The sequence below is a fragment of the Pinus tabuliformis genome, chromosome 5_1 (genome assembly GCF_031772625.1).
Source record: "Pinus tabuliformis cultivar Carrire ecotype Pingquan chromosome 5_1, CPIR1, whole genome shotgun sequence".
Taxonomy (NCBI): domain Eukaryota; kingdom Viridiplantae; phylum Streptophyta; class Pinopsida; order Pinales; family Pinaceae; genus Pinus; species Pinus tabuliformis.
This window is the reverse complement of record NC_142305.1, coordinates 846,965,036-847,029,667: the sequence shown is the minus strand read 5'-3', so window position 1 is coordinate 847,029,667 and position 64,632 is coordinate 846,965,036. Positions and strand designations below refer to the sequence as shown.

At 37.0% G+C, this 64,632-nt stretch overlaps 1 protein-coding gene across 1 annotated transcript; it reads right to left on the bottom strand.

The window, feature by feature from the left end:
- Positions 1-13,879: 13,879 nt before the first annotated feature.
- LOC149167506 (ubiquitin-activating enzyme E1 2-like) lies at positions 13,880-18,028 on the bottom strand. Its single transcript, XM_089431542.1, has 6 exons — positions 17,734-18,028; positions 17,341-17,561; positions 16,440-17,252; positions 15,424-16,295; positions 14,837-15,284; positions 13,880-14,666 (listed from the first exon to the last, which is right to left on the bottom strand). Exons 1-6 carry the CDS (start codon positions 17,888-17,890, stop codon positions 14,073-14,075), a joined length of 3,105 nt encoding a protein of 1,034 aa, XP_089287668.1. The 5' UTR covers positions 17,891-18,028; the 3' UTR covers positions 13,880-14,072.
- Positions 18,029-64,632: the final 46,604 nt, after the last annotated feature.

The window sequence follows — 64,632 nt, the reverse complement described above, 5'->3', positions numbered from 1 at the left end:
AAACCAGGTTAGATTCCCATGTTTATATATAAATATATACACAGCGGTTATGGCATGGATTATGACTTGTGGTTCCAATAATATGAGATCAAACTTATGTTAAAAGGGGCATCTACATGTGAACACAATTGTCCACATCTTTCTCACAATGATGAAGGTGCATTAGCTTCCAATCTTTTGTAGCATACGGGATTTGGGCACATTAGCTATGATAGTTTTCAAATTCTAAAGAAAAATGGTGTTTCTAGTTTTCCTATGATTCCAAGGAATTTGAAGTAATGTGAGGCTTGTATCCTTAGTAAACACAATGTGCAAAATTTTCATGATTTCACTTCAAGAGCATGTAGAAAACTAGAATTAATTCACTATGATTTGTGTGGTCCCATGCATATTGCATCTGAATTTCAAAATAAATATATCTTAAATTTTATCAATGACCACATTAGTATGTGTGGGTTTATTTTTTGGAAAATAAATATTAAATATTTTAAAACATTTAAAAATTTCAACTAACATGGAATAAAAATCAAGCCATTATTCCATATAATCCTTAATAAAATGGTGTAGCATAAAGAATGAACATGATACTCTTGAATATGGTATGTTCAAAGTTATTTTTCAATAACATGAAGTTAGCATTTTGGGTTGATGTAGTTCTTCATGTAATATATGTCAAAAATAAGAGTCTAACACATGCTCTTGGAAGCAATACTCACTATGAAATGTGGTATGGATGTATTCCTTCAATAAGGCATGTCAAGGTATTTGGTTCCAATAGCTATGCCTTAATATCTAAGAAGAAAATAAACAAACTAGGTGCAAGGAGTTGAAATTTCATCTTCTTGGGGTTATCATACACCTCCCAGACATATCATCTTTATAAAAGGATATGCAAAAAGTTTATTTTTTCCATATATGTGGTTTTTCTTGAATCCACTAAGAATGATAATGTTTTTGAGTGGAAACTTTGTAACTCTCCCTCCCATCCCCTTGGATTTTCTAGGCTAATAGGAGGTGTTGCTTTTAACTAAACCAACCTTGATCCAGGGGATCAAAAATATGCCCAAAAATGAAAATACTCAAAATCTCTCAAAACTAGTGCCAAATCATAGATCTCTTCATTTTAATTCGAACGATGCTTGAATCGCATCAATCTGACACCGTATGAGGAAGTTATCTTGTTCTAAAGTTTTTGGAAAACAGCTAAAAAGTCAACTTGCAAGCTTGGTTGTGTAATGTACGGATGTAATGTGGTATTCCATACAATGATGTCATGTTGAGGTCATCTACTGACTGAGCAGTACGTGAGCCAATCAAAATATGTCCTTTGTGTCAGTCTTGTGACGACACTTGGCACATTATTATTAGTTGTTATTTTTGAGAAATGGTCCAATCACAGTGACACATGGCCCAATCCTAGGGTGCCACATGGCATTTTAGATGAGGCCAAAAATTGGTTGATCAACTGACAAGCCTCTGCAGGAATCAAACACATGACCTCCCAAACGCGCAATGGGCACACGACTAATGGGCCACACAACGTTCTTATTAAACATAGGCTGGCGGGTTATATTTAACATGTAATCATGGAACAGTTGGGGGGTGGGAAGGATGGCAGGCACACCTGATCAGCCTAACCCACAATTTTGGCGGTATCACATGACCACCAGTAGAAAGATAGGGCATGTGACCACTGCCAGCACCCAAGGTCCAAAATCCTGGTCACATATACATTGAACGAACCAAAGGTGAGAAGCGTGGAGGGTGTGTGGCCTAAGGCCTGTGAACCATGGTCTTATGATTCCATGTGACCAGCAAAGTGGAGGTAACAAAGAGGGTTATAGCCTATCTGTTAAAAACATTATTTAACATTTCAACTATAACGTGCCAATTCCTCCTATTTCGACGAATTGAACCCGGAACTTTCAGGATACCAATGGGGTGCCCTATCAATTGGGCTACAACTACTTTGTTGCCAAGTTTTTTGCAGAGGACGATTTTTTGCATAGGATTTAACATGAATTTTTTGAAAAAGAAGCCTAAATTGGTCATTTTTTAACCTTTTTGAGCCCAAGAAGAGCCTACACAAGGGTTTTTTGGGATTCTGGACACAATGGCAGTGTTATTTTTACAATATAAGACTTGTATGTTGATGTATTTAAACATTTGAGAATATAATAAAAAATTCCACCATTGGAAGTTGGACCCGGAGACATAGCCTAGGAGGGGTGAACTTCCTCATCAATTTTTTATGTTTTGATGTTGCTTATTGTCCATTTTAACTATTAAAAATCTACAAAATTTAATTAGTTTGTGTGCTTTTGAAATCAAAATCCATTGCTTAAAAGACAAACTAGCTTGCAAATTATTTCATGAAACCTTCATTTTTATTTTTTGATCAATGTGGTATCAGAGAAAGGTTTTTGTGAAGGCTTGACAGAATTTGCAAGGTTTTTGAATGCTTACTGGGCCTAAATTGAGAAGAGGAGAAGGAGAACTTGAAGAATCTAACTCTCAAAATGGTTCAAGGAGGCCACAAACTCCACAAGGCATGGCACGTGAAGAAGGACAAGGAAAAGAATTGATGTCTGATGATGAGAGAGATTTTAGAAAGGATTTTTTTGATATAAGTGAGATGCTGAAAGTGTTATACAATGAGAGAACAACGACATTGCAAGGATAAAGTTCTCATTAACCAGAAGGTAATGGTGGTAATGGGAGAAAGCCTCCACCTCCACCTCCTCGTTCACCTCTATCTTCACCTCCTTCATCACATAGACCTACTCCTCCTACATCTCCAAGAGGATATGTTAAGTTTGATTTGATTACGCTTGATGTCAAGTTTGAATTACCAATGTACAATGGGGAAGTAAATGTTGAAAATTTGGATAATTGGGTTTGTCAAATTGGAGTCTATTTCAAGATTCAAAAGATTGATGATGATGTTACAAATATCCAACTTTATTCCCTTCGCTTAGAAGGTGCAGTCCTCATCTGGTGGGAGGCCATAACTCAAGAAAGTTTGAAGAAAAGTGGTAAAATTATCTCTTCTTAGAATGATTTGATAGCTACATTAAGAAGGAAATTTTATCCATCAACTTATATGCAAAAAGAAATTATGGATTAGAAAAGTTTTAGACAAGTTAAAGGTCAGAGTGTCGAAAGTTACACACAAGAATTTAGGACAAGAGCTTTAATCTTGGGTGTTGATTTAACCTAACAGTATACTCTCCTTAAGTGTGTAGGTGGATTACATAGTTATTTTAGACATACAATACTTATGTTTAATACCACCAATCTAGATGAAGTATGTTTAGGCGACTCATTCAGAATAAAGAGGCAAGAATGTTCCTCAAGAGTCCAACAAGAAACCCTTTAAATCTGGAGACAAAGGAAAGGGGAAATTTAAAGGCAAAGGAAAGAAGAATTATTCTATCAATAAAGAGGGGGATAAACTTACTTGTAAGCATTGTTCAAAACATGGCCATGATGAAGACCAATGTTGGAAATTACATCCAAAATTGAGACAAAAACAATTCAATAATAAGGGGAAACAAAAGAATGCTGCTACAACTCAACAAGATCTAGGATCTGATTTAGATGATGAAACCAAAATCACAACCATGGGAATGAAAGGTATAGCTTCTAATTCAAGTACTGATTCTTCCAGTAAGCCTATTGGATCTCAAAATGATAAAGAAAGAAGTGATATTTTCCATATCAGGGTCATTACAAAAAATACAAAGGTTGATACATTATTTGATAGTGGATCTCAAGTTAATCTTATCTCTGAAGAAATTGTCAAGAAACTTAATTTAGAGACTACACATTTGATACTTTGAAAGAGAAAATTAGTACAACGTTGGTTCTAGCATTTCCAGATCTTAAGAAGCCATTTGAAATTCAAACCGAAGCAAGAGAATATGTTATGGGGGCAGTTTTGATGCAGCATGGTAAGCTAATATGTTATCATTCTAAAATGTTTTCCAATGTTGTAATTAATTATCCAGCTTATGATAAAGAGTTATATACTTTGGTACAAAGTGTGAAGAAATGGAAGCACTATTTGATGGGTAAAGAAATAATTATTCATTCTAACCATCAAACTTTGCAATATTTACAATCGCAAACCAAGCTACAACAAGCTAGGCATTTCAGATGAACGAGATTCCTACAACAATTTCATTTGGTAATCAGGTATAAGAAATGTATATACAACAAAGTTACAGATATGTTATCAAGGCCTATTGTTAATGCATTTGTTATTCTTAAGCATAACTCAATACTGCATGAAAGTTATATTGAACAATATGCTCAAGATGAAGATTTTAAAGATGTTTATGCAACTTTGATTCAAGGAAACCATGTTGAAGAGTTGGCTTATCAAGTTCATGACAAGTTGTTGTATCATTTTGGCAAGTTATGTGTTCCACGGGGTGAAAGAATCAATGTCATAAGGGAATCCCATACTTCTCTTATTGTTGGTCACTTCGGTGTAAGAAAAATAGTTGTATAATTACAAAGGTATTGTTATTGGCCTCGCATGAATGAAACTATATCAATATATGTAAAAGGATTTTCTATGTGCACTACTATCAAGTCAAGCAATAGGAAATTAGGTTTGTACACCCCACTTCCTATCCCTTCTCGTCCTTAGGAAATTATTTCTATGGATCTTGTTGGGGGACTACCAATGTCTAGGAAAGGACATGATTATTTATATGTTGTAGTGGATTGTTTCAACAAAATGTGTGTTTATGCCATGTAAGAAATAGGTCACAGCTAAAAAAATCACAAAGATGTTCTTCTAAAATGTATGGGTTCATTTGGGTTACCTACTTTGATTATTTCCAATCAAGATTCTCGATTTATCAAGAAGTTTTGGTCAAGTTTATGGGAACTAATGGACAGAAAGTTGAAGAAGAGAAAAACATTTCATCGACAAACCAACAACCAAATAGAAGTAGTGAAGAGAACAATAGTGCATCTCCTTCGAGGATATTATGGTAAGCATCCTAAACTTTGGGATGAACATTTGCATTACATCCAACATGCCTACAATCATGCCAAGAATTCATCTACACAAATATCTTCATTTGAAGCTTGTTTGATTTGTTTTCCAAAGTATCTTTTGGATTTCATCTTTGGTAAATATATTGCAGTAGATGGACATAGTAATAGCCAAGCATTTCATTGAACAAATTCAGCTAGTGCATCAAAATGTACAGGAACAGTTGGAGAAAATCCAAGCCAAGTACAAAGTAAGACATGATAAGCATTAGATTGATCATGATTTCCAAGTGGGAGATCAAGTTTGGTTTTACATGAGCAACAAAAGACTACAAGGTGAAGGTAAAATGCTCAAGCCAATCAGATATGGTTCTTTCAAAATATTGGAGAAGATTGGTAAGAAATATTTTTGATTAGATTTGCCACCTTACATGCAAATTAATTCTATTGTGAATGTGGAAAACTTGAGATTGTATGAGCCTCATATGATTTTTATGAAGAAGAGAATGTTCAGATTCCATCTATCAAAGATTTTTCTCCTGAATATTTAAATGAGTTACAGGAAGACTCAATTCTTGATAAGAGGATAAGACCTTCACATAGGGGTAATATGGAGTATCTGTGTGTGGGGCTCAAAGGTACCAATCCAATAAAGTCAAGGTTTATAGATATCGGTAAAGTGAGGGAGTTGTACCCTCACTTACTTGCTAACTAAAAACATACTTTTGGTGGTCCAAAAGCTTCCAGTGGGGAGGAAAAATCCAAGGGATCAAAAATATGCTAAAAATAAAAGTACTCAAAACCTCCTAAAACTAGTGCAAAATCATAGATCTCATCATTTTGATTCCAATGACGCTTGAATTACCTCAATCTGACACTGTATCAGGAAGTTATCGCATTCTAAACCTTTTTGTGAACAACTAAAAAGTCAACTTGTAGGGTTGACTGTGCAGTGTATGGATGCCACATGGTAGTCTATATGATGACGTCATATTGATGTCATATGTTGACCAGGCAGTATGGAAACCAATCAAAATCTTCCATTTGGGCCAGTCTCATGACGACTCTTGACATGCTATTATTGGTTGATGGTTTTGAAGAATGGGCCAATCACAAAGTGACACGTGGCCCAACCCTAGAGTACCATGTGGCACTTTGGATGAGGCCAAAAGTTGGTTGATCGATCGAAAAGCCTCTGTAGGAATCAAATGCATGACCTCCCAAATGTGCAATGGACACCCAACCAATGGACCACTCAATGTTATTATTAAACATAGGCTAGTGGGTTATATTTAACATGAAACCATGGAGCAGTTGGGGGAATGGGTGGGCTGATGGGCGCATCGAACGGCCTGGCCCATGATTTCAGTGGTATTACATGACCATCAGCAGAAATATAGGGCATGTGGCCACTGCAAGCATACAAGGTACAAAACCCTAGTCACATATACGTTGAATGAACCAAAGGAAAGAAGCACAGAGGGTGCGTGGCCTAAGGCACATGACCCATAGTATTATGATGCCATGTGACTGAAGAATTAGGGTAACAAAGAGGGATATGACCCATGCATTAAAAAATTTATGTAGCATTTCAACTATAACGTGCTAATTCCTCCTATTCCCAATGGATCGAACCTAGAACCTCCCAAATACAAACATAGCGCCATACCAATTGGGCTAGAACCACTTTGTTGCCAATATTTTTGTAGAGGATGAGTTTTTGCAGAGCAGTGATACAAATGGAAAATGGTATTCATCCACCCATGGAATTTACCCATGGTATTGTAAGTGGCATCCACCCATAGTATTCATCTGCGCATGGTATTCATCCACCCATGGTATTTATCCACCCATGGTATTTTCCCATGGTATTGTATGTGACATCCACCCATGGTATTTACCTGTGGTATTCTAACCAAAACAGGCTATAAGTAACAAGTTGGATTTTGTAAAAGGACATATTGTCCACCACAATGTAGCTTTTACAATTATTCTCTGTTTTAATAAAAAGTTTCTTTGTGGCTTTGTTAACAATGTGTTCTCCTCTTTTCTTTTGGAATTTCATTTTTTTATATATTTGGGGCAAAAGAAATGAGGTGAACACACAATAAACAAAACCACAAAGAAACTTTTTATTAAAACAAAGAATAACTATAAAAGTTTAAATTGTGGTGGGAAATCTATCCTTTTACAAAATGTGACTTGTTACTTATAGCCTTTTTTGGTTACAATACCACAAGTAAATTCCATGGGTGGGTAAATACCATGGGTGAATGAATACCATGGGCGGATGTCGCATGCAATACCATGGGAAAATACCACGAGTGAATGAATACCATGGGTGGATGCCATTTACAATACTAAGGGTAAATTCCATGGGTGGGTAAATTCCATGGGTGGATGAATACCATATGGATTCCACTTACAATACCATTGGTAAATTCCATGGGTGGATGAATACTATGGGTGGATGAATTCCATGGGTGGATGTCATTTTCCATTCGAATAATTCCTCCCTCCTTAAGAAGAAATGGTCCACATTGCGTGAAGTTCCCTCCTAAGAATCCTTTGTTAAATATGAAGAAGAGCCGCCAAAGAGAATGGTTTTGTATGGTTAAACCATAACCATGATGAACAAAGATCTGAGTATAGAGATACCCTATAATGCTTGTGACCAACTATGATATCAACATTGTGCGGCCTACAAAATGGACTTCGATGAAGCGTGGGTTTGTGAATGACACATAACCATGAAAAATGAAGATTCGAGGATAGAGATACCCTGCAATGCGTGTGACTAACTGTGATACTAACGGTGTGCAGCCTAGCAAATGGACTTCGATGATAAGGGTTTTGTGCGGTTAACCCATAACCTTGATGTTGATTGTTGATGAAGTAGCAGGTGCCTACATAGCCTGGGGTGGGAGGGAACGTCTCCAAATAACCAAAGAAAGATGTTGCTATGCTGAAACTGATGAATGTGAAGCAAGTGCCTACTACAGTGGGATGGGAGGGCACATCTCCAAAGGGAACCCGCTCTGAATGCTACTCTAGATATAAAAATTCATGGATTTTGGGTGGGGTACAGAACCAGGCCACACCAGAGATCTACCTAAAGTATAAATGTGTTGTAGACTTGTAACAAAAGTTACCATGGATGTTGTAGATTCTCCTATCCAATGAGATGTTGTAAAGGTTTCTTTCACATTATAGAACTCTTGCTACAAAATTCCTGATAACTTCCGCTAAAAGTGATGAAATAAAATTCTGTCAAAGACCCATTTGAGATATTGAAGATATATTTCCATTGATATAAGAAACTTGAAATTTCATGACCTTTGGAGTGAGAAAATGATTGCATAAACTCATGGGATGTGCAGTTGCGCAACATTCCAAACATGTGTAACTTCAATTGCTCATGTCTCTCAAACCGGGGATCGAAATCAAATTCCACAAAAAACCCATTTGAGCTAATGAAAAATAATTTAAAATGAGCTATTTTGTACCTTATAGAATGATTTTTGGAGGTCTTAGCACTTGCATGAATTTTTCTGCAAAATTTTGAAACTAAAATATGCTTCAACCCCTCATTCCCATGGAGCCATAACTTGAATCTGATACAAAGAATTTTTTATTATATAGAGAATAATTGTAAAAGCCACATTATGGTGGACAATATGTCCTTTTACAAAATGCGACTTGTTACTTATAGCCTTTTTTGGTTATAATACCACAGGTAAATACCATGGTTGGGTGAATGAATACCATGGGTGGATGTCACATACAATACCACGAAAAAATACCATGGGTGGATGCCACTTACAATACCATGGGTGGATGAATAATATGGGTGGATGCCACTTACAATACCATGGGTGGATGAATAATATGGGTGGATGCCACTTACAATACGATGGGTAAATTCCATGGATGGATGCCATTTTCCATTCAAATCAAGCAGTTTTTAACCTTTTTTAGCCCAATAAGAGCTTACACGTGGTTTTTCAGGCATTCTAGATGTAATGGAAATGTTATTTTTGCAAGTTGGTACTTTTATGTCGATGTATTTGAACATTTGAGCATATAATAAAAAACCGCCATTGGAAGCTAGACTTGGAGACATAGCCTAGGAGGGGTGAAATCCATCATCAATTTGTTGTGTTTTGATGTTGCTTATTGTCCATTTTAATTATTAAAATCCTGCAAAATTTACTTTTCTTGTGTGGTTTTGCAATCATGATCCATTGCTTAAAAGACAAACTAGATTGCAAATCATTTCATTAAACGTTCATTCTGAATTTTGGATCAAACCTCCATGGTCTCATTATGAAGAAAAGGTTACAAAATTTTTACTTCCCCAAAGTGTGTGGAATTCACATTGGATAATACGATTGCATCCATCTTGTCAAGATATTTCCAACATTATAAATTTTACCTCTATTTGACTCATGGATTGAAAGTTAAGCCTATTTGAAGTTCGGGCCCTTAACCACTGCCACATAAAGAAGGACTTCAACTTGGAAACCTGAGTGCCTACTTGGATCTATCACCTCACTCATGTTCCAACATGGCACCCATTATGGCACCACACAATAGTGTCACCATGCCACAAATCCAAATCACTAAGAGAATTTTGCTCCAAAACATCGCAACACAATAGACTTATTCACGTAAACCAATTGATGAATCTCCATCTAACACTACCATTAGTACATGCCCATATCCTAGCTATGACACACACATAAACTCAACAGTAAATAGAAAGCGCTGACAATAATTTGTCTTTGAATGCTAATTTTAGCATTGCGCTTTCTGTCTTAAGACAAAATGACATGACTCATGGCGCCACCTGACATCCATGTCATCTAACTCCACATCATCTGTCTCTTCTATGACTTGCTGAAAACATATTGATTTCAAAGTGATATCACCCTCCACATGGCATCCTTCTGTGGTGCCAAGTGTCACTCAATTTCCTGCCACTTAGCCATCCAAAGGGATATTTCTACCTACCACATGTCACATTATCAACATGCAACATTAGCATCCTTGCCACATCACCAATCCACATCCTTTGGATTCTCACATGGCGTTCCATATAGCCTTATGCTACTTGTGTGGCATTGACCACCTCCAACTAAGCCATGGGGTTCCACAAGGCTACGCCGCATCATGTAATTCAATGGTTCCACGTTATAATCAATTTTTGGGTCTAACTGTATATTTGTTATCATGCAACATTCTATGTCTCCATTCCCTAGTATAGACATTTTTTCATCTCCCGGGACAAACATATTGTTGTTTCCTAGCATCACAGTTTCACATCCCATGGAGACATACCTTTGTCTCCCATAATGTACATATGTTTGTCTCCAAATGTTGCAGTTTCCCATCCCGTAGAGATATATCGTTGTCTTAAGGACATATATTTCCCCCTCTGGGACAGGCATTTCTTCATCTATGTAGACTTTGAAACTATCACAAGTCTAATAGGGCTCATTTTGACCAATGCTCAACACCATTATCACGACAAGAATGAAACCTCCATTCCAAATCCAACCTTTCAGACATAATATAGCCATAAAACAATAGATGATTCCATAAATATGGACACTAACAAGCACAAAAACAAGCCAAGCCATGGCTAACACTACTCCGCGAACTTATATGTAACTACATCATATTAAACCACATCATAGATCTCACATAGTACTATCATATCCATTTATGAAACGTGCACTATAGCATAAGAACTATTAACAATATTAATTAGTCAGATATCCATGGTTGTGTCAAACAATGGAAAACACACATAGTAATGGTTTAATTAAGCACATCAAGCATTCATACAAGACCATGTATTTAGCTCTGTAACTCGGGAACATATTAGAAACCACGGGGATCTACAATTTCAAACCATGTGAACATGCACATTACCATCTAATGAACAACTAACAACAACACATTCTTCCATAACAATGTTGATACAATCATTAGATCACATAACAACTTCATTCATTATTCATAGTGGTAGACATATATAGGTAGATATAGTTATTTGAATAACTTCAGAGGCTAGTAACATAAGGAGGGACTTAAACTCTCCACCAAACCATAGGCCAAATGCACTAGAATATTTATTGCAACTAACCACCCCTGAGCCAAATTCAAAGTCAAAGGAGTTAAATGCTCAAGGGAATTCACACCAATGCCTATAAACCATATCACCTAAGGATCTAGAGCTCACAATCTCTCCACCTACTTACAAGATTCCATAGCATACCATGACTCCACCTGCTAAATACTTCATGCAATCATAGTCCATGGTGTCGTAGCACATAAAAGAAATAAAGAAATAGCTTGAGTTCAATCACTTTTACAAGAAACTCCTCAAACTTTGATTTGTGTCTACTCCTCTAACCCAATCAATGTTTACATTTCCATATAATTTACATGAATTACAATTCATAGTGACAATTACAAGATGGGAAACAAAATAACCTGAGTTCAATCACTTTTACAAGCAACTCCTCAAACTTTAATTTGTGTCCACTCTTCTAACGCAATCAATGTTTACATTTCCACATTATTTACATGAATTACAATTCATAGTGACAGCTACAAGATGGGATTTCATCTGGATATATTCAACCATGATATAAATGCATATCATGAGTTTGATGATGAGATTCCACACATTGAAGTTGGAATCGCTATATTGGATCAATCTCTAAAATATCCTTTTGAAGTACCATCTCCCCCTCATGAAGAATATCGAACCACTTCATCAAAATAGGGAGTTCAATTCGTCAATGTGATTGGGAGTATTGAAAAATTAAACCTAAATGGGAATGCAAAACCATCTCAATCAATGGAGAAACATATACCATCATAGGAAGGTCCAAAAAATAGCCTGAGTTTAATCACTTTTACAAGCAACTCCTGAAACTTTGATTTGTTTCCACAAGTTCAATTTGTCAATGTGATTGGGAGTATTGAAAAAATAAACCTAAATGGGAATGCAAAACCATCTCAATCAACGGAGAAACATAAACCATCATAGGAAGATCCAAAAAATAGCCTGAGTTTAATCACTTTTACAAGCAACTCCTCAAACTTTGATTTATTTCCACTCCTCTAACCCAATCAATGTTTCAACATTATTTACATGAATTACAATTCATAGTGACAATTACAAGATGGGAAACAATCATCTGGATATATTCAACCATGATATAAATGCATATCATGAGTTTGATGATGATATTCCATGTATTGAAGTTGGAATCCCTATATTGGATTAATCTCTAAAATATCCTTTTGAAGTACCATCTTCCCCTCATGAAGAATATCCAACCAGTTCACCAAAATAAGGAGTTCAATTCATCAATGTGATTGGGAGTACTGAAAAATTAAACCTAAATGGGAATGCAAAACCATCTCAATCAATGGAGAAACATAAACCATCATAGGAAGGTCCAAAATGACTTAAAAACACTTGAAAGTGTTTGTCCTCATTAGGTTGGATGATTAGTCTAATGAAGATAATTCAAATTCAAGTAATGTAAATGATATGGATGTTCCATATAATTGTGAACTGAATTTATCTACTAACATTCAATTAAGTTCCATAATAATATATATATAAATATATTTTTATAACTTAATGTTTTTATATTAATTTTTTTTATTATCAATTAATATTAATAAAAATATCATTTGGAAATAGCCAACTTTCTATCAAGTTGGGTGGAAAACATAAGTCAAAATTTGACAAAGTGTTTCCAGAATGTCTCACTAATGCTTGCTCATAAACAAAATCTCCTGAGTCAAAATTTGATTTTCACTTAGGGTAGGCATAACATGTACTTCCATCATATGAGCGTTTGCCAAACAAATAAATGATGAAAATGTATCATCTGAGAATGAATTTCTCACTAATGCTTGCTCATAAACAAAATCTCCGTGAAGTTGCAAGAAAACATGAGTCAAAATTTGATTTTTACACTTAGGATAGGCATAACATGTAGTTTCATCATATGAGTGTTTGCAAAACTTAGAATGCAGGTGTATAAATGGCCAACTAACAACTGCCATCAAGTAGAAGTTAAATTATTTTTTTACAAAAAAAATGATGAAAATGTATCATGTGACGATAGATTGTTAAATTAAAATATTCATTTTGAAAGAGAAAGTCACAACTAAAGAATAGTCACTGAAAAATATATAGATAATGAGGGACTAGTAAATTTATTTAATGTTGATCTTTCTATTTTTTTATTATTATTTTTTTTAATTTTCAAATCAGTTTTACAATAAAGTTTAGATTAAAAAAATAATAAAAATATATTTAAAAAAAATAAATATAAAATATATTTATTTAATAATTTATACTATAACTAATACAAAAATACTGATAAATTATAACTAATACAAAAATAATAATAAATCAATTGGTAACTGATGTGCAATCAATAACAAATCCATTGCTGTAATCCCTTAACCTCCGCAAGAACTGATAAATAACCAAAATGTATTACACAACCAAAGAATATCACTAATTGTGCCATTGTAGGTTAACTAAAAACTTCCGTAAAATATCTTCATCTTCATAACAGGCATCAATTTTGAAATGATGAGTATAGGTAACAGATAAATAACCAAAATGTATTACACAACCAGAGAATATCAGACTTGAGTAAAATATCTTCATCTTGATTACACACATCAATGTTGAAATGATGAATATCTGTAACAGGTAAATAACCAAAATGTATTACACAACCAAAGAATATCACTAATTATGCCATTGTGAGTGAACTAGGTATAAATAACCAAAATGTATTACACAACCAAAGAATATCACTAATTATGCCATTATGGGTTAACTAAAGGCCTAGGTAAAATATATCTTCATCTTCATGAGAGACCTCAATGTTGAAATAATGAGTATCGGTAGATAATGATGAATCAATTGCTCCAATCCTTTGCAGGAACCAATAAGTAATCCAAATTTATAATTCAAAATGCTTAGTCGTAATTTAAAATTCTACCAATAATGCTCATGCAAAATATATGGATATTATAGGGACAGTAATGTCATCTCCATCATCATCTTCACAACACACATCAACGTCGAAATGATGAGTATCCGTAGATATCTCTATGTTTGGGATGGCTTTTACCAGGTCTATCACTTTCTTATCCAATCTTTGTGTGTGGTTGGGAAATAAGCTGTTGTAAATCAATGTTTTGCCAAATGACACACTGTAGGCATCCAAGCCTTTATCCTGGAACCAATCCAAGAGGCCTTGCACTGTTGGATTTCCACGTATGACCCATCGGGTCCATAGAGACCAGCTCAGATACCCATGTTTAATTACCTGTGGGGAAACAGGCTCAGCCATAGAAAATATAGGGAGTGCCAAGTTTGCAAAACTGTTGCGATACTTTTCAACGTCGTGGCCTAATATAACCTTGTAAAGTTCCAGACACACTAAACCAGTGGCCATGGCAGTGGTAGTTGCAATAGCAGGAATTATTCGTCCAGCTATGAACTTGGCCTTGAGCTTATCCACTTCAGGTATGCTATAGTTCCTTGCTCGCATATTAGCAAGTCCAGAGATAAGATCCATGTGATAATTTGTATCGTCATCCTGCATGGCAAGGAAGCAACCAAAATTTTAGACACAGTTTTCTTGCCATGGATAGTGTTGAATTGGAACATCAAAACCCTCCCAACATGATATTTTTGTGACAGAGGAGAACCTGTGTAATTAGTAGAGCATAATAGGAATCTTTAATGAGCAAAGTTAGAGAATATAACCTTTTCAAACTTAATAGGATTCATGCGAAAGCCTGAGGGCAGATTTTGAACCCCACGTTGCAGTGTGGTGATCAATTTGTCAATCTGTTCAGCATCATCATCATATAATGTAGAAGAATGGTTCACATCTGTAGCTTTCTCATCTGTGACAATCTTCACCCCTTCTTTTGGCTCGAAAACAGGAATATGCATTTTGTCAACCACCTGCGCCAATATGCTTGAATTTGGATTTGAAGCCCAGTCAGGAATGGGAATGCCATATGTTTTAGCTTTTAAAATTGAGGCTGCAAGAATTAGGGAGATGTGACTGGGATCATGGGAAGAAAAGTCGATGGCTTTTGGGAAACGCTTGGGAGCAGACCAGAATGGTGCACCTTCTCTTGTAGTTGCATCTTCGGGGAAGTTGAAAGTAAGCTGCTTCACACGATTTGAAAAATAATCTTCAAACCTGAATCCTCAAATGAGTCAGTGATTTGTAGATGTAGTTTAGTGAAATTTGATCATTTTGTAAACTGTGCTGAGATTTACTGGAATGCAAGATGCAAATGAAAAATATATAATTATAGAAAGGGGATTTAATTACTTACTTGATTCTAGCCCAAGAAACGCAATCTTCAAATGTTAGACACCTGTGGGAAACCAAACAATCGACAACCGACTCCAGCAGTTGCCGGGCCTGAGCATCCCCTGCAGACTTGATTGCTGCTATGTATTCTTGTGATTTGGAAAGAAAAGCATTTGCTTCAGCTGGAGTTTTGTCTAAGAGACCTTCAAATTCGGACCTTGCCCATGTAAGACAGTGGTGAATATTGTGTGGAAATGAGTGAAGCGTGCACATGGGTGCCTCCTTTTCAGGGGGATCTCGTGATGCTCCATAGTTCTCTGTCAAGTGAGGGATAACCGTTTGAGTGTTGCACTTGGTTCCCAGTGTTCCAGACTCTAGCAATGGTTTCTGAAAGTAAACACACCTTGAATCTACATACAGCCTGGCATTGACATTGTCCAGAGCATTTATGACAACGTCAACCTCACCGTTCCAGAAGGAATCGCCAAAGACATTTTCGGTGTCTGGGCTCACGCGATTCTCCATTGCTTCAACCTGCAAATGTGGGTTGATTGCAGTGGCTGCTGATGCTGCCACTCTTGACTTTGCCTGCCCAATGTTCCAATCGCGAAAGAGGAATTGCCTGCTAAGATTGCTCTTCTCAATAACGTCATCGTCCGTTATAGTCAGCTTTCCCTGGCTCCCACATGAGGCTCCAATTAGAGCTAAGTTCTTTAGAAGCTCGCATCCCAGAGCACCAGCACCCACAACAAATAATTTTGCATCTTCCAACTTTTTCTGCACCTCTTTTCCAAATACAGAAATCTGGGCATCGTAACGGCTATTCAAAGGCCTAACATCCTCTGGCCCAAGGGGTTCTACAGGAAGAGATTCCAATGAATCGAAATAGAAGAACTGCACAGGCAAGAATATAGAAATCTGTATTAGACCATAAATAATTGAATGCTACGCTGCCTTGCCCTGCCTAAAGGGTACAATTCCATTTATATTTAAGAGAAATACATAAAAAAGGTATGTAGGGTGTCAAAGAAATAAAACCTGGAAAAGTGGATGAAACTTGCCGGAACAGGCTTTCACAACCTCCTGCCCGACAATTCCACCAAACATAGCTGCCATGGGATTCAACACTGCACGGGAACCACTTGCAAAATGTTTGAATACATTTACATTTTCATCAATGGCACTGGCATCCAACTTAATCAGGCAGCTGTCAGTATCATTTAAAGCCTTTGCCACATCAATGAATCTACTGGCATCTTGCTCCGATGCAGCACAGGGGAAGCGCCCAAATTGATTAACAAATTTATCTAGAGCCCGGAAGGCCAAGTGTAAAAGTGGAGGGCGGTCAAACTTGGCAAAATCACTGAGAAGAAAGTCGCCGGGATTTTCAAGCGCTTCCCTTAGTGGCTTAAAGTTTAGGAGCTTGGGCTGCTTTACCTGAGTGACTATCCCACCCATCTCATAGCGTCCAAAGTTACTGGTGTCTTCCTGCAGGTGGAAAGAATATGGTCTGACATTCACCGCTTTTCTTGGCTTGCCATCATTGAGCTCACTCATACCTTTAACTTCAGAGAATATAACGAAATCCCCATCCTCGAATTGGAGCCTCTCCTCATCATCCACACAGGAAACCAGAGCAGGATTGTCGTTACTAATAGAAGCAATGATACCCGTTTGTGCTTCCTCACCATTCACATCAAACACAGTAAACTCCTGCCCGAAGTCACAAAACACACTGCCAAACACTCCCCGAACATCAGCTTTGATAAATGCGATTGGCGGTTTATGATTATGGCAGAAATCATTGTATTCAATGGCTTTCTCAATACTTATGTCTGTGAACACAACCACCTGCAAATGCAAATGCAATTCATTACTATTGAAGTTCCATCATTTAATTTGATTTCAGGCTAATTTAATTTACAGGGTAGCAACTTACCTGGAATGAAGAGAGGTGTTCTTGTGATATCTCAGATTCAGTGGAAACTGAAACTGCAACGGCAGTGTTTAATTCCTGCAACTTATTACTACAAGCAACTGCCCGGTTTTTGCCGATATCAGCTTCGGTAAAATAGAAATTGGCAGACAAGTCCCACAATTCAACATTTGACTGGTCATGCAAGGTCACTGATTTCACTCCCGCCAGGATTACATTTTTGGCTTCAAAACATGAAACAGGAGGGAATGTCATGAAATGGACTGAACCCAAAATTTAATTATAAAAACTTCCCCTCAATCTCAATCTAAATTTCATTGATGTCAGATATGAAAATACGATTCCCAATTTCAATTTCATTGATATGAAGACGAGGATTTTAACGAAAAAACATACCGACTTCAACCCCAAGCCCTCGAAGGCCAGAGATGAGAACATTTGCACCGGCTAGGCGTCCCATAGCCTCCCTTCCATAAACTGCCAGCTGTCTGCTGTGCAGATCTTCGTCTATGTGTATCTGTGTTTGCCCATCGTCACCATTAGCAGCCGCCATGATAATTATGTTTGTGTTCTTCGCACACTCAACTCGTTGTTATTACCACTTCACAATTCTATTGCTCTGGTCTTGCTGATCTTGATCTTCTTGAAGTACGAACGCTGCACTCCCTTGCCTGATCTTGATCTACGAAGAATCCACTCTCTTGTCCAATCTTGATCTTGAAGGACGAAGAATGCACATATATAGCTAGCTGTTCAACATATAGTTAGGCGCCACGTTCAAAACTGCTCAATTGTATATTTTTAATTAATACTCACACCCATACCCACGTCGGCAAGCCTTCTCATATTTTTTTTTTATATTATTATTTAGGTATTCCATTAATTTTCAAACTTTCTTAGTTCCCGGTTTTCGCGTTGTTTAATCGGTGATGGTGGTATTATGAAGTATTATATAAATAGGGAGATTAAAAGTCCAAATCTCTTATAGGTTAAGTTAATTAAAAGGAAAGATGAAGTGTAAACTAATTTGTTTGTGTGGAGTTTAGTTCCTACCAAGTTATAAGTTCAAATCTCATGGAAAGTGTTTGAGGATGGGAACCACTTTTAGGGGAATTAAACTATCCTAAGGGGCATATAATCATGTATTATGAAGTATTATGTAAATAGTGAGATTCAACGTTCAAATTCGCTCTAGGTCAAGCTAATCAAAAGGGAAAAAAATTATATTACCTATGAAGTGTAAACCAATTTGTTTGTGTGGGGTTGGTGGGTAGATTGTTCTTCCATCCAACATTGGGGCTCACCCCAACCTAGGCTTAACCTAGTTCCAAAAAATATTTAATTCTTAATTTTTAATATTTTTGAATATTTCTAGATTCAAATCATATTTGGTAAGTGATTATTAGTTTTACACTTAAAAATAACATCTCTAAAATTCAACCATATATTTTATGAATAAAATTATGCCTGGTTATCAATTTATGACATATTTAGAAATATCTTCACACCATAAGCAACCATCTAATCTAATTAATGTTTCCTAAAAGGGTGGAACAAGAAAGTTTTCTTATGCTATATTGGTATTTCATTGTGTTATCTTATGTTATATGTTTATTCATTCCAGGAGTTGCTTGAATATTTAAGTATTGTTTTCAATCATTTTGGATGAGAATTGGGTTATATCTATCATCTCGCGATTTTGAAATCCACAAGTGGCTTGAATTTATAATTCCCTCTTTTAATCATTTTCGATGAGAATTGGGTTGTGCCCATTATCATCTTTCCTTTTTAAAGAGTGACTTGAGAGTGTTAGAGATTGTTTAGCAACTTGCCATTTTGAAGAATGCGTGCAAATCATTATTTTTAAAGACAAACCCCAATTTAAGAGGTTTCTTGTGCATATCTATAATGTTATGTTTAATGGTTTGTCGTTATTATATTATCTGTTTTTCATTAGAATAGTTTTTAGATATTGATTGGAGTAAGGTGATTAGAAATGTGTGTTGACTTAGATAAATATAAGGATTGTATTTTAGAGGGTCTCAATTTTTTGAAGGGTTTTTTTCAACTTCATGACTTTTTACCATTCGAATGGCCCATTTGGCATTGAAACGGATCGAGCTTGAGTTCTAGCGATAATAATACGCGTTCTATGTTTTCATTATGTACACAATAAAACTCTAAACGACTTTATGAAAACCCTTCTCTCCCCATATTTAACCCATATAACACATATAATAATATTTTATATCTAGTGGTAAGTTTTGGCCCCAAGGAACCCATACGAGGAGTAGTTGACATGCATTTCCCCAATACCTTGTGTGGAAAAAAAGGAGGTATGACATATGTTTAACTACTCATATATCAATCTTCTTGGAAACCCTTTGTAGGACAACTTCCCATAACTCTTTTAGAGAGGCATTGGAGTCAAAGAGGATCTCTAGGAATTTGAAAACTTTGCCAAGTTGGGTTTATATCGATTTTTAACTAGGAAACCTCTTAAGAGTGTCTATTTGAAAGTTAAATGCATTTGATGTTATATTCTTATAGCTTAGAGAATGATGTTTCATATAATCTTTGAAAAAAATATTTAGCATTTCCCTTATTTACATTCTATGTCCATTATTTATTATTAGTTTGGAGTGAGCCCCGAGGGGATTATCCTTCTACATCATATAATTCATTACATGTATTTTCATTCTTCTCTATGTTAAAGGGAATTCCTCAATCATTTCATATGAGATTTAACACTTAAGCACCTAAAAACAAATGGTTTTCTTGTTAACAATAATAAATCAATGCATCATGACATCATAGCCCTTACCATATTGTCACAACCATGTATTTTACTAATGAATTCCATATTTGTTATTATTAATTAAATAAACATTCACATGATCAAAGTCATTATTATTATTATTATTATTATTATTATGATTATTATTATTATTATTATGATATTGTGTTATATCATGTGTATGGCATTGCATCTATTCCTCTCCTCTTTAAACACTTAATTTTCTAAAGCCAAACTTAAAATAATAACTTAATTTTCCTCTAGCTTCTTATTTGAAATGTTCTTGATACCCATTCTTGGAATAAATTTAACTAATAAGGAAACACTTAACTAATATTTAGTACAAAAACATAGTGAATTATCTCTTTTATGATATAGTGGTTAGTAGTGACTCCCCAATAATTAAAAAAAGATTTGTTTTTATTGAAAATAATTATATAAATGAAAAATATACAACATTTATTAATTAATCATTTGCATATGTGTTTATCCTTCCAAATATTTGTAGTGCATGGATTTTGTACTTACTACATGCATGCATATAAAGCTCAAAGATGATATTAAGGTCACCATAGCTTTTACCTTATTTACATCATCTATCCATCCTTTATTATTAGTTTGGACTTAGTGGAGCACATGTATATTATATAATTAGAGCATTATCTAAAAAAAATGTTTTTCTCAGATGTGCTCTATTTTTTTTATATCCAACCTTATGGAACCTTCACTTCTTTTTGTGAAATGCAATTGAAGTTAGTCGAATCTGATTTTTTGTTGTTGTTGTTGTAATTTATACTAACTAAATCATTGAATGTTCTTAGCTTAGTCAAGACGATTACAACAGTTTTACTGTCAGAAATGACTTAACCTATTTGACTTAGACTCTCGACTGACTAGAGAATAAACAAACTTTACAATCTATATTCTCGACTCGATTGGGCTTGTTATCACAAAATCATACCCTGATGGGCTGCTGACCAGGAAGACCTTGTGTAACTCTTTCAGACCTACTTTTGGCTGAGGCTTAGCCTCCCCAACCTGAGAGGGCTCTCTCACAAGATTAAAGATATTGATAATGAATAAGATGGCTAACTCTAAGAAACAAATGAACTAGTGAAGAAGGTTGAAACACAATTAGAAAATATCCATTGGGCTTATGGAGTCAAATATGCTTCAGTATTGACAATAATGTTAGCTTTACATAGAAGTCAGGGCATAGGAATTCAACATATGGAGAATATATCAGAAAAGCATAGGACCACACAGTTTATAAATGTGTAAAGGAAGTTAGAGCACTATCAATGATTTCTAAGTAATCAAACATTCATACCATTGTAGATAAAGATAGAAGAACAACACAAGACATTCTGAACATTCAATCCCTTCTGATTCCTGAGAAGCAAAGCCAAGTACTGTATTACTAGAAACAAAGTATTACACCAAAGCACAATAAGGAGTTTCTCTGAAAAATCTTCAACCCTTTGTACATTAGATCTTCTTCTATATATAGAGCTCTTTAAATAACTGAGATTCCTCCTCCAGTATGAGGGGAACTCGAATTCATCCTACTATGACACCTATTGATACTTAAAACTAACTATTAAATGCAAATGACACCTAACTAGCAGTCCTAGAGACCTAATACAACTAGGAGTGTAACTCCTTATCATGATTACAAAAACCTTATCTAAGCATTTAAAGCATTCTTGACAACTTGCAACCTCAAGAAGTCGAATTTTATGAAGCCTCCCACGTGGTCATCTGACTGCTGAAGACAAACCCTAGAAATTAGGGAACATGTTTCCCTGTTTTTAGGTTTAGGATCCCTGAAAATGGCACGTGGGACAGAGCCTTTATCTCCTCATACATGACACATTTTTCGAAACTGAAGGAGGTTTTTGTATTCCATGCTGTATAGAACAAAAACCTCTCTTGGTTTTTTAAAACACTTCTCCAGATGTCCAGAATCTGTCCTTGAAACACACATGTCAAACAGGAAAAATCCATTCTCTGAATTTTGGGTTTCAAAGAAAGCTTATTATCTCCCAACTAAAAACACTTATGAAGAAATTGAGATAGGTTATTGTAGCGGGAGAGTTGATGAAGAGAAAAATCCTTCAATTTTCCAAAATACCTTTTCAAGTGACCATAAACGGATCTTTAAAAAGACTGCTAAAACCAGAAGACCAAGCTTGACTTTCAGCAGTTTCGTAGCGCAAGTTTAACCATAAATTCCTTCCACCTCAGAACGGATTTGAAGAAACTGAAAGAGGTTTTTGTATTTTGGTATGTTAGGAAGAAAAGCCTCTTTCAGTTTTCAAAATTGAGTTCTCAGATGCTCAGGACCCCTTCTGGAAGTTGACTAGTAAACACAGAAAGCAGAGTTTTTTATGCTGAAACAGGCTTTTTCAGGGATTTCGTAGCGCGCTACGAAAACTCCTAGTTCAGTGATTTCGTAGCTAGTTTCAAAATTTCTTCAAAATGATGTGAGATATGACTTCTAAACACCTGGTAAGGCTTCTATAACATGGAATGAAGCTGTCAAACATTATCTGGAAAAGAGATATGACCTTAAAAGACTTCTAACCTTATGACCTAACCCTTAAAGCATGAAATGACCTAGAGACCCTTTAACACCATGACTAGAAGAAGGGTTTGTAAATGAGAATGACACTAATTGTGATGAGATGACTCAAAAATTATAAGACTAGGACTAGAAACAAGGCAACTTTCCAAAGCTTAGAGACAAAGATTTTAGGGTGATAACAGGGCTAGTCAACTAAGTCGACCAACCCCTCCAACAGGTTCATTTCTCTTTAAATAATACATTAAAATTCAGTTTTCAATTATCAAGTAATTTCCAAACTCTTAACTACTATAATTGACTTTCACTAAATAAGTGTTTAAAATATTTACATACAATTTTTTTCTCATAAATGAGAAATTGGAAATAATAATCTAAATAAAGACAAAATTGAATATGATATATCATAAACTAGCTTTCGATTCCACTAGCTCTTGGCTCCACTACTTCCACAACTAGAGTTGAGATCATTTTCTCGCATCTTTGCTAAATTTCTCTGTATGGATGTGGATAATCAAGAATCTCTTGGCAAGATATCTTTAAGTTTGAGTGCTTAGTATAATAATAGGACTTGGAAATTCTAAGAATTCTGCAAGATCAAAATGTGTAATCGGGGAGACTTCCAAAAGAATAATTAGCAAGGATAATAGTTTGCTTGATTTTATAGGAATCAAATTAATTGTGTCATAATTTATAACTATTGTCACCCTCCTCAAGCATCTCTTCACATGCTAATTTAACTTTTCCATGTCATTTGATTCTTGTAAACCATGTGGTTCCTTGCTTCTAAAAATTTAGTGGTTCATTTCGTTATAATTTGAATTGATGGATGACATGGTTTTGACTGCAATGTGACCCTAGTATTGTATGGCATGCATTGATTGGACTTGTCCACTCGAGTGCTCCAGCTTCCATGTTGTCTATTATTGTTTCCCATGACATAATTAGATGTGTTTTCTCTCTCATTAATTATTCTACTCCAGTGAGGTATGTCTATTTCATTTATTATTTTATCAACAAAAGGAGTCGAGAATGTATTAGTTATTGTCAATTTTTTAAGCCCACGAAAATCGACACATATTCTCAATATGGTGGGATCATGTTTTTTTGGTTGCATGACCATTGGACTTTCCCATTCTAACTTGTCAATAGGGTATATGATGCTAGCTAGTAATATCCCCTCTAGCTATTTATGTACGATGGGCTTGTAGTACTCTAGAAGATAGTGCACACTGGTTGCCAGTAGAAAGGACACAAGAACTCGCATGAATATATGCAACATAAGAATAAAGGAAGACACACAAAACAATAGAGAACCAACAAAGCAGTATAATATATTATGATCTCTTGAGAAGCCAATAAAAAACAGTACATTGATACATCCATTATCATATATATATATATATATATATATATACATACACTCAGTCGAGACAGTTATAGAAATTGAACTGCCATAACTGACTTAACCTATCAGAATTATACTCTCAACTAACTAGAGAATAATCTGACTTTTCAATACAGATTCATTTCTCTTTAAATAATACATAAAAATTTAGTTTTCAGTTATCAAGTAACTGTCAAACTCTTAACTACTATAACTAACTTTCACTAAATGAGTGTTTAAACTATTTACATACAAATTTTTTCTCATAAATGAGAAATTGGAAATACTATCTAAATAAAGACAAAATTGAATATGGTATGCTTATTGGCATTATGACAAATGTGTTGTCCTTGATGGCAACCTACTTAATAAATATGTCAATTTGATGGTAGCGGGAGGAGTATTTAGGCCAATACATATTGAATATTAGTCCAGAGACAGAGGAATGATAAAGATAAAGTTTGAAGAAGTATACGTGGGTCCTGTGACGTATAGTCGCGTACATATGCAGGTTTAGTGAAGAAAAATCGTAAACAGTTTCCGCACCATGGTATTCTAAATACCAGGGGTCTTTACTGTGGTACCAACCCATAAAATGAGCATGACAATGGATATTTGATCCCGTCAAAGAATACCATCAGTATAAATATGAAATTAGCCTAAGGTATTGGCAAAGGCCTAAGCTATATAAGGAGATGGAGATCAAAGTGTTGCATGTGCATGTAATGGGTTATTGATGAATTGTTTGTTTTGAAATAAGTGTGCACCCAAGAGTGTGATGATGGATCAGATCTTATAGATCTGAAATGACTACATGTTGAATAATATGCTTATGAGGTGATAGATTTGTGATGATGACATGATGTATGTCTTTTACAGTATATGGTGAGATCTGGGGTTTGAATGATGTTTTATTTTGCAGTGAAGGTATGATTCAGTAGTTACAGATCTATATGCAGGTTTTCTTCAAAAAGATCGCATACATATGCAGATTTGTTTCTTGGTAGTCACATATCAATTCTACAGTATGTAAATATTTGTACGTGGGTATGCTTATTAAAAGGCACGTACATATGTGGAAGTGTCTTATAAATGTCACATGCATATGCTAGGGTTTTGTAGTCTGAGCTGATGATTATGATTGACTTGTTCTGTTATGTTTGTTGATGTATGTCAATGATGTCTCTTTCATGATAATCTGTGTGTGACAGTTCTGGTTGAGTTGAATAGTTTTTGGAATGATATGTTGACTAAAGATGATGCTGCTATGTGATGATCTGTATGTAGTTTAGAAATCTGTAGTGCGGTGATTTAGATTCAGGGTTCAATATTTTGAGATCTATTTGCAGGTTTTCTTAAGGGAAAGTTCGTATATACATAGATATTCTTCAGAACAATAGCGTATACATTCTAACATGTGATTGATCAGTGTTTGTAGTGACATGATATGGTTTTAGTGATGAACAATATGTGTTCTGGTATTCTGATGAATGTGTATACAATGATTTGATATGATATAGCTACTTTGGTTATTTGAGATTCGAAAATTGGTTTATTCAATGATTTAATGATTAAGTTGGTTCAGTGATTGGTTTCAGTTTGTTATTTGATATTGGGCTTAAATGATGGTAGTGGGTCCAGTCTGAAAATTTGATGAAACATGGCCTATAGGTTTGATGTTTTGGTTTAGGTGGATCCAGAATGAAATGTTATGAAACGTGGTCCACAGAGGCGTTGAGGGTTGGAGCCTTCAGTGAGGAAGTTGAAGCTTCCTTCCAGTGGTAGCTGGTAAATATGATCAGGGGGTTGGATCTCCCTCCCAGTGGGTGCCAGTAAATGAGATCAGGGGGTTGGAGCTCCCTTCTAGTGTGTGATGGAGAATGAGAGAAGGTTGTAGCCTTTTGTAGGTGGGTGCCTGCGTGTTGGAATGAGTCAGCGGTAGTACAAGATTGTAAGAAGTTATTCATTATAATAAATTATGAAGACAAAGAAGACAACAACAATGGTTTTTTCGCATATTGGGCTTCCACCTAAAAATATTGGTGTTCATGTGTGTTGATGTATTGTTTATGTGTGATGGTTTATTCTATTCTTACTGCTCATGGTTACTGTTTAATTAATGTCTAAAGAAGTACCGATGCACTAATTCAAGTTAAATAAATGATGAATTAGTTGAAACATTAGTTAACTGGATATACACTACTTATCCTCATCATAGTCACATACATACGTTGGTTCATTGAATTAAAGTCGTGTACAGAAATATGAATAAGAATTTGAAAGGTTTTAGTGAGTTTTAAAATACTAATTCACCCGCACCCTCTCAGTATTTTTCCCAACAATTGGTATCAGAGGAGTTCCTTAAGAAGAAGTTTGATCACTTGAAGGAGATCCATCAAGATGAGTAGTTGAGAAGGAGTATTTTCTATCAAGCCACATTTATTTAATGGAACTAACTTTGTCTTTTGGAAATTTAGGATGAGAGCATACTTGCAGACGTTGGGAGCTGATATATGGGAAATCGTTGAAAATGGATATCAATATCCAACCTCCATTCCCACAGATATTGTAGGAAAGAAACAATATGAATGCAATGCAAAGGTTGTGAATTCCATCTTGGGAAGTCTGGCCAAGTCCAAATGAGTGAAAGTAATGAAACTGAAAATAGCAAAGTCAAGGCGGGATAAGCTTATCCAAATTTATGAAGGTGACACCAAAGTAAAAAGTGCTAAACTCCAATCATTTAGAATACAGTATGAGACACTGAAAATGCATGATGATGCAAGCATTACAACATTTTTCTTTAGAGTAGATGAAATTTTTAATTCCATGAGAAACCTTGGTGACGAAATAAAAGATGCTACTATTGTTGAGAAGATTTTGAGATCACTAACTCCGAAGTTTGATTCCAAAGTCTCTGCTATTGAAGAAATACAAGATCTAAAAAGTCTAACCCTTGTTCAACTCCATGGAATATTGACATCATTTGAGATGAGGAAAGTTGGTCCTTCAAACATGAGAAACAACTTTTAAAGCCACATATAAAGGAAAACAGAAGGAAGCACCCAAAGACACAAGCTACATATCAGATGAGGAAGAAACAAACTTCGTGAGAAATTTGTAAGTAGGAACGGGAAAATTTAGAGGTAAGCTTCCCTTTGAATGTTTTTCTTATGGAAGAGTAGGCCATTATGCATCCAAATGTCCTTATAGATAAAATCATAAAGAAAATGGAAAGAATGGTTCTAAAAAGAAGTTCTTTGACAAGAAAACATTTTACTCTAATGAAGATAGTGGTAGCATATCTGATGACCAAGAAAATTCATATTCAGATTCTAACAGTCACTATCAAGTACTTCTGGCTCTAAAACATCATTCATTAAATGAATCAGATGGTTGTGTGGTAAATTATTCAAGGAAATCCCTAAAAGAGAATGATAAACTCAGGAATGCTAAGAAAGAATTGGAATCAAAAGGAAACAGTATGATTGAGGAAATAAACATGTTAAATATGGAATTAGAAGCAACCAATAGAAGAATAGAAATCCTAAGAAAACAACTTCAAGAAAAGGAAAAACATTGTGAAACATTAGAATATGAAATTATGACCCTAAAGGAAGATTATGAGAATATCAACAAATGGGAAAAAGTATATGAGTCTCTAGAGAATATTATTAATGAACAACACTCTCCTTTGATCAAGAGAGACATTGGGTATGATCATACACAATATGATCACAAAAACCATCATAGTGTTGTTCAATGAAATCTAAATCAAGTCACACATCTCCTAGACCAAGGTCAAGATCTATCCCTAGGCACAAAGGATGGTTTTATGCATATTGTTTCTCTTGTAACTCATTTGAGCATAAGGCCACTGATTGTAGGTAAAAAATATAACCAAGAGATGGGATAAGTTCTAGCACATAATTAGAAATTGCAAACAGATATGGAGGAAGAAGGAATCTCAGTCATAAACATAGGGAAGATTGACCCTACTGTAGTCCATTGGTTCTTAAATCTTACTTCTCATAGTGACTGTAGAAGTGATGTGAGGTACATAACCTCACAAGAGTAGAATATGACTATTAGGTCCTCAGGATCAATGATGTGTAATCTCAGGGGGAGTAATACATATGTTGTCTTAATGATGACTCCTGTGACTATTTTTTATATTCATGATAGCGCATCTATGCAGTAACAGTGAGAGGGTATAGACAAAACAAGCTCAAGGGGAGTTGTGGTTATGAAATTTCAAAATTTTAATTTATGCACGAGGATATTATGAAGGACAATAGTGTACCTACATGATTTCTGGTATAGACAGTCGCATATGTTTTCCTATAATGAAGAAACATTAAGACATGCTCAGGGAAAAGCTATGATATGCTTCATATAGTTATTATTTTTCTTTCATGTTCTGATGTTGATGGTTACAGTCTGAGGATGCTACTTAGAAGTGGTATTGACTAATGATGGTTTATGAATTTCTACAATATGACATTGATGCTTTGATCAATTTGCTGATAGATGAAGATGCTTTATGACCTAACTGATGGATGACCTGACGTGATTAGATCTGACAGTGAACAATCGGCATAGGTTCAGGGGGAGAATTTTCTATGCTTCTAATAAATGCATTGTTGGCATTATGATTTCTTTATTATTCCTTGTTGAATAATGGTGTTTATGTTGGTAATTTTGCTGAAGTTTTGAATGATAACTACATGTTGATGTCGTCATTTTGTATAAGTTGCTTATGGTGAAATATGGATGATTCTTATATGTTTCCTGAAGGGATGCATATAAAATGTCAATAATGTTGTTGATCAAATTTGTGATGCATGTATATGGTGATACACATGACATGAGAACACAATGTTGATATTGTTGATATGAGATCAAGGAGATGGGTTGATTTCACATTCTTATGATTTGTTGATGATGATGAGTTCATACATATTTCAGAAAGGGGTCTTATGGATGAATACTTGAGATGAATATTGGTGAAATGGTTTTTGATGTGACAATTCTTTTATAAAGATAATGGGCCAAGAGAATGATGTTGCTGCAGGTTTCATAAAGACTTGGTTATTGATATACTACTGCTACATCTGCTGGATGATACTTGGAAACAAGGCATACTTTAATGTTGTTGAAGAATGATGCTTCACTGCCATATGTTATGATGGCATGATTGGTTCTCACTTATGTTGTTGATGCTGCATACTTGGTCATAGGTTGATGATATTGAAGCTACATTGTCTTATCTTGCATATTGATGATGAGTTGTTGTTGTTTCTATCTATGGTACAGATCCTACATAGTATATGATGGTTGTTGAAGACTATCTTGGTCTTAAAGGTATTTGGTATTTGTTATAAATTACATATATGTCTCTTGATGTAAAGGTCATGTAAAGACCTATGATATAAATCACTGTAAAATTCAATCATGTCCGGACTATTGTGGTCAAGTCATGTAATCCCATCTTTTTGGGCATGTGATGTAATCTTGAATCAAATATGTAACCCCACTGTGTTGGGTGATCAACGTAAGCATGAGTCATTGGTGATAGGAAAGGTCATGTCTAGTTGAGTAATAGAGTCATGAAATTCTTTGTATATATTCAAAAAATTGAGCATGTGCTTAGGGGGAGAATGGTTAGTATTCTGAGTTCATAATCAACAAATCAGATCTACAGTGCTCATGTCAACAAAGGGAGAGAAGAATTCCTTTAGCATTGGTTAGCCCTTTTCCCTTGATGTCAAAGGGGGAGAGAAGATTGGTGTTTGGAGAATGCTTGGTGACTTGGGACAATTTTGTTCGAGTTGACTAGTTTATGGAATGATATGTTGACTACAGATGACACTGCTATGTGATGATACGTGTGTAGTTCAAAAATATGTAGTGTAGTGATACAAATTCGGGGTTCAATCTTTTGAGATCTGTACGCAGGTTTTCTTAAGGAAAAGTGTGTATATATGTGGATATTATTTAGAATAGTAGCATACACATTCTGACATATGATTGATCAGTGGTTGTAGTGACAGGATCTGGTTTTAGTGATTAACAATATGTGGTCTGTTATTTTGATGATTGGGTATACAATGATTTGAGCCTACAAATTTTATGTTTTGGTTCAAGTGGATCCAGTATAAAATATTATGAAACGTGGTCCACAAAGGTATTGAGGGTTAGAGCCTTCAGTGAGGAAGTCGAAGCTTCCTTCTAGTGGTAGCAGGTAAATATGATTAGGGGGTTGGAGCTCCCTTCCGATGGGTGCTAGTAAATGAGATCAGGGGGTTGGAGCTCCCTTCCAGTGGGTGTTGGAGAATGAGAGAAGGTTGTAGAATTCTGAAAGTGGGTTCTTGTGTGCTGGTATGAGTTTTGACCAGTACAATATTGTAAGAAGTTTTTCATTATAATAAAAGATGAAGACGAAGACCAAAATAACAGTGGTTTTTTCCCACATTGGGTTTCCACTAAAAAATCCTGGTGTTCATGCATGTTGATGTATTGCTTATGTGTGATGGTTTATTCTATTTTTACTGCACATTGTTATTGTGTAATTAATGTCTAAATAAGTACTAATGCACTAGTTCAAGTTAAACAAATGATGAATTAGTTGAAAAGTTAGTTAACTGGATATACGCTACTTATCCTCATCATAGTCTCCTACATATGCTAGTTCACTAAATTAAAGTCACGTATAGAAATATGAATAATAATTTGAAAGTTTTTAGTGAGTTTTAAAATATTGATTCACCCCCTCCCCCCCTCTCACTATTTTTCCCAACAATATCATAAACTAGCTTCTAGTTCCACAACTGGAGGTGAGATCATCTTCTCACATCTTTGCCAAATTTCTTTTTTGTATGTGGATAATCAAGCATCTCTTATCAATTTATCTTTAAGTTTGAGTGCTTAGTATAATTGGCTTGGACACGAATAGGGTCTTCACCAACCATAGAATATAAAAGTCACATTGCAAATAGTTAACAATTGTTCGACCCTTTAAAGATTAAATGATTCATGAGGCCCACTAACTTCATTTTTCAAATTCTTTAACTCCTGTTCATATGATTCCTAGGAAATAAATGTTCCATTTTGATCCCAACAGTTGGGCATTCCAACTCTTTTTCTTTGGTCAATTTTTTTGCTAAACATTTAGATCACATTCTGAACTTCTTTTTGTTAGTTAGAGGATTAGATGCAAAGAAGGCTTTTCTTCATAACCTTTTTTACTTCTATGATGAAAGATGTTATTTCAACCACATCTAGTGCCTTGAGCTCATTTGGAGTTTTATCATTTGTTTTTCTTTTGGGACTTTATCTTGCAGCTCATTTTTAATTCTTTTGATGACTGGATCTGGCTTTTCTACTAGAGTTTTCTATTTTATTTTATTTTCCGAAATACAAATATATTCCCAAATTGATTGCATCACCTGTATGATTTCTTCCCAAACTATCCACTTTGCTTCTAACAGGGTGGCATTCCCTTTCAATTTGGCCTTAAGTTTATTGATTTTTTCTTGAGCAACTTGTTTTTCATGTATCAATTTGTTGTTTCTTTCATTTGCTAAATTTAGATGCCTCTTTTTGATATTCAACTGTTCTTTTGCTTCTACTAGGGTTCCCTATGTTTTCTCCAATTTTACTTCAGATAATCTAAGATCTTATAATGTTTTGGACATTTGTTTCACAAGATCCTGAGTATCTATGACATTTGAAGTGGAAGTGACACACACATGAATCTTCTTAGATAGTTCTAAATGTTGAATCTTCTCTTATAGTTTAGTAATTTCACTATAACTACGTATAAGCTCTTCTAGCGGTTTCTCCTTTTCTTTTTCTACCTGTAAAATTCATGTTGTTTTTACATGTTCAATTCTCGACATTTTCGTCTTTTTCCTCAATGATTGCATTTATGTTTCTATGTTTTGTAGAAGAACCTTGATAGCTTCTTTGTTTGTTGGATCCACTCCCAACTTCATTATGAAATTCTTATATTCTTCTAATTGCATATGCTTTGCATTTAATTTGATCTTCCTTATTTTAATTGATTTTTCATTTTCTGAAGTAGTTTTTTTCTTAACTTATAGTCAAAGAAATTTTATTAAGATCATTATAAATCATTTCTCCAGCTTGTCTATGTAAATTAAAATTATTTGGTAGAGGAACCTCATTCATAATAATATACACATTCATAGCTTTAAACTATGGGCCTACTGGAATAGATTGTGTAGGATGACTAAATGATAATCTCAATTGATTCCTTTTAAGATCCATGCCTGAAAGTAACTTGGTTTGATAATCCTAGGTTGAATGAATCCATGTTTGTATCATCATATCCTTCTCCGTCTTGTTTCTCTTTTCTCTTATTTGATTGTACTCCTCTTGTAAGGCTTCTATTTCTTGTTGATCTCTCCCAATAGACTGTTCTACTATTTAAGTTGCACTTGAGAGAGGAAGTGACCATTTAAGAGCTTGAAAATGCATTTCAAAGCCAGGTTGTTGTGAAGGTAATTGTCTAACTAAATCTCTGGGATTTTTCTCCTACTTTAGCCCTCTTTTTATAATGTTGATCTTCCATCTCAATATTTGATTGTTCTGGAATTTCTCTCTTCAAGCCTTTCTCCTTCAAAGAAGGGGTCTCAATAGCAATAATTTGTTGTTCTTTAGTTTCATCTAAGGATGGATCCTAGAAAAAATAATCACTAATCCAATCATCTTGATTGACTAATTTTTCTAGCTCAGGTCTATTGTCATGCATGTAAGGTCTTAAACCAACCTTGAGTCTCCTATATAAGATGACATGGTGAGGATCATAGTTCCATGTCTCTCCCTTTAGAAAAATCATATTTTGCAACATGTACTCCACTTGTTATAGACTTTCTTATATTCACAATAAATGGCCCCACTATGTCTCTTTCAAGTTTGAAAATATGTTCTTTATGCCTAGAGAAAAAATATGTTTGGTCCACCATTAAACTTTGCCTTATAAACTCCAAAGAGAAGATCCTCATTGCCAGAAAAACTGGGAGTTGTTAGGGTTGAGTTTCTACACCATACCATCTACATTTTGTGTAATCTTTGAAAATAAAATAGTCTCCTACCCTTGTATCAACACTGAGTTGCAAACATTCTTTCATTTCTAGCCAAATTCTAGGAGGAGGTTGATCACTTAGGAGAGTGAAGGAAATAAACATAAAATAAGTTAGGAACTAAGAGAACCCTTCATTTTCCCCCTTCTTTTTGATTACATTTTTCAATCGATAACTGATTGGGGTTGATTTTGTAAATTCAACATATTCAAGCTGATATGAGAAAAATTAGATGCATGTAGATATAGAAACAAGTGAACTAGAAATACAAAGGATATCTTAAACATCTAATGTTCTGAAAAGTGTTGTAATTGAAAAATGATTTATTCATGAGATATGTAAGTAGGGAAATCCAAGTTAATTTCTAGCTATAATGTCAGACTGAGAATATTGAGTTCTTTTTTATTGACCATCTTACTATTACCTTCCCCAAGAACACATAAAATAACTCACAGGGTTTGTTGAGCAACCTCAAAAAATATATGAAGAGGGTAATAAGCAATTGGTTAGGGAATTGGGATTTTTGAGGGTAGAATAAATTTAAATAGGTTTTCATTATCACCCTGAGAAAAAGACTTATAGATCTGGACCAACTCTTCATAAGTGAATTGTTGGATTTTTTCATCAACAAGGAATTAGAAAGCATCTTGAACAAGGGTTGGGGTAACTTGAAAGACCTTATTTCCCATTCTAGAAATAATGACATCCTATTGAGGGATGTAGGTAGCTCCCAACCAACTAATAAACTCTCGAAAATCATAAATATTGGGGACAATTATTTGATATAACCTTGACTGGACAAAATGAAAGAGGTCTTTTGATTTATTAAAACAACCCACAACTTCTTGATGAATGGTTAGAAGATCAAGTGGAAATTTTCAATCATAAAGGTATGGTTCTCGATTTATAAGAGAGATTTTACCCGGGGCTTATGATTCATAGGACCAGGGTTCTTTAATTTTCATCATTTTTTAATGCACCAAGGATTGAAAATTTGAAAATATAGGAAGAATTAAACATACTCGATATGCGTTAAGAATTAGAACAACACTGCAACATAGATAATAATGCAATAATTTGAACTAGAGGCTCAATTGCCCTTTGAATGCTTGAAAATAACGTTGTTTCTCTAGGCTTGCTTGACTAGTGGTTTTCTCAAAACCGTAAACCACTACGTGGGGACTAGCTTTGGTAGTTTCAAATAGAAGAGGGGGGGTCTTGCATTCAATCTTAACCATCAATTTGATGATCAACAATGTCAACAAACCACTAGTGCAGGGGTTCGACTTGTTTTAAACTCCAATATGTATGAACCCTCACATGTTGTCAGATGGTGGGCCTCAAACACGCGGGGAAATGAGGGCTAAAACTTGTGCACTCCTTATGCTTTAGAATAATTTTGGCATAGAGCCCACTTTTATATAGTTTTAAAAACTTTTAAGCTACACTTGTGAAGCTATAAGTCAAAACATATTTGATGGCCAATGAACTTTTAGGACCTTTAAATACATAACATAAAATCATGCTTCTTTTTCTTTTCTTTTTAGCATTTAAAAAAAAAACTCTTCACCACAAAACAAACAAAAGGATATTTGTGCTACAACACCTAGCATGCCTAGTGTGCTCCATAACAAATTGTGCTCGACGGAACCTAGATCCTATGTCATAACCCCCAAATATATATTTCTTAACTCTATTTCTTAGTAATAAATTTATGTCTAGGTACTCAAATCATCTAACCAAGTTATGTTTTCTACTATGCCAAGTACATTATGTAGATGAGGAGATTGCATGTAGCAACCCCCTTTTCCTCTAGTTAAGGAAATGAAGAAATAACAAAACCTATCTCTTCAATACCCTCTTGGGGTACTATTTCATTGCATCGTCATCTTACAAAGATGTGTAGGTTTTTGTGACAATGGCTTTATGCTCGGTGTCACTAGATCGATGCAAACTTTGTCGAATTTATGACAAGTATGGGAAGGGATTTCAGCGAAGACCTTTGGTTTCGGTGACCAATGTTTCGACAACGGTTTGTGTCGAAATTTCGAGAAAAACTTGGGATGTCTAAATTTATACCATACCGCATGCAACGTTTATTGGAGAGTCCAGATTTGTCATGAGAGCGAAAACAAGGGGTTGAAAGAATGACCAAAGGTCATAAAACACAATGAGTGAATTTGTAGTGATGAGAATATAACAACATTGTGGGGTGAAAAATATGTAGTGTATGCTATATCTATTTTTAACCAAAGCACAAAGCATATTTCCAACAAAATTACATAAAAAAATAAATCGAACACATGTTAGATTTCCTTCTCGTCCAAGTACAAGCACGTTGCTAACAATAACATTACAAGGTGAAATAAATATAGCTAGATTTCCTTCTAATACAAATACAAGCACATAACAACAATATTATAGTGGATGAAATCTTACGTGTACTAGATTTATTTCTAATACAAACACAAACATGTTTCCAACAACAACACTGTAGGGTGAAATAAATCTAGTGCAGGCCATATTTCCTTCTAGCACAAACATAAGTACATTGCAAGGTGAAAGAAATATAACACGTGTAAGATTTTATTTTAGCACAAAAACAAGTACATAAAAACATTGTAAGGTTAAATAAGTCTATCATGCCATATATACTTCTAGTAGAAACACTAAAATATTGCAAACAACAACATTGCAAGGAAAATGAAATCTAGAGCACCCTAGGTTTCCTTCTTGTTAGTGTCAGTCTTTCCAGCCTTCCTTCAGTGATCAAATATGCTCTTACAAAGTGGTCTCAGAGTGTCAAGGTCAAATTTTGTCATTTCAGTGAGTCTTCAAGCAAAATTTGGTCACTAGGCATTAGGTCTAGGGTTTGCTTTCACTCCTTTCAAAATTTCCCAAATGTCGGTCCATGTCATTATTCAGCTGAACCTATCATCATTCATAAGGTTTTCATCATCATGTCATGTTCCATTGGGTCATTTTACACCTTGTTCATGCTTCAGTTGCGCCTAGGCAAGGTTCATTTGCCTCTCCTAGGGTTTTGAAGGCAATTTCTCTTGGATGATCAAATCATTAGCAAAACTGGTATCCAGATGTTCATACACCTTCCCCTATCATTAAAGTACCTTATCAAACACTTCCCATCACTGAGATCCCCCAAATTCCTCATTTTCACACCAACCCTAGTTTCTTGCTACAACTTGGCAATTTTCTAGGTTTGGCTTGTGTTTTTTCCTTTTGGACCCCTTCCCCTCACTCAATATCTGAGATTCCACTTTCCCCTGCTTCCTAACATCCCTCCCTACTCCCCAAAATTTCCCCAAGAATTTACAATCCCCTTATCCCCTTCATTTCGCTTCATTTCCACAAAATTCCTAGTTTCACACATCGGGATAAGTTTTACTCAAAAGATGTTTCAGAGCAATAAAAGATGAATTTTGGAAAACTGAGAGAGGTTTTTGTCCACAACATGCCAAAGAAGAAAAACCTCCTTCACTTTTTATACAGGTGTCATGGTTTTAGAGAAATGTCAAAAATACAATCGCCAGATCCAAGGAGGTTGAGCAAAGCACTAAAACGGAGAAAAAAGCCCGATCCACTCCAAATTTTGGCCGAAACCTCTTTGAAGGAGCATGGTACTTGATGACACACCCCCAGCTCAAATTTCAAAAAATTTGGAGAAGTTTTTGTCAATTTTGAAATTTTTGGTCAAAAAACAGGTTTTTGCCCTCAACGCGTAGCGCGCTACCCTGAAGATGGGCAACTCCATTCCTCAAAAACTCAGCATTTTTGAATTTTTCATGACAAATTACACTTTCTCAGCAATTACCAAGACATTTCATCAGGTTTTGAGCCCTCAGAAGGTCAAAAAACATGCAAAAAATGACTTTCTGCCACTTTTTGGACACACAAGGAGCAGTCTTGGGAGATTGCAATTTTGGAGGGGCAAATGACTACCAAATTGAGAAATTCCACTTGGGCTGGAAAGTAGACATCCAGAAATTTCCAACAAGCCTACTTTTGCCTCATTTGGATGCCGGGAAGTGCCTCAAAAGTGGGCTCAAAGGCGCGCTACGCGTTGAGATTTGGCGCGCTACGCATCAGGATATTTTCCACATTTTGCACCTTCCAGCTCAGGAATTCGCCCAGCTTTGACCAATTTTGATTTGTGATGGGATTTTTCACCCTCCTTGATGTAATTGATGTAATTTTATGATGTCATGGCACTTATTTATCTCTTCTAGAAGATTCATTCATAAAAAGTCAAAAATTTAATGAATGAATTGGTTTCCTAGCTTATAGAGGCAAGTTGTTTTGATTGCCTAGATTGTAGTGCTCAGTTTAGAATTGGTTGAAACAGCTCCTAGAAGGATGAGCTCGACCCCTAGCGGCTATGGAATGGGTTGGCATGGTCTATATTATGTATTTTCTCAATCATTTTCATGGTTGGAGAGGTTGGACTCTTGAGAGATAAGCTTACACTGTTTTATACTTTGTATCTCTGCAATTTTGGCAAAGGAAAGACCAGGGTTTTGCAGCACTATTTGGGATTCCTGTGGTTATTTGTGTTGATGGTGTGTTTCTCTCATGTACTTGTAAGTTTGTTATGTGCATCATTTTCCTACTCTTCTCTTCTGCAAATTAAGTAAATGAAGTGTTAAGGTAGAATTCATGGTTTCTATGCTCTGCCTTTAAGTTTGCTTAATATCAATGTTTTCATCTGTTTAAGGAGAACTCTCGATGGTTTCTTGCTCTCCTTGACTCCTCACCGGTCATATCTATCCATTCACTTATTTCAAAGGCATCAAGACAATCTCCTACCTTGCCCCAAAAAGACCTCTGCAAAAACCGTGTCTCATCCCCGCACCCAAAATTGTCGTGCTCAGTTTTCCAACAAAACCCTAAAAATTTAAAATCAAACTTTCCCTATCAGTTTACTAGCCTAAAATCAGTGTTCTTTATTGGTCATCTCCACCCTTTGAAGACCTTTTGCCGAGATAGACCCGGAGAGAGCCCTCTCTTGTCTCCGTAGGGCTAGCTACGAGGCTAAGTGGTTTGATGTAGCCTTGGATTTTGTCTTCTTCAGCCTGAGGCAGATTCAAGCGCTAACACTTCTAACACAAACACAAGAACATTTCCAAGAACGACATTACAAGGTGAAAGAAATCTAAAGTATGCTATATTTCCTTCTAGAAAAAACACAAGCATATAACAACATTGTAGGATAAAAATAATCTAGCAAGTGTTAGATTTACTTCTAGCACAAATACAAGCATATTGTGAACAACAATATTGAAGGCCAAAAGAAATCTATCGCATGATAGATTTCCTTCTATCACAAATACCGACACATTTCCAATAACAACAATGCATGGTCAAAGTGATGTAATGTGTGGTAGATTGTTTCTAGAAAAAAAACAAACACATTTACAATAACAACGTTGCAAGGTGAAGGAAATTTAACATGTGTTATATTTCCTTCTAGCACAAACACAAGTATATTCTTAATAAAAAAATGCAAAGTGAAAGAAATATAACACTTGCTATACTTCCTTCTAGCACAAACACAAGCATTGTCAACAACAATATTGCAGGACAAAATAAATCTAGCATGTGGTAGAACTCCTTCTAGTCCAAACAAAACCAAGTTTCCAATAACAACAATGCAAGGTGAAAGAAAACTAACATATCTTAAATTTAGTTCTAGTGCAAACATAAGAAAATAACAACTTTGCAGGGTAAAAAAAATCTTGTGCATTTTGGATTTAGTTCTAACACAAGCACAAGTACATTTCCAACAACAACATTATAGGGAAAAAGAAATCTAGCATATGCCATATTTCCTTCGAGCACAAACAAAATCACATTGTAAGGTGAAAAAAAGACAACCTGTGCGATATCATTCCTTCTAGCACCACTACAAGTAAATAAAATCATTGTAGGGTTAAAGGAATCTAATGCATGCTAGATTTACTTCTACGATAGTCATAAGGTTATTGTTATCAACAAAAACATTTTAGGGAAAAATAAATTTAGAGCATACTAGATTTCCTTTTAGCATAAATACAAGGACATTGCCAATAACAACATTGCAAGTTGAAAGAAATTTAACACTTTCTAGAGTTTTTTTTCTAGCACATAACAAATCTAACAATCTAAAATAAATTTAGTGCATGCTAGATTTATTTATAGCATAAACATAAGCATATTTCCAAAAATGATATGGAGGGAAAAATAAATCTACCATATGCTACATTTCCTTCTATCAAAAACACAAGCACATTGCCAATAATAACATCGTAAGGTGAAAGAGATATAATGCATACTAGATTTATTTCTAGCATAAACATAAACATATTACCAACAACAACATTGTTTGTCAAAAAAATATATATCTCATGCTAGGTTCCTTTTAGCGCAAACACAAACATATTGCCAATACCAACATTGTAAGGTGGAGGAAATCTAACAAATGTTAGATTTACTTTTAGGAAAAAACAACCATATTTCCAATCACAAAATTGCATTTTGAAAGGAATCTAATGTGTGCAAGATTTTCTTCTAGCACAAACAAAAACACATTGCCAATAAAAATGTCGCAAGGTGAAAGAAAACTAATGTGTGCTAAAAAAAGAAAAACTCATCGAGAAAAGCGACGAAAACTCCACCGAAGGTTCCTTGATCTCCTTGGGAATGTTAGATATCCAAGATCGAATGTACAAATGAGATCTAGAGGCATCTATTTGTTAATTTTTGAAACCAGGGTCAAATTCCACCTTGGACAACTCAGATTACCAATATGATTTTTGCATTAAATTCCTCTTTTTGAGAGGACCAAAATTGACCTAAATATCACCTTATTTGGTCAAGCGGAAGTTGATTTTTGAAATATTTTATTCATACATGTATTATGGAATGGATTGACCCTAAGCACATGTGAAATTGGTTAGGTCAACCTTAACCCCAAGTGGACCCTCAAGAAAGCCTATAAATAAAAGTGACCTAAAGCTCATTTTATCACATTGATCAAGCCATCTTCTGTTGTTCCCTTTTGTCTTGGTTCGCACAGGTTTGATGGAAGGAGTTCGTGCAAGGGTCTGAAATCACAGGGGTGGAGGTCGCACTGATCTAGGGCTTTTTTATTCTTGGACACTGGCACAGAATTGGGCATTTTAGTCCCTGGACGCTAGAACACAGTGGTCAAGACAACATCCATAGAACCCTAGATGCTGGCACAACATCTTAATGGAGTGTCCAAGGTTTCAGAAGCAGATCTGAAGGTGTTGGTCCCCAGACACTCACACAGAGTGGTTCTCAGAGCGTCCAAGAAACCCTGGACACATGCATAGTAATTGGAAGAGAGAGTATGAGGGTTTTGAGCATATATGGGTGAGTTTGACCCCAAACGCATGCACAATGTCTTCCTGAGAGCATCCGAGCAGTCACAGACACCCTCACATAGTGTCTGAGACATCATCCAATGAGTTTCGGATGCACGTAGTCAGTTTTGCTGAGATCGTCGAGGGTTTTGACTTAGATTTTGACAGTTGGCTTCATTTGGCTTCAGTAATCTGGTAGATCTGGGTTTCTCTCTACTAGTATATAGATTTGTAGATCTGTAGATTTGTTTTGTAAATTTGTATTGAAAATATATGTATTCGGCTCATTGTACTCTAGGCTAAAAACGTTTTATGACGATCTATTAAAGAAGAAGATTTGAAAGGCTTTCCCCCTTGTGGGGTTTTTCCCTGGTCTTGGACCAATATGTTGTCTCTTATGGTTGTGTTGTTGTCTTCTTTGTCATTGCATATATTATTCTATCTTCAGTTACAGTTTATGATTGGTTACATTGTTATTAATTGGATGCATTGTTAATGAATAAGTAAATTGGGCTAAAGTAACTGATACAACATAGGAAAATCAGAAAAATTAACATGGTATCAGAGTTGAGGTGGAGGACAAGCCCAAAATAAGACAAGCATTGAAGCCCTCTTTATCATAAAGAAGATTGCCTATTCAAGGTCAAGATTTCTTCCTCTATCTTCAAGGATAGAATCTCACTTTCCCACTATTGGGAGGATTTAGGGCATTACCTACATGGATCTTTAACTGTCGAGCCAACAAGTCTGACCAGTTGGGAAACTTCCCTTCATTCACAACCTGGTTCAGAAATATTTCCCACCCTTCCGAAAAGGTCTCTTTTCTCTATTGACCATGGATTCTATAAGCTAAGATGACTAGTCGCTGATAGGCCCTCCTAAGATACCTTGTCTTATATGAGTTGGTCAGTGTTTGTCAAAATTTTGATGGCTCCTTCACCTATATCTTAACAACATCCTTCGTGCCCACATAGTTTTTGGTGCCATAGAATAGTGAATCCATGAGTGTTTCTGGCTCAAGAAAATGGTACATACGTTAGTAATATGCTACCATAAAAGTAGCAAGTACCCGTCTGTTGGCCCTCCTCAAATTCATCATCTTCACATCAATATGTGAGACAATCTAGCTGATGACATCTCCACATTGGATGGTTGGATATCTGCATGAAACCCTGTGTAGCCCTAATATTTGTACATTAATGTATACCTGTCGGTCCTCTAGATTTGTTGTGAAGTCCTTTGCTGAAAAAGCTTTGTTAATTTTCTTCAATGTAAGATTTGAGTCCTTTTCTACATACAGTTGAGTGTCTGAGTATACTGGTAAGTTTACTGGCATTTGCTCAACTGCTTCCCTGGTACTGCTTTTGGTGGTATCTTTTGAAGTAGTTCCCTTGGGTGCCATAGTAAAAGTGATTGTTGGAGATAAGTGCTCAATAATTGTGGTACCTATGGGATAGAAAAGGAAGTCATGGAACTAAAACATTCTCTTTTGCAATCTTAACTTCACATCAATATTAGGTAGCAAACCAGTGAACTAGTGAGAAATATTGAGAAATGTTTTTGAGCAAGTGAGGGAGACAAGTTGTGAGAACTGTGCATTCTTCAGTCCCAACATCCAAGGTGTAGCCTGAGGCTTGATACTGTGAAATGTATAGTCTAGCCTAGGCAATGACTGGAAACTGCGCATTACGTAGTCTCAGTGGCCAAGGTGGCCAACTGAGCTCTCGAACTGCGTAATGCATAGTTGGGCTAGCTTGTACTTCACATTGTGTAGTCTAAGAGGCTAAGCCTCAACTTGAGCTTCTGAATTGCATAATTCCTAGTTGGGAAATGTGAAAACTGGCCAAGGGAAAGTGCAAATTTTCCCGGTGGAAGTATCGGAAACAAGGAAATATGAAAGATAATGAAAGTTAAAACATAGATTTAACTAAGTGTCGATGGATCAATGTGAATCAACTATAGAAACTTAGAAAACAGAAGGAAAAACAAATATTTGAGGAGATTCACTGAAATGACGATCGACAGTGTGCAAAAACAATAAAATCGACGCGACACTTATGAAAGGAAAATGAAAAACTGAAACAACACTTCTACAAGCTAAAACAAGTTAAAATTACAGCAACCATGAAGAGAAACAAGCAAAACAACACTCATAGAAGCGAAATGAAAAAAAGAGATAGAAAACAAACAAAAAAATGATAAAAGAAAAACTCATCGGGGAAAGTGATGAAAACTCCATCGAAGGTTCCTTGATCTCCTTGGGAATGTTAGAGATCCAATATCGAATGTACAAATGAGATCTAGAGGCATCTACCTGTTAACTTTTGAAACTAGGGTCAAATTCTACCTTGGACAACTCAGATGACCAATATGATGCTTGCATTAAATTCCTATTTTCGAGAGGACAAAAATTGACCTAAAGACCACCCTATTCGGTCAAGCGGAAGTATATTTTTGAATTATTTTATTGACACATGTATTATGGAATGGGTCGACCCTAAGCACATGTGAAATTCATTAGGTCGGCCTCAACCCCAAGTGGATCCTCAAGAAAGCCTATAAATAAAAGTGACCTAAAGCTCATTTTATCACATTGATCAAGCCATATTCTATTCTTCTCTTTTATCTTGGTTTTCACAGGTCTGATGAAAGGAGTTTGCACAAGGGTCTGAAATCAGAGGGGTGGATCTCACACTGATCTAGGGCTTTTTTATTCCTGGACGCTGGCACAGAAATGGGAATGTTAGTCCTTGGATGCTAGCACACAGTGGTCAAGACAGAATCCAGAGAACCCTGAATGTTAGCAAAAAATCTTAAGGGAGTGTCCAAGGTTTTAGAAGCAGATCTTAAGGTGTCGTCCCTAGACGCTCGCACAGAGTGGTCCTAAGAGCATCCAAGCAACCCCAGATGCATGCATAGTAACTCGAAGAGAGAGTCTGAGGGTTTGGAGCATATATGGGTGAGTTTGACCCTGGATGCATGCACAGTGTCTTTCTGAGAGCGTCCAAGTAGTCACAGATGCCCTCACACAGTGTTAGAGACAACGTCCAATGAGTTTCAGATGCACACAGTCAATTTTGTTGATACCGTCCAGGGTTTTGAATTTGATTTTGACAGTTGGCTTCAGGTGGCTTCAATGATCTAGTAGATCTGGGTTTCTCTCTACTGGTATATAGATCTGTCGATTTGTAGATTTGTTTTGTAAATCTCCACTACAAATATATGTATTGTGCTCATTGTACTCTTGCCTGAAAACTTTTTATGATGATCTATTAAAGAAGAAGATTTGAAAGGTTCTCCCCCTTGTGGGGTTTTTCCCTGGTATTAGACCAATCTGTTGTCTCTTATGGTTGTGTTGTTATCTTCTTTGTCACTGCATATATTATTCTATCTTTAGTTACAGTTTATGATTGGTTACATTGTTATTAATTGGATGAGTTGTTAATGAAGAAGTAAATTGGGCTAAAGTAATTGATACAACATAGGACAATCACAAAAATTAACATGGTATTAGATCTGAGATGGAGGGTAAGCCCAAAATAAGACAAGAATTGAAGCCCTCTTTATCAGAAAGAAGATTTCCTAGTCAAGGTCAAGATGTCTTCCTCTACCTTCAAGGAGCATGAAAAGTTGGGTGATGCATCAAACTTTTCTGCATGGAAAGTCAGATTGGAGATCATAGCTGAGAACAATGATGTTCTAGAATACATCTAGGGAAGGATGCCTAAGTCTCCAGAAAATTCTTCCGCTTCCCTCAAGAATAGGTACAAGAAAGGTGAGTCCAAAGCAAAACAAATTATAGTTGATGGTTTACAAGATCATTTACTTGATATGTTGGGAATTTAAGAAAGTCTAAAGAGATGTATGATAAGATACTCAGCATGTATGAAATCAACAACTTGAATGATATCATCACCTTGAAAGATCAACTCAAGGAAACGAAAATGAACAAAGGATAATTTGTTCAATATTAAATCATGAGGATCTCTCACCTTAGAGATCAATTGCAGAGAGTTGGAGAAAATGTGTCTGACAGGGAACTAGTAGTTGTGACTCTTAGAGGTCTCCCTCCTATTTGGGAAACCTTCATTACTACAATCAACAATAAAAATGTCCTTCTATCATTTGATTAAATTGTTGGGAAGCGTACTCAAGAAGAATCGAGGATGGTAGCAAGAGGAAGGATTCAAAAGAATGAAGAGGGAGAGCCCTCTGCATATATCACTCATGAAAAAAGGAAGAAGGCAAAAGGAGGTCCATCAAGGAAGCCTCCTTCTCAAAATACAAAAGGAAGGAATGACAGATCATTATCTCATATTAAATGCATCAATTTCCAGAAGAAATGTCATTATTCTTGAAACTGTCCCAAGAAGAGAAAGAGGCCACGTTACAACACCAGAAGCAATAATAATAACAAAAGAAGAAAATAAAATCAAAGTAATAATCATGATAGAAGATATGAAAGAGGAAGAAGAGACCCCTCAAGCAACTGTGAAGAAGATCATCCGCCTCAAAAGAAGTCAAGGGCTCCTATTTATGAAAGTAATGTTGTAAATAAATATGAATACATTCTTATTTCTGCCCTTACTAGTTCTTCTCCACCGGATTCGTGGGATAGTTGGTTGGTTGATAATGGGACCACTCATCAGTTCCCTGGATACATGGAAGTCCTCTCTAATATGGTAGAGAGAGAGATTACGCTGAATATTATTCTTTGAGACAACTCCACTCATCCCGTGAAAGGCTTTGGGTCCATCAAATTTCAGCTAAATTTTGGGGAATCAGTTTTGTTGTTGCATGATGTTATGTATGTACCGGGATTAATGAAGAATTTGGTATTGATATCTGCATTGGAAGATAAAGGGATGAGGGTTTCCTTCATCAAAGGGAATTTTTTGACTTGGCCTATTGATTCAATAATGAGAGATGCATTCACCTTAGGATTGAGATTTGAAGGACTATATAAAGTCACTCGAAGGAAATTTCTAGCATTGGCTCATAGTACCAATCATCTGAGCGAGTTATGGAACCATAGGCTGGCTCACTTACACTATGATTCTCTTCCGAAATTGAAGAAACTAGTCTCCAGTATACCCATTGTTAAAACTCATCATGATAAAGTTTGTCCAAGTTGTTCAAGTGGAAAGAAAACAAGGGGACCACTTCCCTCTAGTAAGAACAACACAAATGACATCCTCCATCTCATTCATCCTGATATATGTGGTTTGATGCCTGTGCATTATATTGATGGTCATATCTACTACATCACCTTGATTGACGACTTCTCAAGAAAGACATGGATATACTACCTTAAGCACAAAGATGAAGCCTTTGAAATGTTCAAGAAATTGAAAGCCTTGATAAAAAATAAAATAGGAAAGAGAATCAAAGTCTTCAGGTCTAGCAATGGAGGAGAATACATGTCAAATGGATCCATATCATTTTGCAAGAAATAAGGGATCAATAAGGAAATAATTGTGCCATATACTCCTGAATAGAATGGTTTAGCTGAAAGGAAGAACAGGTCTATATCAGAAGCTGCTTGTACCATGCTCCATGATCAAAAGGTGTTAAAGTTCCTTTGGGCAGAAGCCACATCTACTATTGTATATGTTCAAAACAGGGTGCCTAATAAAGTGTTAGAAAACAAGAACCTTCAAGAAATATTCACAGGAGTCAAGCCCAATATTAGTCATATTTGTGTATTTGGATTCCCTACATATTTTCATGTGCCGAAAGACCAAAGGAACAAATTGGAAGATACAAGAAGAAAAGGTATGTTTGTGGGTTATTGTGAAAATTCTAAAGCATATAGAATATATATTCCTGGTCAGAGGAAGGTCGAAATTATCAGGGACGTAACTTTCAATGAAGATGCAACTCTTGGAAAAGAAAGAGATCTTCCTCCACCTCCTCCTCCCAAGGAAGAGAATGATGACTGTGATATTCTAGATGGTCCTTCCGTGCCCAAGTCTGATATGGATGATGATCCCATGGAGCCTATGGATATGTTAGATCCTCCTCCAAGTGATCCTCCTACTAGGAAGAGACCACTTTGCCTCTAGGATACTCTACATAATGCTCAAAGAAATGTTCCCATTCGTAGATCATTCAGAGAAAGGAAGAAACCATGCAAGTATTAGGGATATGTTGCAGCCATGAGCACTATGATTCAAGCCGAACCATCCTCATTCGAAGAAGAAGTATAAGAACAAGTTTGGAAGGATTCTATGGCTGAGGAATATGAATCAGTTGTGAAAAATGATCTATGGGGTGTCATCCAAAGACCGAATGGGAAGTCTGTTGTGACTTCAAAGTGGCTATTCAAGATCAAACATGGAATTGATGGCAACATTGAGAAATACAAAGAAAGGTTTGTATCTTGAGGATTCTCTCAGAAAGAGGGAGAAGATTATGATGACATATTTTCTCTTGTGGCCTGATATACAACTGTTTGTTCAATAGTTTCCCTATCTGCGATTCAAGGACGGACTCTTCATCAAATGGAAGGTCACTATAAGGACTAGTGTCTTGTCTATCCTGATTATTTGGCTGGCAGTGGTATCAATCCTTTGAGTCCAGAGCTTAGTGTTGGACCAAGTACTAGGCCGAGCGTATGGTGTAGTATTTTCCAAGTTGCAGGCCAACACCCGACCGATCACTGTTATTTATTACAGAAATATGTGCAGACGATGCAACAATTATTTTGTAAGTTATGTCGATCGGTAGGACATGGTGAGAGCCATTGTAGCAGTTATGACTTGATGGTAGATCGAACTCCAACATATAGGATGCAAGCTGAAGGTCCCGAGCACGAAGATAATGGCTCACTTGAAGTCTACAGAGGATTCCAAGGTTGCAGACGCGGTCGAGGAGGAGGTGCTAGATGAGGGCGGGGTCAGATCATATCCTATAATTATGGCGAAGCTGGACATTATGCACAAGATTTTCAGAATCCCAATCACCCTTCATGTCAGTATTGTAAACAGTTTGACCATGTGATAGAAGATTTCCCTATTTTAATGGCTAAGATGTAGGGAAATAAGAATCAACAACCTACACACAATATACAAATGATGTGATCCGAGTCATGTGAAGATAACCCAAGCATTAATATTGTGACACGAAGTGGTGTGGCTACAGGCAAAGATAGAGTAAAAGGTAAAAAGCCTGTGGTAGATACATGGGTTAGGAAGGCAAGAGAGAAGAATATTGGGTTCAATCTGTAGAAGGAAAAGGCAACTTTCTTAGAGGTGAAAAAGAGTTTCATAGACCGAGGAGCTTCGAAATGAAGGATGCAGAAGCAACTAGAACCTCAAAACGACACTCCTGAAGTAGGTACTGCGGCGAAGAACCCTGATTCAACTGTTCTGAAGTTGTTTCTACAGACATGTATGAAGTTTCTAAGAGACCAAAAAGTAGTGGAAGGGTTACAAGAACTGATTGACAACTATGCCAGTAAAAAGAAGCCATAACCTAAACAAAGTGTAGAAAATAAAGTCAACAAAATAAGAAAAGGACTAGCCGGGAAATGCAATTAACTATGCAGATTGGCGAATTTAAAATGGATCAAGTGATTCCAGACTTTGGATCGAATGAAAATGTGTTTCTGAAGTAGACTTCGGAGCAGATGGGGAAACCAAAGCTGCAATGGTCACCAATTCAGTTGTGCATGGCCAATTAACAAAAGATTATCCTGATGGGTCGGTTGTAGGGCGTTATGGTGGATATTGAAGGGGCAAGTATGAAGGCAGACTTCAAAGTCATTGATATTGTCGACGACAGTAATCCATATCTGACTTTTCTCGAAATCAATTGGGATTTTTATATGGACACCATAATCAATCTAAAAAGGAGGATTATGGTATTTGAAAAGAATAGTACCAGGATCATGATTCCCTTAGATCCCTTTGAAGGAGCGTGTTATGCATAACTCGTTCGTGAAGAATACAATGATGAAGATATTGACCACATTTACAAGTTAGCTGCATGCAACGGGGATTGGATCAACCCCACCGTAGATAGATGGATAAGCTTGGAGAAGGATAGTTCATGTCATTCAGACTTGGATGAATAATTGGAGAACTGGTAGAACCAGTTGCATGGATTTTTTACTCCGTGTTGTAATAGATTGACAAAATATCTTCGTTGCATATCAACCAAGGTATGCAATTTACCATATTATGATGGAATAGGTGATGTCAGTTTATTTCTAGATGAATTCGAAAGGAACGTACTGGAAGAATAGCGATTCCAGGCCTTGGATATAGCCTTGAGGGCTATGCCTACATGATGGTGGAGCACACATAAGGATAATATAGGAGATTGGAGGGAGTACCGAAAGTTAACAAGGCTCAGGTTTGGTCATGCAAGCATAAGGATCACAGAGAAGTACACTGGCAAGGATGATCATCGAGATCATTTGTCTCGTTGGACTAATTCATGGGGCAAAGAACCTCAACCGAAATGGGTACATACATTTGTTCACACTTTGGATGCAATACCAATGAATTGGTACCTTGAAATGAAGTTGTGCCATGGTACCGCCGAATGGAATGATATGAAGGACAATTTTATATTGACCTTTAGCTTTGAAGATGGTTTTCATTGTATAGATGATACCCTTCAAGAAATTAAAGTAACAATTTTTTGGACACCCAATGAGCCAATGAATTGGGTACAACTGGACTGGAACGCGTAGTTGCAGCACGCACTGGAATGCTATAATATGACTAATGAGGAGGGTAAGGAATATTCGTGCAGCATTAATATTCCTAAGTCATAAGGACAACGCGTAGTGGTAGGACCCGATGTTGAAATACCCAATGTAGCGCAACCTATTAAAACATGGCAGGTCAACATAGGCTTAGAGGTGGAGCCCAAGTTAGCGCACATAGGAGATTACTGGGATGAAGATATAGTAGGAAAGGTCATTGAGTTATTGCATGAGTACCATGAGTTGTTCCCATCAAAGTTCATGGAGTTAAAAGGCATTGTGGGAGATCTGGGCGTCATGAAAATCACTTTGAAGCTTGATGTGAAGCTTGTAAAACAACGACTGTATAGGCTCAACCAAAAATACAAGGAGAAGGTGAAGGAGGAACTTGAGAAGATGGTCACATCTGACATAATCAAACCTGTGGAAGAATCTGAATGGGTGAGCCCAATGGTAGTACAGGAGAAAAAGAACAAGGGAGAAATACAGATCTATGTCGATTTGAAGAAGTTGAATGATGCATGCATGCATTATTTGTTCCCAACACCATTCAGTGATGAAGTTTTAGAAAATGTAGGAGGAAAATAGGCCTACTCCTTTACAAATGGGTTTTTTGGATACCATCAAATTAAGATAGCGTCGGAAGATAGGAGTAAGATCACATTCACTACAGAATGGGGTTCCTTTCAATATACAGTCATGTCATTTGGGTTGAATAATGCACCGATGATATTTTCTAGAGTTGTCATCACAACATTTAAAGAATTCATTCACAAGTTTTTGGAGGCTTACTTTGATGGCTAGACAGTATTTGGATTGTTGAAAAAGCATGTCTCAAGCCTCGGATTGATGTTGGATATCTGCAGGAAGAAACAAATCTCATTAAACCTGAAGAAGTGTATTTTTTGTGTACCTTATGGAATTTACTGGGACATGTTGTCTGTAAGTAAGGGCTAATGGTGGATCCTGCAAAAATCGTTGTTATTATTAATTTGGATCCACCGAAGAATGTGAAGCATCTATGCGCAACTCTTGGACACACTAGATATTATCAGAAATGTATTAAGGTGTATGTGCAGATCACTGCACCGATGGAGAAATTACTCAAGAAATATGCCACCTTCTGTTGGGACGATGAGTGTTAGAAGAGCCTTGACGTATTAAAAGAGAAAATGGTCAATATGTCGATCTTGGTGTTTCTAGATTGGAAGAAGGTGTTCCACGTTCATGTGGATGCATTGTGTATAGCTTTGGGAGTTGTCTTAGCACAGCCCGGATAGGGGGATATCAATCACCCCATCACATTTGTGAGTTAGAAATTGTCTAAGGCGGAGAGGAATTATTCAACGACGGAGCAAGAAGGCTTGGCTACGGTGTATGCATTGTAGAAGTTCAGACACTACTTGTTGGGTGCATACTTCAGGATGTTCATGGACCATTCTGCGCTGAAATACTTGGTGAACAAGCTTGTGTTGGGGGGGGAGATTTGAAAATGGATATTTTTGTTCTAAGAATATGATTTTGAAGTAATAGTCAAGATAGGATGACTGAACATCGGACTAGATCATCTATCTAGAATTGAGACTAGTGAAGAATCGACCAACACCGAAGAAGGATTGCCTAATGTGCACCTCTTCATGATAAGGGTTGCTAATGAACATTTTGCACATATTATTTACTTTTTGACCAATAGAGTAGCCCCTGCGGAGTATGCAATGCAACAGAAGAAAGAACTAGTAGTCAAAGCGACATTTTTTTCTCTAATTATCAGGAATCTGTATAAAATGGGCCCTGATGAAATATTGCGCAGATATGTCCCTGAGCATGAAAGACATAGTATTTTGGTAGAAGCGCATGGTGGTGTCACGGGAGGGCACTACATAGGGAAAGAAACCGCGTAGAAAATTTTGAGGGCAGGACTATGGTGGCCCACGGTGCACAAGGATTCTAATGAGTATTGTAGTGCTTGCGATGTTTGCCAGAGGACCGGAAGGCCATCACAGAGAGATGAATTGATGCTGAATCCACAAGTTACTTTGTAGGATTTTGATAAGTGGGAAATTAATTTTGTGGGGCCAATCAATCCGCCAAGAAAGAAAACTAGTGCGTGATACATCATTACTACGACGAATTATCTAACCAGGTGGGTTGAGGCACAACCCTTAAAGGATTGCAGTGAAAACATTATTGTGCACTTCATCTTTGAATATATATTCTTGGGGTTTGGGTGACCAAAGTTCCTAATGAGTGATAGAGGAACACACTTATTCAACCAGACCATTGAAGCATTAACAGAAGAGTTTTAGGTACATCACTAGAAGAGCACGCATTATCACCCTCAGGTGAATGGCACGGTTGAGGATTTTAATAAAATTTTGGAGAATGCTCTGACGTAGGTGTGCAACATCAACAAGAATGATTAGGATGTGTGCATACCTACAAAGTTATGGACATACAGGACTACTTGCAAGAATTTGATAGGGTAGACTCCATTTAGAATGGTGTATGGACAGGAAGTTGTAATGTCGACAGAATATATAGTACCAATTCTTTGAATTACAACAGTCACAAATATGGTGAACAACAATATTATGGAAGAAAGATTGGAACAACTGCTCGCACTAGAAGAATATCGCTTTATTGCAGGATGTCACCAACAAGTCTAGAAAGCCCTGGAAAAGGCCTTGCACGATCGACATGTTAAGAAGCGAACTTTTAAGAATGGATATTTGGTTTTGTTGTACAATAGTAAGTTTGTGAAGTTCCATGGTAAGTTCAAGATGCATTGGCTAGGCCCATATGTTATCAGGGATATCTCAGATGGTGGCACAGTTCATCTCACGAAGCTGAATGGAGAATTATTTGTTGGGCAAGTAAATGGGACTAGGTTGAAACTCTATAGGGACGATTATGTCCTTGGGGCTGCATGATGACTATATGAATGGGGGACAGTCTTAGTGCTACAGGAAGTTGGAAGGAAGCACAGGACTATAAAGTACTCTGCCAATGAAGGACCTTGTCAAAGAATGAGAGTTGTATGAAATTCAGGAGGATGGCACAGATGGAGAAAGGTGCAACAAAGAAGGGGTAACTGCATTGCAAGGAGGGTTCTAACGCAGTTCATCCAGAATATGACCATTGGGGTTGATTTGACAAGGAATTTTCCATTAAAAGGCATGGAGGAAACGCATTTAAGGAGCATATCTGGGAAAATCTTCCACCAAGTCTGTATTTATGAGGAGGATCAAGAGGGGTTTGAGTGGTTTGAATTTGAAAAAGGTTATAAATATGGCACCCCTCTCCACATTCAGACACTTTGTTTGTTGAGAAGTCATTGTGTGATTTTTCGCCTAAGTGTGAGCCGAGCATTCTGCTGCATGTCTGGTTGGATTTGGAAGGAGCCTGAATAAGAGTTTCTGAGGAGGGCTAGAATCTATCATCCAGTGCATACTACAACACCAAGATCACCAAGAACTAAACCTACTCCCACAATAGCAGCAGCCAAGAAGCAAAAGAAGCCCCAAAGGATCCTGGCTAGGAAATCACCAAAGAAAATCCCCATAGAACAATGTAATAAGGAGAAAATGGATAAACAAAAGCAACCAATGGAGCCCCAAGATCTGGATGAGGAAGAAATAGCTGGCAGAATTGAGGATATTAGTGTAGACGAGGTAGAACCAATCTCCGAGTTGCCACCCTATATGCCACCGAGGAAGCCAACTTCAAAAGTGTCAAAGGACCCATATTCTATCAAATACAAGATATTTACACCCTTGTTACCAGAGGAAGTGACGATTAAGGGAGAGTTGTTGGCTAGGGTTCCACAACTATGCATGGAGGACTAGGATTTTGATGACTGCAACAAATATCCCTAATATGATCCTAGCAAGTACATCCAATCTATTTATTACGAAGAAGCAGGAATGATAAGGGTTGACCTGATGAAGTTGGTAGCAAGGATTCAACACGTTGGGTTGTTGAATATGTTTTATGTTCCAGACTTTGGGTGCAACAACATAAACACAATCTATGTGCACCAACTATTTCCATTTGTATATGATGGGTGTACGTGGCTCAGAACGCCAATCCTGATTGATGATATGTTAATTCGAAGGATTAATGTGCTACCTCACCAAGGAGTGAACCCCAATGACGCATTTGTCGGTAAATCTCAGGAGAAAAAGCTATCTGATCAGATGAATAATGACTTCGGCTTAGTCAATAAGTCCCAGGGCTATGTTATTAGTTCTATTAATGATGAGACTGTGCATTTTTCTGCATCCACTTTGGACAGTAAGATCATGTAGAAGTGTCGGGCGGATGAAGTGCCAACCCCAGTTGTATCCTTGGCTGCGTTGTGAAGCAAGGGGGTCTAGCTTAACTAGGTTGGGAGTCTATTGTTAAGATTTTTTGGATGATTGTCAAGAAGCACAGGAAGAAGGGAAGTCATTCCACTACGCGTGGCTATTACTCTTAATCACATCGATAGCATGGTGAACACTAGAGGATTCGCAATTACCCAATGTGGACCCTAATGTGTGTGAGGCTACAAAGTTTGCCTCGTTGTGGGCATCTAAGGAACTGATCTAGGTTACGGAGAACAAAATATTTTGGGTTATATTCGAGATAGATTGTTGCACAGTCATCAACCAAAGGTCATGACTACCACCTGCATTATTTCAACAATATAGCGACATTTCTAACTTTAAAGTGAATTTTCACAGTTTCTTTATATGCGCCAAGAAATATTTGGAGAAGGTATGACATCAGCTACCATACTTAGTTTATGAAGATGACACTTGATGGTCATCGGTAAGTTAGTTTCTAAATATGACATCTTGATGGTCATCAGTAAGTGGTCAAAAAATTGGCATACCCAAACAAATACAATAGTGATAAAGAAGGCAGGCACAAGTAAGACCACTATAGGTATGTAGGCCGAAAAATCAGTGGCCATGAAGGATATCAAGAAGGTGCCTGTGATAGTCACAATCGACCTCAAGGAAAAAACTACGTAGGAAACCGAGCGTGCAGTAGAGAAGGAGACTAATGGGGGGGATTAAAGTGGTGAAGACCCTATTGTGGACATGGAGGACATTGATTCCCGGTATATAATAAGGAAGTAGTGGAAGAAGAGAGTTGGTGGTGCATGAAAGAAGGAGAAATCAGATAAATCCACCAGCGCAGAACCATTGGTCCTCACTGAGGGGAACTTTGAATAAATTAGCGACACTGTCTGAGTTGCGACGGAGGGGATGTGGGGGAATATTGAAGATCAATATAGGGTAGTATTGAAAAATGTCCAACAGGGCCTTAAAGAATTTCAAGTTCAGGCAAGCGTGATCTAAGTGAGTGTGGTTTAGGCGAGCATGAATCAAGAGAGCATGGTACCTTTGACAACAAAGCTTATTGTAGACCTATGGGCAATACATTTACCAGAAGGATCACTACACGTCGAGACTGCAGAAGAAAGGGAGAGCACACAAAAATTTAAGAATATGGGATTCAATCTTACGATGCTCCCCCTTCAGACACTACATGAGCTACATCAGGGCGTCACAGATGAGCTCAAGGTATAGGACAAGTGAGCTCTGTTTGTCATCAATGAAGTCAAAATCAACAACCAACATATGTTCAAAGAGAAGAGTAAAGCGATGCAGGATCGCAAGGAGGTAGTTACGCAACCAAAATCTGGAAGAGTCCATAACCAAAGTGTGCAATGAACTTCCAGAGCTCTAGAACCCAGCCAAGGCAGCTTTAGCAGAAAAAATTTAGAAATTGGTGGCAGTAGTCAGAGAATTGAAGGAAGAGGTGGGCAAGGTTAGATTTGAACTACCGATGCATATTGCAGAACTTTAGATGAAGTTGCAACCTACAATGCCACTAGAAGTTTGAGAGCAGCGCAAAGCTGCCATAAAAGTTGATATGGCACAAATAACGACTGTAGTCAACTTTTTGAGAATACTATGGAAGTGTGGGCCTTACTGTAGGAGGACCCACATGTGTAGAAGATCAAAGTGGAGATCAGAGACAAGCAATTGCAGTTCGATGAGCTTAAAGAAACGACAGGAACCTTAGCACCTGTGTAATGGTTTTCCCGTCTTCAGGAAGGAACACTTCTGCAAGGATAGATTGATGAGTTGAAAAGGAAGGTATAGAACATCTCTGTGCGGACGCAACCTTGGGAAGATTAGGCCTGCCAGCTCTCACAGGAAGTGGAGGGAAAATTGAAGAGCATGCAACAAAACAAAGAGGACAATCGGCCTCACAGCAGAAGGACCAAAAACCGAGAAGCTCGTGGAGGAAGTTGGACAGGCCACAGAGCAATACACATCAACACTTCATCCATTGAAGTCTGCATACATAGGCTTGAAGGAAAATATTGATTTTGTACCAACTGAGTGACTCGAGGATGAGTCACATCTTTGTGTTGGGGGCCTGTTGGGTGGGGGTCCCCCATGTCTAAGTTTTGTCTTATTCATGTAAAGACTCCTCAGTTTGAGGAGCGGAGCGCGACTAGCACAGGGTTATAAGAGTCAAAGGGGATTTAGGGTGGGTCAAAGCCCCTTTTTTTGTAAAGGGGTGGGATTATCTAAAGTATTTTGCGCTTCGCCCATGGTTTGCGAACCATGGTATTGCAAGGGTAAAATAATATATAAAGGGATGTTTTAGCAAGTCTAAGGGAAGGAATCAATTTGATGATATGATATGTTTTTGAGTCTATGATATCTTTCTATATTTGGGTGAAGAAGAAGGCTCCTGCAGCTATGTGCGTAGAGACGTTGGTAAGTCTGAAACTGTGTGCACAAGCCCCTGCAGTTGTGTGTGAAAGGTCAAGAAGATTGTATTTGTGAAGACTTGAACTAACAAAGAAGTATTTGAGTCAAATTTGTGTATTTTCTTATGTTCACATAGTTTCTATGGTTTAGCCTATTTATGGTTTGTCTATACATTTCTTATGCAATTGCATCGCGAAGGTTCAAAGATTGTTTTATATGATAAATAATACATGTTAGACTAGTTACGCACAACTCGCAAGTCTTTTAAGTAGGAAAACACTTTACGACTGTAACAATAAGGTTAAGGGTTCATGAAGGTCAGATTAAGCCCTAAATTGATAAAAACCTTACAACCATACTACATATACCCTCTGGATGTAGAAACTTGGTTCTAGCATCCACCAATATCACCTTGGGTGAGACTGCAGTCTACATGAGCAGGTCATTGTCGAAAGGGCTAGTGATATAAGGTTTTGTTGGTTAGCATAGCTAACTCTAAACCTGGGTCTAAGCCCCTCAAGCCAACATATATAGTGGTCAAGACAGCATCTAGAGACCCCTAGACACTAGCACATAATCCTAAGGGAGTGTCCAGGGTTTCAAAATCATATCTGAAGGTGGCGATCCCCGAACGCTCGCACAGAGTCATCCTGACAGCGCCCAGGTAACCACGGACACACGTACAATAACTGGAAGAGAGTTTTCGAGGGTTTGGAGCAGATATGGGTGAGTTTGATCCTAGACACACATACACAGAGTCTTCCTGAGAGCATCCGAGAAGTCACAAAAGCCCTCAGATGCACGAAGTTAGTTTTGCTGAGAGCGTCCAGGGTTTTGACTTTGGGTTTGATAATTGGCTTCAATGATATCATAGATCTAGGTTTCTCTCTGCTGGTATAGATATCTATAGATCTTAATATCTATTTTATAAATATCCACTGCAAATATATGTATTGGGCTCATTGTACTCTCTGCTAAATTTTTTTTATGATGATCTATTAAAGAAGAAGATTTGAAAGGGTTTTTCCCTGGTCTTGGACTAATATGTTGTTTCTTATGGTTGTGTTGTTGTCTTCTTTGTCATTGCATATATTGTTCTATCTTTAGTTACAGTTTATGATTGGTTACAATGTTATTAATTGGGTGCATTGTTAATGAAGAAGTAAATAGGGCTAAAGTAACTAATACAACATAGAACAATAAAAAAAATTAATACTATTAAATAGATTTGGGCAGATTGGGGTTTATGATGCACATGCCTAAAATCAAGGAAAAAGAAATACTTGGCGGAAATTTCTAAAAATAGGGACTGTGACACCTTCGGGAAACTAATGATGAATCCCTACTTTCTACGGATTTATTTTTTGATTTTTTCTTTTCTGCATTTTTCCATTTCATGAAACTTGCCATGCACACTGCCAGGAAAGATTGCACAATTCTGGGGAACTCGACAAATTTCTAACTCAGTGCATTGCGCATTTTATGAGCTCAAGGAGTGGATTGCACAAGTTCTAACCTTAGTGTTGGGCTTCCATCCATGACTATGCAATTCACAAGCTCAAGGATGAGATGCATGTTAGGATTGCGCAATTTCCATCATCAAGGATAGCTTGTCATCATGGATTGCATAGTTTCTGGAGGCAAGACCATAACTGTTATACAATCAATTCAAAAGGATGTTTATGAAAAGAAAAAGATCAATTAAGTATGAAAAAAGGAAACATAAACACAACATAAAAAGATAAGTCTTGATCAAATCATGAATACTTAACGATAGTCAAAGGTAAGCTCATGTCAATAGAAAGGAAGGCTCCAAAATCAAAGCATAGGAAAAATTTTGGAGGGTGGTTGTAGCTGCTACAATAGGTAAAACAATGGCTAGAGAAGGTGGTGACCTACATTCATAAGAGGATGGTGCCTCTTGCAAAGTAGGGGATTGCTATCTTAAGGGTGTCAATGCCTCCTATGAGTGGGTGCTCACAAAAAAATTGATGTAATTAAGTTGGTGCTTAATTCACATCATAACAACAAACAGATTGGTGGTTTTTTCCCTTTGGGTTTCCATAGAAAAAATACTTGTGTCAATATGTGTATGATGCTCTTGTGATGGATTGTATGTGTTATCACTCAGGTTGTCCCCCAGGTCGGAGTAAAGGGATACGGTCGAGGTAACCACAAACCAACTTTGGACTGCAGGTTCTAGGCCACTTGTAGTCAGAGATGACTCTCTCTTTATGATTCAGCTTTGTTGATGATGATTTAGGCTAGCTATTGAGTTCAGGGATTTTTATTTGTGTTTTGTTTGTGTTTTGGTGGGAAAATTGATGCTTTCAAGTAAAGAGGCCAGTATAATGTGAAAGTTTCAAACCATTGGGCATGGAGTCAAGGAAGTAAGACTGCTGGTGCGTTTTCTTGGTCATAAGAGGAATGAGGAGCAACGTAGCTGCACATGGAACAATTTTCCAAATTTTATAGGATGGAAAGAATGCTAAGGAAGGAGAGGCAATTAAGAATCTCTCAGTCATCTTAACAGAGAAACGTGGATGATCTCTATCTAGGGGCAGTAAAGAATCCCTAGATAACTGTCAAACTCATGTGAATAAGAGTAAATATGAGCCAGAAGGAATTCATATTCATGTCCAGTTCATTTCAGATGAAAAAACATAAAGAAATAGCAGAAATTGAGCCTAGAGTGCAGTTAAACAAGTTCTAAGCTAATCTTTCTTTTTGCTATTTAGATGGTGAAAAATGAAAACAGAGATAAGAGGCACTTATTGATTCATGTTGCAGCACAAGAATTCCATCATTCAGTCTCTAGAGACCATTAACAACACATCAGGTAGTCATTCTTCCAATCTCTTTAGCAATCTTTGATTAAAGAAAAGTCTCAGACATACAGTGCAAGTCTCTAATGAAAAGTTATCAATCAACCAACCCTTGAAACAATACAGAGGGTGGTATATATAGGGAAGATTCTCCAAAATTGTTTATTACAGCTGTGACCTAAATAGGTTTGAAAGTAAATGATTACTTTAACCTAAACTTATCAGAAATAAATGCAAAAAAAAAAAAAAAAATCTATGAGCTGCACTGAGGGTAGCCGTATCAAAACTGAATCAATGCGTTGTCCTCGGTGGCTTGGTGCAGTGCTTCTGTAATAACTACGCATGGACTTCTACTCCATTGTAGTTTGGTGGCTTTAAGTGCTTTAACTGTGATTTGAGAGCTGGGATGGGCTTACACCTCCTGACTTGACTCTGCTGGAGGCCAATCAATGTTGACCTGCCTTGGGAACTGAATATTTCCATTAAAAAATTAACTGATACTCTTTGCCGCTTCATCTCTCCTCTGATAATCTTTGACAAATGAATTGGGTTGGTTTGTCTCTCGTTGCGGGTCAAATCAAAACTTAATGGCCGTTGTTCGGCCCTCTGTTTCCTTTAGAATTGTCTTTTGTTCATCTCTGCATGCCTCACGAAGAAAAACGGGTCATTCGGTGCCTTTTGGGCTTGTTGGGGGCTGCGCAATGAGGGATTTTCCATTTCGGCCCTTTTCCCGTAACCATGCGCGATTAGTGCTAGGCGCTAATCACGCATGAAAAACTGCCTCAGAATTTGAATCCGGGCTTCCTAAGCACGATTTTCGCCTTTCGCCTCAAAAATTGATGATGACGTCAGCGGGTGGGACCATGGTACGACGGATGATGTGGCAGGATGACGTCAGCAGGGTGACGTCAGCATGCACGGTGGATGACGTGGCAGGGATGACTCGGCAAGAGGCCGATGTTGTGCAGGTGATGTGGCACGGCGACTTAGCAGGTACGTAGGAGAAGATAGGTGACATGGGGCGCGCGTACAGAAGGCGGAAAGTGGTTTCATCGGACCACTTTCTGTACGAGGGTGGTATCCGTCAGAGCCCCTCCGATGCAATAGGAAGTGACAAGTGTCTTTGGGTACGGCGGAAAAACTGCCTCGCCATCGGAAGCTAACGACTGAGCAGCGGGGCGCCTCCAAAATTGCTGAGAGCCGTCGGATGGGGAGGGCCAGATCCGACGGTGGACGGAGCACAGAGCTGGAGAGGGAATAATGGACGGGCGCGCAAATATTCGGTTTTTGATATAGCGCGACAGGGAGGGTAAAAACTTAGGAAATGCGGGTTTTCGTGGGTGTTTAACGAGTGGGGGTTGAATGTATATGAGCAAAACTTTAGGATAAGGGTGAAGAAGTGGGTTTTGTAGGTTTTAGGGTTAGGGGAATAGGTTGTTAACATGACCAGGTGTCACACCAACTCGTGTTAGGATGCGGATGAGTTCATGATAGTCCCAGGTGGACTATTATGTCCCAGAACTGATAAATACATAGCTATAGTGCTAGAGGGTGGGGTATGTATATAAGGGAGTTATTCAGCATAGATTTAGTAGGGGAAAAGGAAATAGATAGGGGGCTATATAATATAGTCAGGAGTTAATATGGAGATGATGAGAAAGTGCTAAGGTAAGGAACCTTAGGCCATTTTGGGGGAATAGGAATTTGTAACAGAAGAATGGAAATCCTTGAGTGAGGTAGATCTTCACCAAAGCCAATGATGTGGAAAATGATGACTAAGAGGCATCAAGCAAATCTTGACCTCTTTGGGAAAATTAGTGAGTGATTTTGGGAATAATATGAAAGGGGAGTTAGTTATGTCCAGCTTGACTTCCTCCAGATGAAAACTACATCATGACTGTGATCTGAAAAGATATAACACTTAGAAACACAAAATTGATCATGAATCATCATTCTGCAACCTCAAAAACTACCTACCCAGCCTAACATCCTAACATTTTTTCTTCTCTTTGGTTTGGGTGCACTTAGACTTGCAGACCCAGCTTTTACAAATTATTATTATTATTATTATTTTATTTATTTATTTTTTTTATTTTTATTTTTTATTTTTTTTTCTGTTATCCTATCTAAGTCTACACTTATTTCTTCCAAGGGCCCAGATTAAGCAGTTGGGCTCCTTTGATTCTCTACCTATCTACAAATCTACCAAGATTAAACTGTTTGGACAGATATCGTTCTTTATATTCTAAAACAGAAAATTGAAACCTAGGGAGACCAAATTTAAGTTGTTTGGCCCTCCCTTTTATAGAACAAAAATGATTGAGTCATCAAAATTGGAATTCGGCAGTGGCATTTGGATTGGCACACTTTCACAGTATCTTCTTTAACCTCTTTTGGAAATATGGAACACTGCAGCATGTGAAGTATGACATATTTGGCATGTACAAATGTCAATCATGAAAAATGAACACCTGTCACAATAGGAGGCTAACAGTGGCTCCACTTGGGGATGGCTTTTCCTTGTGAAAAGCCAAGAACAGCAGGTCATACTGCCTTGATCTTCTGTGGTTGCTGTGGATTGAAGGAGTTCTTTATGCTGGATGTTAGATAGTTAAAACTTTGTAAAACAACCTCCTCCTCAACTGAAATATTGTGAAATGCATAGCACTGCCTGCTTTCTTCTGCGTGCTTGCTGTTATGTAGAATGTTTCTTGAGCATTGCCTTTGAAACATTTTCAAAACATGGATCAAAACTGATATGTTTGCTTTACTTTGCTTTCACCAAGGGTGTTGATATGAACCGAAATATTGCTCTGTTTTGCTACCTTTGATCGAAGATTACCAACAACTTCCCTTTTCCATGAGTTGTTGTGATGTGACTGTGCCATTCTTGTTGTTTTGTTTGAGGTTAGTGCAGAGACAGAGCTTTTAAACTGGAACACTTGTATTGGCTGTGTCTTCTCAAAATTTACTGCTGCTCCCTTGACAATGGGTTTGCTTATAAAAAAAAAATGAAAACCAAGTGCTGATATATACAAATATCACTGTACAGAAGATATATACAAAGCTGCACTGTGTCCCTTAAAAGGGATCATGGTAATGTTTCAGCATGCGGCCATTGACAGGGCCTTCTTCAACAAAACAATCCCCTACAGACTTGAGAAAATAAGTGTTATTTCCTTGAACAACAGAAATAACGAATGGTCCCTTCCATAAAAAATCAAACTTGGCATGTTTTCCCTTGTCTTCTCTTCGTGAGTCCCACCTTAGAACTTTGTCACCAATGTAGAAATCCTCAGCTTTAACTCTCTTATCAAACATCCTTTTGAGTTTTTCTTGCAAAATTTGAGCTCTGTCATAAACTTTTTCTCTAGTTTGCTGAAGATGAATGGTATGATTTATCCTTCTTTGAATGTCATTTGGTTCAGCCTGAATTTCCTGTAACAGTCTGATAGTAGGAATGCCCAGGGATGATGGAAATCTGGCCTCCATGCCATATACCAGCTCATAAGGGCTCATTCCAATGGATTTCTTGCTTGAAAGTCTGTCTGCCCATAGGGCATTTACCAACTTTTTGTGCGAGTTCTTCTTGTTTTCTTCCAACACTTTTTTTATGATGTTGATGAGGCTCTTGTTGGATGATTCGGCCAAGCCATTGCCTTGAGGGTAATAGGCTGTAGAGTGGCCCAAGGTAATATGAAATTTTTGGAAAAAACTAACCATCTTTTTGGATTTAAAGGCAGCAGTGTTGTTAGTGATGATTTTCTCAGGGCAGCCAAATCTAGAAAGGATATTGCATTCAAGGAATTGGATAATGACGGTGTCATTGGCTTGCCTGCAGGGAATGGCTTCGACCCACTTAGGGAAATAGTCGGTGGCTGTTAGGATCCATTTGTGCTGGCCTGAGGAAGAGGGATGGATTTCTCCAATGAAGTCAAGACCCCATTGTTGAAAAGGCTTCTCGGTAGAGATGGGTTTCAGGGGCAAAGGTAATAGATTTCTCTTGCTCTCAAAGATTTGGCATTTGTGGCATGACATGGTAAACTTCTTTACATCTGCAAAAAGAGAGGGCCAATAAAAACCAGCCCTTAAAATTTTATCAGTAGTGGACTTCCAATATAGATGTCCTCCACAATCACCTGCATGGAATTCTTTCATGACATTGTTAGTTTCGTTCATGGTTAAACAGTTAAGCAATATACCTTCGTGATTTCTCCAGAATAATGCACCATCTATGACACAAAACTTTAAAGCTTTCATTTTCAAAAATCTTTTCTTGGTTCTAGACAATCCTGGGGGAGCAAATAGGTTTAACAGTACAAAACATATATAAGCATACCAGGGAGATTGCAAAAAGGTCTCACTGATCTGTGGAGTCGCCAGCTCCTGTTCATTGTTTAGTTGGTTAATGTCTAAGGCTTGAAAGTTTGTTTTGGACATCAGTTTGGCTAAACCTTGTCCCTTTATCAGCTTGGTTGGTTTTATTTCTATGTCATACTCAAGGATGTTTTCTATCCACTTGCCTCTTTTGCCTTCTAATACCTCTTGGGTCAATATGTCTTTTATAGCAGCGTGTGGGACATAGGCAATCACATGGGAATATAAAATGTACACTCTGAAATCCTTGATGGCCTTAACAAGTGCATAGGCCTACTTTTCCATGATTGGGTACTTCAAAGGGGCATCTCTTAAAGCTCGGCTGAAAAATGCAATAGGCTTTTCAGCTCCCTGCTCATCCTTTTGCAAAAGGACAACAACTATAGTATGATCAGATGCAAAAGAAAAAATGATAAAGTCTTTGTCAAAATGTGGGCTGGTGAGGACAGGGGTTTGTGTTAAGGTGGATTTGATACTCTCAAATGCCTGTTTGGTTTCAAGAGACCATTTTACCTTGGCATCCTTTTTTAACATATTGCTTAACGGTCGTATCAGTTCAGCTAGATTTGGAATAAATCTTCTTAGGAAGTTGATTTTCCCAAGGAATGCTTGTAGCTCTTTAATGTTTCTTGGATATGGGATTTGGAGGATGGCTTGGATTCTTTCAGGATCAATTCTAATCCCCTCTTTTGATATAATGTGGCCAAGTAATTTGCCTTCTTCAAGGCCAAATAGAGATTTCTTGGGGTTCAAGGAAATGCCATATTTCCTGCATGTGATGAATATTTGCCTAAGATGCTTGAGGTGCTCTTCGTCAAATTTGGAAAACGGGGTTAGGTCATCAAGATAGACAACTAGGAAGTCATGTATTTCTTTGGCAAAAGCAATATCCATTGCTCTTTGAAAGGTTGCACCAGCGTTTTTAAGTCCGAATGGCATCTTAACATACTTAAATGTTCCTCACAGTGTGGTAAAGGCTGTCTTGTCTTGGTCATTCGGGTGAACAAGTATTTGATTGAAACCTGAAAAGCCATCTAGCAAAGAGATTCTAGATGACCCCACTACTCTTTGTAAGATGTGGTCTATTTTGGGCAAAGGGTAGTGGTCTTTTAGGGAGACTTGCTTTAAATTTCTCAGATCTACACAAAGTCTAATTTCACCTGTCTTTTTTCTTGTAGGAACGAGGTTGGATACCCATTCAGAAAATCTGATGGGTGCTATTATGCCTACTTCAAACATCCTCTTTACTTCCTTCTCAATCATGGGAAGAAGCGTAGGGTTAATTCTCCTAAGTTTCTGTTTGAAAGGTTTCTGGTTTGGTTTTAAGGGAATTGTGTGTTG

Bases quoted from the DNA above. Each gene is read 5' to 3' on its own strand.
- LOC149167506 (XM_089431542.1), bottom strand. From the start codon at position 17,890: ATGGCGGCTGCTAATGGTGACGATGGGCAAACACAGATACACATAGAC. The intron at 16,296-16,439 runs GTTTTATTTCTT...TTGCCTGTGCAG, and splicing joins AGTTTCATCCACTTTTCCAG to TTCTTCTATTTCGATTCATT. The intron at 15,285-15,423 runs GTAAGTAATTAA...TTGAGGATTCAG, and splicing joins GTTTCTTGGGCTAGAATCAA to GTTTGAAGATTATTTTTCAA.